At 40.6% G+C, this 72,089-nt stretch overlaps 2 protein-coding genes, 1 long non-coding RNA gene and 1 pseudogene across 4 annotated transcripts in view; 1 reads left to right on the top strand and 3 right to left on the bottom strand.

Moving 5' to 3' along the window:
* Positions 1-15,834: 15,834 nt before the first annotated feature.
* LOC307067189 lies at positions 15,835-26,482 on the top strand. Its single transcript, XR_013811410.1, has 2 exons — positions 15,835-15,955; positions 26,053-26,482. It is a non-coding gene; the product is annotated as an uncharacterized lncRNA (long non-coding RNA).
* Positions 26,483-35,882: 9,400 nt separating this feature from the next.
* Positions 35,883-41,013, bottom strand: LOC307067166 (keratin, type I cytoskeletal 12-like; the record flags this gene model as incomplete). The annotated part of the gene is made up of 8 exons (XM_079724528.1): positions 35,883-35,980; positions 36,455-36,525; positions 37,182-37,402; positions 37,543-37,668; positions 37,770-37,931; positions 38,888-39,044; positions 40,002-40,084; positions 40,474-41,013. The coding sequence occupies 8 exons, from the start codon at positions 41,011-41,013 to the stop codon at positions 35,883-35,885; spliced, it is 1,458 nt and encodes a 485-aa protein (XP_079580654.1).
* A 5,786-nt stretch (positions 41,014-46,799) lies between these two features.
* On the bottom strand, positions 46,800-47,698 carry LOC307067179 (ribonuclease P protein subunit p30-like; annotated as a pseudogene). The gene has a single exon. The product of its transcript is annotated as a ribonuclease P protein subunit p30-like (transcript).
* A 17,766-nt stretch (positions 47,699-65,464) lies between these two features.
* The window catches only part of KRT23 (keratin 23), a gene marked incomplete at its 3' end in the record, with an annotated part of 7,826 nt that continues 1,201 nt past the window's right edge, over positions 65,465-72,089 (bottom strand). Inside the window, 3 exon segments of the mRNA XM_079724914.1 lie at positions 65,465-65,785; positions 67,229-67,385; positions 68,053-68,120. Coding sequence (XP_079581040.1) covers positions 65,465-65,785; positions 67,229-67,385; positions 68,053-68,120 — 546 coding nt within the window.

Here is a 72,089-nt window from a genome sequence, read left to right on the forward strand (position 1 = left end):
GAAAGGGATGAAGAATGCATAATAATTTAGACCAATTTATTTCTTTTAAAATTAAAAAATTAAGACCCAGAGTGATGATTTAAGATTTAAAAGTAGTTAATGGTATTGCTTAAATAAAGCTCCAAGGCATCTGCATTTTAATTTGTTTATTTATTCATAAGATAAAGAATATTCCCCATCACATTGCTTTGTAGATTTTGGTGTTGTGTTCAAAAAGGAAATGGGAGCAAAATGTCTGTCTGAATAAACTGGAGTCATATCTTCCTGCTGCACCATAAGATTTTCAAAATTAGATTTGGGAATTTTGATAGCTTCAGAATCATTTATTTTGGGGAAAGGATAAGTTTAATAACTGCTTTCTTAATTGCTCACATTATATATTGTATAACAAGGTAATATGATTGTTTCAAATTCATTGCATTGTTTCTGATTAATATAATCAGAATATATATATGTATTCTGAATATATATATTCAGAATATAATATGTCTGTGCTATTGCTTCATTCATTTACCATTCACCTATTACTCTATTCACTTATGATTGTATTTGCTTATTAGTCTATTATTTATTATTCAATTTGTTATATTTAGTTATCAATTATTGTTTGTTTATTCTATTACCTAATTTCTATTTATAATTCTATTATTTATCTTATTTTATTATTTTATTTTATCGTTTATCATTCTATTATTAGTTTATATTTTATACACCAGTAATAAGTCAATTTTTATCAATTATTAACTGAGCATCTTGCAAAAAATACTCTGCTAGATCTTGGGAATAAAACTGACATGTCACAGTCCCTAATCTCAAAGAACTTGTGAATAATTTTTGTTGTGTTTTATATGATCACAGCAAGTCTTCTCTTATGTAACTTTCACAATGTTGAGAAAGTGTCAGAAAAATAATTCACTTGTTTTTTCTTTTTTTTACTAAGAAACAATAGAGATTATTTACTGTCTCCATAGTTGACTAGACTCTTGGTTGTAGACTCATAGTGATACAACTAGACTCATAGTTGTAGACTCTAGGTTGCTGATGGCTTATTTATCATCTTCCCTTGCTTACAAACAGCTGCCCTAGTTAGAGACCCAATTTCCGTGTAGCATGGTCCTTTCAGCTCACCTTCCCATCCTACTACGTACTTCACACCACCTTCTGTCACAGACTTCTATTATATCCTGCTACCCAGCAGTAGAAACCAGATTTTCTCTCTAGTGTTGCTGCTGAAGTTTTGAGCTGCTGCCCTGCTGCGAAAACCAAGACCCCATCTGTCACCTGCTGCCAAAGACTTGTGGCACCTCCATAAGGCCCATTAGTCCAAATTTCTTTCCACCATAAAGCTGTCGGGGCCAATGTGGGCAATGCTGGAGAGGAGAACACCTATGTTCCTGCTGTTGGGCGCTCCAAGTCATTCTAGAGTGCCAATATCTTTAGTGGTATGTCCTTTCTATATTAAATTCAACAAGCATTTATCGAGCACTTACTCTGATTGATAATGTGCTGGGAACCAGGAATAGTACATCAACAGATCTGCATAATTTCAGGTCAGCTACATGTGGTTAAAATAAGCTAGTGTGGAATTTTATAACTAGTTATAACATTGTTTCTAAGAAAATATATTCAAGTTCCCAAAGGCCAGCATGGCATGGAGCCTAAAGGATCCTGGAGTCACATTTTTGCACTTCCACCTCCCCAGTTATTATCTGGCTATTTATCAGCTGTGTGATGTTGAGAAAATTACTTAACATCTATGTACCTTTGTGTTTCTTCATCTGTAAAATGAAGACATTAGTTCCTACTTCATAGAGTTGTCATAAGGATTAAACAAATTATATTCGTAAAGGACCAGGAATAATACGTGACATATGGTAAGTGTGAAATGTGTTTGTTACATAGAAAAGTTTATAAACAACTCATGGAATACAACCCCCTTTTGAACAGAAGACTGCTTTTGTTTTTAATGACAAGTTGAGGTAATCAATAACCACTCTGTCATTGCCCATTTAAAAATAGCTCCCAAATTTTGATCACTAGCAACAGTTACCTAAAAAATAGAAGGCAAGATTATGTATATGTTGCGATGCATTAGGTTTTATTTTAAAAATCCCACAAAACTATTACCTGTAGGAAAGAGGTTGAGGAGTGTAGGTTTCTTGCTTGACTCATTAATTCTTCAATTACTGAATATTTGCTGTAATCTCTGGCTGGACCAAATCTCTATTGATTTTGATTTTCGAATCAGCAGCTTGTTTATCCTATATTCTGATAACTGAGGTTCCAAATGGTATGTTTTTCACCTGGGAAAAGCCTGCTGTTGTAGATCCCAGTCATTACATCATGACACTGCCTTAACTGTAGGAGTGTTTATCACCATGGAAACCTATACTTACACCTACACCACTATCCCTAATTGGCATCGTGTCATTTTTCAAGTTCTAATGACTCATCAGATTCAAGACTTTTTGCCCTTTAAATAAGAAATCATTTTCTTGTCTAATCTCTTCTGCTATTCATGCTTGCATTTCTACATCACTTTTGTGGTTTTCAGCCCTTCAGCCTACGTATTAGAGGGTAAGTAAATGCTTATGAGTGATGTGACAGGCGGTCAGGAAATTTATTTATTTATTTATTTGTTTATTTATTTTTGGCTGTCTTGGGTCTTCGTTTCTGTGCGAGGGCTTTCTCTAGTTGCAGCGAGTGGGGGCCACTCTTCATAGCGGTGCGTGGGCCTCTCACTATCGTGGCCTCTCTTGTTGTGGAGCACAGGCTCCAGACGCACAGGCTCAGTAGTTGTGGCTCACAGGCCTAGTTGCTCCGTGGCATGTGGGAGTTTCCCAGACCAGGGCTCGAACCCGTGTCCCCTCCATTGGCAGGCAGATTCTCAACCACTGAGCCACCAGGGAAGCCTGCGGTCAGGAAATTTTACAGAGACGGAAACTGAAGCTCGAAAGTTATGTTTTCCTTTATGTAATACAATTCGTTGGTACACGAAGCAGGATTAGAACCTGGGGTCTCTTGACTCTGCCCAAAGCTCATTTCATTATGTCAAAGTAAGCACAGGGCTGACACACTTTGCTCCAGGTGACCACCCTCGCTGAGGGTGTCCCTGACCACCCACTCACCTGGAAGAGATCCTAGCTGAGGATGTCACACCTGAAGAGATGAAGTTTATCTGAAGAACGTGGATCTTCTAGTTTTCAGGATTCCTTACACAGTGTTTTCTCCTTAAATTCTGCCCCTTTGGAGCAATTTAAAAATTATCACTGGATATTTTATATTTTGTATTAGTTTATTTCTTTGCGAAAGACAGAGCTTTTTTGTATGTGTGTTTGTATGTGTATGTGACAGGCAGATGTGGTAAAGCAAGTTTTAAAATGAAAATTGTAATCTTGATAATTTAAAAATTAAAATCCATTGTTCTCTCAGTACTGTCTATAAATATACCCCTTTTTACATCAAGCAGGTAAAAGGCCCTGATGGACCATGGCAGCTGCATTCCTCTTCCCTTTCTGGAAAGCTTTCAGCCACTTCCTGCCTTAGACACTAGGTCAGGAGTGTTAACCGCCTTGCCGGGTGGTATCTCCTACCTGAGCAGGAACACCTTGGCCTTGCTGGGCACCACATTCCTGCAGGCGTGAGCATCACAGGCAGTAGGATCAGGAGCTATGCTTTCTCTGTTCTTTTTGTAGTCTTGCCATTTTGGCAACACATTCATTGGAATTAGGTCATTTTTTTCTCCTAAATGCTTCTGTTTTAATTGGCTGATTTATTCAATTCAGTGCCTGAGCCTTATCATAAAGTAGGGAGAGTTATTATTCAGCTTTAAAAGGATTGATAAGATTATCTCTCTCATTCTGAGTACCAGGGATGATGCTAAATCAACCCCTTCATCCTTTGGGGCCTCAGGCCCTGCTGGGGAAACTTGGGAGGGACTCCATAGACTCCATAACCTCTAAGCTCTCCTATGTGGCTCTCTTGACCCCCACTGTTGCTCCCTTTGTGGCCCTGAGTGTTGTGACGTGCCCCCTCCTCTCTGGAGATATAAGTAATAAAAATCTTCTTTCAATGGTATTGGCCTCTCTGAATTGTCACTCAGTTGCACCACTACATTAAATCCTGGGTAGAATTTTAATACAGTCCACAAGCTACCACTCTGTCTATTGTCTTTAAGGCACTTAGCAGCATCTGATGTCCTCTTGTTTGTTCACTTGCCTGTGCTCTGTGTCACTCCATTAGCGTGTAAGCTCTATGAAAGCAGGAGTGGGATTTGTCTGGATTCCCATAGATCCCTGGTCCCTAGGATTGCAGTGGGCACTTAATTGATGTGTACTTTTTTTGGCCACATCAATGAATAACAGACACCAGGATTATTATATATATTATATATATATATATATATATATATTATATACCTGTGCTCATACTGACCTATCTACATTCCTCTACAAAGATCAGAAAACAAATGGGACTGAGTAAAATATGAAAGCACCAGTTATACATTCTCACTTAATGTTTGTGAGCACTCTCCAAACAGCATGGTGATATACGTTTTAAAAGAACAAGTCAGAGATGTTTGCCGAGGTAATGACTATTACATGTCAGTTTCAACATCGTCACCCTCCTTCCTCTTAGATTATTCCCATAACTGAATATAAATCCACCATTTGGGCAGTTTTTTTTTAAATTTATTATTTATTTATTTATTTTGGCTGCGTTGGGTTTTTGTTGCTGCGTGCGGTCTTTCTCTAGTTGTGGTGAGTGGGAGCTACTCTTCATTGCAGTGCACGGGCTTCTCATTGTGGTGGCTTCTCTTGTTGCAAAGCATGGCCTCTAGGTGCGTGGCCTTCAGTAGTTGTGGCATGTGGGTTCAGTAGTTGTGGCCCATGGGCTCTAGCGCACAGGCTCAGTAGTTGTGGCACACGGGCTTAGTTGCTCCATGGCCTGTGGGATCTTCCCGGACCAGGGCTCAAACCCATGTCCCCTACACTGGCAGGCAGGTTCTTAACCACTGTGCCACCAGGGAAGTCCCTGGGCAGTTTTATTGTCTCTGTAGGTCTATGTGGATATAACTTTAAGCCTAGGAAAGGACAGATGCAATTTTATAAGATTTGGTTTCCCCTTGAAGGAAGACCTTATCTGGTAAGACATCTGTGTAAACATCTGAAAATTCTCACAGCTGCTGTGAGTAAACTCTCCAGTGACCTAAGAATGAGGTGGTGGTGGCAGCAACAGTGACAGAAGGAAGACAGACATCTCATTAGGGAGCAGTGCTGGCATGCTGACCCCAGTGTATTTTCAGAGTGGAGGCTCTGAACATGTTCCCAGAATGTGGTCTTCTTTCTACAACATAATTATCATTAAATTTCAAGAATGCTTTCCAAATGAAGTAGTATTATTATTGAACAAGAGTTTTACTGCTGAGAAAATTCTTGGTTATTGTTATTGAATGAATGGGAAGGGTGGCACGGAAACCACCAAGTGGCGTAAAATCAAAAAGTATTTTCTATTTGGCAGGGAGTGTCTTTCTGTTCTCATTGATGGAGGAGGCTGCATTTCTGGGGACTCATGGTACTCTCTTCTGACTTTGATACCTCTGCACCCTCCCGGTTTCCTCTGACCCATTCTCCTAATTCATCACTATCTGCATCCTTCTCCCCTGCTCAGCACAGACCTCTGCTCTTCACTCTCTGGAGAATTCTTTATTCTCATCTGCATTCAGGGCCTCAGTGGCCACCTCCCTCCTGTGGAATCTGAAACCCACCTCCTGCTCCCGTTCATTTTCTTCCTTTAGGAAATGATTCACTTGTCCTGACCTCAGTGCCCATATTCCAAATTCATCTCACCATCTTCCATTCTACTGACATCCTCTTTCACTTTGCTACTTCTCCCAACAGCGTTGCCGTCTTCTAGCCATATTTCCTTAAAATCTTGGCAGCATTTTTGGCAACTGTTTAAAAAAGTTTTTTAATTGTAAAATATCTTATATGCAAAGGATTTAAAAATTATCTGCGTAAATACTACTAAATAACCAAGAGATCACTGAAGAAATCAAAGAGGAAATCAAAGAGTACCTAGAAACAAATGACAATGAAAACACAATGACCCAAAACATATGGGATGCAGCAAAAGCAGTTATAAGAGGGAAGTTTATAGCAATACAATCCTACCTCAAGAAACAAGAAAAATCTCAAACAACCTAACCTTACACTTAAAGCAATTAGAGAAAGAAGAAGAAGAACAACAACAACAAAAAGAAAACCCCCAAAGTTAGTAGAAGGAAAGAAATCATAAAGATCAGATCAGAAATAAATGAAAAAGAAATGAAGGAAACAATAGCAAGGATCAATAAAACTAAAAGCTGGTTCTTTGAGAAGATAAACGAAATTGATAAAGCATTAGCCAAACTCATCAAGAAAAAAAGGAAGCAGACTAAAATCAATAGAATTAGAAATGAAAAGGAGAAATGAAAAGTTAAAAACTGACACTGCAGAAATACAAAGGATCATAAGAGACTACTACAAGCAGCTATATGCCAATAGAATGGACAACCTGGAAGAAATGGACAAATTCTTAGAAAAGTACAACCTTCCAAGACTGAACCAGGAACAAATAGAAAACATGAACAGAATAATCACAAGCACTGAAATTGAAACTGTGATTTAAAATCTTCCAAGAAACAAAAGCCCAGGGCCAGATGGCTTCATAGGTGAATTCTATCAAACATTTAGAGAAGAGCTAACACCTATCCTTCTCAAACTCTTCCAAAATATAGCAGAAGGAGGAGCACTCCCAAACTCATTCCACGAGGGCACTATCACCCTGATACCAAAAACCAGACAAAGATATCACAAAAAAAGAAAATTACAGGCCATATCACTGATGAACATAGATGCAAAAATCCTCAACAAAATACTAGCAAACAGAATCCAACAACACATTGTAAGGATCACACACCATGATCAAGTGGGGTTTACCTCAGGAATGCGAAGATTCTTCAACATACGCAAATCAATCAATGTGATACACCATATTAACAAATTGAAGGATAAAAACCATATGGTCATCTCAATAGATACAGAAAAAGCTTTCAACAAAATTCAACACCCATTTATGATAAAAAGTCTCCAGAAAGTGGGCAAGAGGAACCTACCTCAACATAATAAAAGCCATATATGACAAACCCACAGCAAACATCATGCTCAATGGTGAAAAACTGAAAGCATTTCCTCTAAGGTCAGGAGCAAGACAAGGGTGCCCACTCTCACCACTGTCATTCAGCATAGTTTTGGAAGTTTCAGCCATGGCAGTCAGACAAGAAAAAGAAATAAAAGCAATCCAAATTGGAAAAGAAGAAGTAAAACTGGCACTGTTTGTAGATGACATGATACTATACACAGAAAATCCTAAGATTGCCACCAGTAAACTACTAGAGCTAATCAACGAATTCAGTAAAGTCGCAGGATAGAAAATTCATACACAGAAATCTCTTTTATTCCTATACACTAACAACGAGAAATTAAGGAAACAATCCCATTTACCATCACAACAAAAAGAATAAAAAACCTAGGAATAAACCTATCTAAGGAGGCAAAAGACCTGTACTCAGAAAACTATAAAACACTGATGAAAGAAATCAAAGATAACATAAACAGATGGAGAGATATACCATGTTCCTGGATTGGAAGAATCAATATTGTGAAAATGACTATACTACCCAAAGCAATCTACAGGTTCAGTGCAATCCCTATCAAATTACCAGTGACATTTTTCACAGAACTAGAACAAGAAATTTTACAATTTGTATGGAAATACAAAAGACCCCGAATAGCCAAAGCAATATTGAGAAAGAAAAATGGAGCTGGAGGAATCAGGCTCCCTGACTTCAGACTATACTACAAAGCTACAGTAAACAAGACAGTATGGTACTGGCATAAAAACAGACATCTAGATCAATGGTACAGGATAGAAAGCCCAGAGATAAACCCACACACATATGGTCACCTTATCTTTGATAAAGGAGGCAGGAATGTACAGTGGAGAAAGGACAGCCTCTTCAATAAGTGGTGCTGGGAAAACTGGACAGGTACATGTGAAAGTATGAGATTAGATCACTCCCGGACCGGGGCATGAACCTCTGTCCCCTGCATCGGCAGGAGGACTCTCAACCACTGCGCCACCAGGGAAGCCCAACAGTTTTAAAATGCTGTATGGATTGTAAAATTATCTTTTAATCAAGTTATTGAATTATTAAAATAGAAATATCAAAGAATTAGGATATTAAAATACATTTAAAAAACTGACTCTCTTCAATGCTTGATCATTAACCGTAAATAACAATAATTAGGTAATTGGTGTAACAGGTCTACATTCTGCATATGTAAAGAAAATATTTCCAAAGGAACATTGAGTGACAAAAAAGGAAAGAAGATTTTTTTTTTAAATGTGTAAGTTTAAGTGGTTTCTCCTTTTCAGGAGGCCTCAGCCCGGGCGATCCCACGTGGTAAACCGCACCTGCCCCGCCTTTCTATTTCCACCAGGGGGCAGCGCTCACCTGCAAATGGGTGTTTCTTGGGGGGTGACTTCGGTCTGCGTCGCACACGCCCTCAGCTGGAAATTATTAAACCCCTGTTAAGAAGAAACCTCAACATTTATCTCTTCAAAGTCCAGAGCACAATGAATATAAAGACAAAATTTCCTTACATTTATATCAAGATTTACAACTTCCAAAGGGATTTCTTGTATATTATCTTATTTGAACCTTACAGTGAATCTGGGAATTAGGAAGAGAGGTTTCCTTCCTCTTATTTAAAGATGAGGAAACTGAAGAAAAGGACTGTTCAAGGATACACAGCTTCAAACTGGTGAGTCAGGCCAGAATGAGCCTTGAGATTCAGTGTGGCTCCTTTCAGTATATATAGTTATCTTAAGGTCAGGTAGAAAAGTAAAACTCAAACAATGCAAAAATCCTTCTTTAATGAAAAGGACAAATGTATTTTTGTTTGTTTGTTTGTTTTTGCAGTACGCGGGCCTCTCACTGTCGTGGCCTCTCCCGTTGCGGAGCACAGGCTCCGGACGCGCAGGCTCAGCGGCCATGGCTCACGGGCCCAGCCGCTCCGCGGCATGTGGGCTCTTCCCAGACCGGGGCACGAACCCGTGTCCCTTGCATCGGCAGGCGGACTCTCAACCACTGCGCCACCAGGGAAGCCCAGAAATGTATTTCCTATAGGAGTTTGGAGGTAAGGCCCTGGGTGAGGGAGGTGTGGGTGGAGTTTAGGCCCAGTGCGGTTGGAGGGGGTCCCCGAGGGGGTCCCCGAGTGTAGGGGCGGGGCTTGGGCTCTGCACGGTAGGAGGGAGGCTCTGAGGGCAGAGGATTAGGCCCGGGAGTCCAACAGCGCCTAAGTGGACAGGGAAGGCACTGGCTGTGTTCCTTTCCTTTCCTCTGTGCCCACCCCCCTAAGGGTCTCCCCTGTCCCCGCAGGACCCCTAACCGTGGGTGGGTCCCGCTGGGTGTAGGAACTCCCCACCTCCCCCAGCCACCCCTCAGGAGTGCCGGTCCTGTAGGTCCGGCCTTTACTTTGGCTCCCCCTTCCCTCCCTCCCACTCCCTCAGGACCTGCGCGGCTGGAGGAGGCCTAGTGAGCACAGGATCAGGCCTGGGACCTCAGCAGGCTTCTGGGTGCCCAACTGGGCGGGGGAAACCTGGCCACGCTCCCTTTTGATCCTCTGCCCTCCCAATGGTCCCCCAATGACCCCCTTCAGGAGTGGGGTTCCTTCCCCTCCCCCAGCCGGCCTCAGGGGCACCGGTCCCATCCCGCCTCCACTTCTCCTCCCCCCTCACGGCCCCCACCAACGCCCCACGTCCTACTGGTCACTGGGGGTTCCCCCTGTCCCCTTAGGTGTTCGTGGTCCCCCACTGGTGCCTCGTAGGTGCCCTCGTTGTGCAGAGACGCGAATTCCGCATCCTCCTAGCCCGCCATCTTGACTCCGCCTGCCCCACCCACCTCCTTCTTCTATGTAGCTTTTCAAGCCAACTACTAGTCCCCTTCCAGGGAGTCTATGTGGAGCAGTGCATATACTTTGAGTTAAACAGATCTGTGTTTTAGTCCAGGCTTACTGTTTTCCAGCTTGGATAAGTATTAGTTATCTTCTCTGAGTCTCAGTTGCCTTATCTGTGAAACTTCCAAGAGATGTTGGGAAAATGAATAAGAAACAATAGTGCCTGGCACATAGTAGGCCCTCAATAAATGCCCGTTCCCTCTCTTTCTTTCTTTTCCCTCTTACTCCCCTGCTTTAGTTCATAGCGGTCTCTGAAACTCAGTTATACCTAATTATACCACACATTCACTCAAGAAGTATTTATCGAATGCTAAGTGTGTGCCAGGGACTCTGACGGGACAATTATGGGCCCTCGATTTTTGACAATTGTCATGTATGCTTCTTGATCAAAGTTCCTTCTAAGCTCAACATCTGAGCATGCATTGATTCTAGATATTCATGCATATCCCAAGCTGTCCAGAGTTGCCCTTGGACAAAATTGGGGAGTTGTTAAAGTTTGTCATTGACATTTCTACTCTCTTCTTTCGTTGCTCTTTTCTTCTCCAGGTCGAAATCTCTCTCTGCCTTTCATCTGAAGCCATGAGCTATCTGGTGTTTTAACTTTTTTTTTTTTTTTTTTGCTGTCTAAAGAAAAGATATGATATTGTTCATTTACATTAACAGAAATACAGCCTTATTCACTGTGTGTTGTTCCAGGCCCCCTAGCATTTGCATTTTGAACTTTTTCTTCAGTTGTGAAATAAGAGATGGTTCCTTGTAATAGGAATTTCAGTTATTGGTGAGGAGAAGAGAGGTTATTTTGGGCAGAAGTCTGTTGAAATCACAGTTGCCCACTTAAAAGGGCAACTTTTCAGGCTAAGCATTCTTTCTGAATGCATGTGGGGGAGTAGACTGAAGAGAAGGCATGAACTTTCTTATTGCTTATTCCACACACAGATCTCTTCCTGCTTCCATGCCCAGTTCTTAGACTTCTGTCTCTGGAGGCTGCTCTGAATTTCAGGAAGTTTCCTCTTCTTCACACTCTCTCTCTGCCACTTCTTTTTCCTGTCTTATCTCCCAATCTACTTAAGATTCCCAAATGACCTAAGTGGAAGCTCTACACTACCCTGTTTCCTTGTGCTAGGATCTCCACTTCAGTCCACTGCACCCCATCCCCATTGCATGGGGATTGTTCTGCTTTTTCTATGCCAGCTTTCCATGGCCCTGAGAGCCCATGTTTTTGTTACATTTAGGTGCACAAGATGAAGGGGGTGAAAATGCGTGGAAAGACATAATAGTCTCAGCTTTCATCAGGGTTTCAAGAGTAGACACTGATTATTGGGAATTTAGATTCAGGAGAGTTGTCTTTAGCATATATCTGTTTCTGTAGCAGAGAGGAGGAAGAGAATTAAACTTGCATGTATCACGAAAACTCTCAATGAAAACACTAATATAGCAATTTGAGAACCAATAAAATGAGAAAAGAGAAACTAGAAATTGTCTGCAGACATAAAGTAATAATAATCTAATTCAGCAAATGGGTATTTTTTTGAATTTTAAAATTTTATTCTATTTATTTTTTATACAGCAGGTTCTTATTAGTTATCTATTATATATATATTAGTGTATACATGTCAATCCCAATCTCCCAATTCATCCCACCACCACCACCCCTCCACCACTTTCCCCCCTTGGTGTCCATACGTTTGTTCTCTACATCTGTGTCTCTATTTCTGCCCTGCAAACAGGTTCATCTGTACCATTTTTCTAGGTTCCACATGTATGATATTTGTTTTTCTCTTTCTGACTTACGTGACTGTATGACAGTCTAGATCCGTCCACATCTCTACAAATGACCCAATTTCATTCCTTTTTATGGCTGAGTAATATTCCATCGCATATACATACCAGATCTTCTTTATCCATTCATCTGTCGATGGGCATTTAGGTTGCTTCCATGACTTGGCTATTGTAAATAGTGCTGCAATGAACATTGGGGTGCATGTGTCTTTTTGAATTATGGTTTTCTCTGGGTATATGCCCAGTAGTGAGATTGCTGGGTCATAGGTAGCTCTATTTTTAGTTTTTTAAGGAACCTCCATACTGTTCTCCATAGTGGCTGTATCAATTTACATTCCCACCAACAGTGCAAGACGGTTCCCTTTTCTCCACACCCTCTCCAGCATTTGTTGTTTGTAGAGTTTCTGATGATGCCCATTCTAACGGGTGTGAGGTGATACCTCATTGTAGTTTTGATTTGCATTTCTCTAATAGTTAGTGATGTTGAGCAGCTTTTCATGTGCTTCTTGGCCATCTGATTTCTGTGTGTTAATTTTGTATCCTGCTACTTTACCAAATTCACTGATTAGTTCTAGAAGTTTTTTGGTGGCATCTTTAGGATTATCTATGTATAGTATCACGTCATCGGCAAACAGTGGCAGTTTTACTTCTTCTTCTCCAGTTTTTATTCCTTTTATCTCTTTTTCTTCTCTGATTACTGTGGCTAGGGCTGCCAATACTATGTTGAATAATAGTGGCAGGGTGGACATCCTTGTCTTGTCCTGATCTTAGAGGAAATGCTTTCAGTGTTTCACCACTGAGAATGATGTTTGCTATGGGTTTGTCATATATGGCTTTTATTATTTTGAAGTAGGTTCCCTCTATGCCCACTTTCTGGAGAGTTTTTATCATAAATGGGTGTTGAATTTTGTCAAAAGCTTTTTCTGCATCTATTGAGAAGATCATATGGTTTTTCTTCAGTTTTTTAATATGGTGTATCACATTGATTGATTTGCATATATTGAAGAATCCTTGCATCCCTGGGATAAATCCCACTTGATCATGGTGTATGATCCTTTTAATGTGTTGTTGGATTCTGTTTGCTAGTATTTTGTTGAGGATTCTTTCATCTATGTTCATCAGTGATAGTGGTCTGTAATATTCTTTTTTTGTAATATCTTTGTCTGGTCTTGGTATCAGGGTGATGGTAGCCTCATAGAATGAGTTGGGGAATGTTCCTTCCTTTGCAATTTTTTGGAAGAGTTTGAGAAGGATAGGTGTTAGCTCTTCTCTAAATATTTGATACAATTCACCCGTGAAGCCATCTGACCCTGAAATTTTGTTTCTTGGTAGATTTTTAATCACGGTTTCGATTTCATTACTTGTGATTGGTCTGTTCATATTTTCTGTTTCTTCCTGGTTCAGTCTTGGAAGGTTGTGCTTTTCTAAGAATTTGTCCATTTCTTCCAGGTTGTCCATTTTATTGGCATAGAGTTGCTTGTAGTAGTCTCTTAGGATGCTTTGTATTTCTGCAGTGTCTGTTTTAACTTCTCCTTTTTCATTTCTAATTTATTGATATGAGTCCTCTCCCTCTTTTTCTTGATGAGTCTGGCTAATGGTTTATCAATTTTGTTTATCTTCTCAAAGAAGCACCTTTTAGTTTTATTGATCTTTGCTCTTGTTTTCTTTGTTTCTATTTCATTTATTTCTGCTCTGATCTTTATGATTTCTTTCCTTCTACTAACTTTGGGTTTTGTTTGTTCTTCTTTCTCTAGTTCCTATAGGTGTAAGGTTAGATTGTTTATTTGAGATTTTTCTTGTTTCTTGAGGTAGGCTTGTATTGCTATAAACTTCCCTCTTAGAACTGCTTTTGCTGCATCCCATAGATTTTGGATCATCGTGTTTTCGTTGTAATTTGTCTCTAGGTATTTTTTGATTTCCTCTTTGATTTCTTCAGTGTTCTCTTGGTTATTTAGTAACATATTGTTTAGCCTCCATGTGTTTGTGTTTTTTACGCTTTTTTCCCTGTAATTGATTTCTAATCTCATAGCGTTGTTGTTGGAAAACATGCTTAATATGATTTCAATTTTCTTAAATTTACTGAGGCTTGGTTTGTGACCCAAGATATGATCTATCCTGGAGAATGCTCTGTGTGCACTTGAGAAGAAAGTGTAATCTGCTGTTTTGGGATGGAATGTCCTATAAATATCAATTAAATCTATCTGGTCTATTCTGTCATTTAAAGCTTGTGTTTCCTTATTAATTTTCTGTCTGGATGATCTGTCCATTGGTGTAAGTGAGGTGTTAAAGTCCCCCACTATTGTTGTGTTACTGTCGATTTCCTCTTTTATAGCTGTTAGCAGTTGCCTTATGTATTGAGGTGCTCCTATGTTGGGTGCCTATATATTTATAATTGTTATATCTTCTTCTTGGATTGATCCCTTGATCATTATGTAGTGTCCTTCCTTGTCTCTTGTAACAATCTTTATTTTAAAGTCTATTTTATCTGATATGAGTATTGCTACTCCAGCTTTCTTTTGATTTCCATTTGCATGGGATATCTTTTTCCATCCCCTCACTTTCAGTCTGTATGTGTCCCTAGGTCTGAAGTGGGTCTTTTGTAGACAGCATATATATGGGTCTTGTTATTGTATCCATTCAGCCAGTCTATGTCTTTTGTTTGGAGCATTTAATCCATTCACGTTGAAGGTAATTATCGATATGTATGTTCCTATTACCATTTTCTTAATTGTTACGGGGTTTTTTTGTACATCCTTTTCTTCTCTTGTGTCTCCCACTTAGAGAAGTTCCTTTAGCATTTGTTGTAGAGCTGGTTTGGTGGTGCTGAATTCTTTTAGCTTTTGCTTGTCTGTAAAGCTTTTGATTTCTCCATCAAATCTGAATGAGATCCTTGCCGGGTAGAGTAATCTTGGTTGTAATTTCTTCCCTTTCATCACTTTAAATATGTCATGCCACTCCCTTCTGGCTTGTAGAGTTTCTGCTGAGAAATCAGCTGTTAACCTTATGGGAGTTCCCTTGTATGTTATTTGTCATTTTTCCCTTTTTGCTTTCAATAATTTTTCTTTGCCTTTAATTTTTGTCAGTTTGATGACTATGTGTCTTGGCATGTTTCTCCTTGGGTTTATCCTGCCTGGGACTCTCTGTGCTTCCTGGACTTGGGTGGCTATTTCCTTTCCCATGTTAGGGAAGTTTTCGACTATAATCTCTTCAAATATTTTCTCGGGTCCTTTCTCTCTCTCTTCTCCCTCTGGAACCCCTTTAATGCAAATGTTGTTGCATTTAATGTTGTCCCAGAGGTCTCTTAGGCTGTCTTCATTTCTTTTCATTCTTTTTTCCTTATTCTGTTCCACAGCAGTGAATTCCACCATTCTGTCTTCCAGGTCACTTATCCGTTCTTCTGCCTCAGTCATTCTGCTATTGATTCTTCTAGCGTATTTTTCTTTTCAGTTATTGTTTTGTTCATCTCTGTTTGTTTGTTCTTTAATCCTTCTAGGTGTTTGATGTTTAATTCTTCTAGGTCTTTGTTAAACATTTCTTCCATCTTGATTTTTGCCTCCATTCTTTTTCTGAGGTCCTGGATCATCTGCACTATCATTATTCTGAGTTCTTTTTCTGGAAGTTTGCCTATCTCCACTTCATTTAGTTGTTTTTCTGGGGTTTTACCTTGTTCCTTCATCTGGTACATAGTTCTCTGCCTTTTCATTTTGTCTCTCTTTCTGTGAATGTGGTTTTCCTTCCACAGGCTGCAGGATTATAGTTCTTTTTGCTTCTGCTGTCTGCCTTCTGGTGGATGAGGCTATCTAAGAGGCTTGTGCAAGTTTCCTGATGGGAGGGACTGGTGGTAGGTAGAGCTGGGTGTTGCTCTAGTAGGCAGAGCTCAGTAAAACTCTAATCTGCTTGTCTACTGATGGGTGGAACTGGGTTCCCTCCCTGTTGGTTGTTTGGCCTGAGGCGACCCAGCACTGCAGCTTACCTGGCTGTTTGGTGGGGCCAATGGCAGACTCCAGCAGGGCTCACTCCAAGGAGAACTTCCTAGAACTTCCACTGCCAGTGTCTCCATCCCCACAGTGAGCCACAGCCCCCGCCGCCTCTGCAGGAGACCCTCCAACCAGCAGGTAGGTCTGGTTCAGTATCCTATGGGGTCACTGCTCCTTCCCCTGGGTCCCAATGCACACACTGCCTTGTGTGTGCCCTCCAAGAGTGGAGTCTCTGTTTCCCCCAGTCCTGTCGAAGTCCTGCAATCAAATCCCACTAGCCTTCAATGTCTGATTCTCTAGGAATTCCTCCTCCCGTTGCCGAACCCCCAGGTTGGGAAACCTGACATGGGGCTCAGAACCTTCACTCTACTGGGTGAACTTCTGTGGTATCAGTGTTCTCCAGTTTTTGAGTCACCCACCCAGCAGTCATTGAATTTGATTTTATTGTGATTATGCCCCTACTACCGTCTCATTTTGGATTCTCCTTTGTCTTTGGTTGTGGGATATCTTTTTTGGTGAGTTCCAGTGTCTTTCTGTCAAGGGTTGTTCAGCAGTTAGTTGTGATTCTGGCGTTCTTGCAAGAGGGAGTGAGAGCACGTCCTTCTACTCCGCCATCTTGAACCAATCTCAGCAAGTGGGTATTGAGTGCTGACCCTACAAAGCCATTTGACCTCCAGATCCACTTTCCAATTTTCTCCATCCTGCTCTCTGCTCCAGGAGGATAGCTGCCCTCTGTCCTTCATTATCTTTGCCCAGAGGGAACCTAATCAGGAAACTGGAGGGAGGTAAGAGGATGAGTTTTGGGTGTTTATTCCCCTGGCATCTCCTACGTGTTGTCTGTGGCCTTTCATAAAATGCACAACTCCTCTCAAGGTGGCCCTCTTTATATAACTTTCCCTTTCTAACTCACCTCCCTTCATCCCTCTGCACTTAGGGGTCATAAGCTCCTCCCGGTGGTTTCCCTACATCATGCCCACACTTTTGCAAATAGTCCTTTTATTAAACTCTTTTAGATTTCCCCTAATTCCAGTGTGTATGCTGTTCCCTGCTCAGACTCTGCAGTATGGTAGGACTTGTATAAAGTTTTTGTCCTCCAGGAAGTTAATAGGAAAATGAATAATTGCAATGCCATGGTTAATAAATACTTATCAAGGTGTAAGCTCTTTGAAGGTAGAGACCCCATATTATTCATGTTTCTTTCTTGATACTTAGCATCGTGCTAGGTGTAAGCAGGTGCTTACCAGTGTCGAGGTAAAAGTGGACGTATGTATAATGGGTGGGAGAGCGGAGATGGAATTGAGCAACTGTTCCAGGATGCTCCAGGTAGCCTTCACAGTGTAGCTACTCATGGCAGTCATAACAGACTGTTTGCCTTAAACAAAGGAATTTACTAGAAGAATATCAATGGCTTCTAGAATCAAAGGAAGCCAGGAGGGCAGGTCTGGAAGAACTTGGGTGCTCTGTATGGCTAGTTTTCCGAAACCACAACAAAAGTCACACATTTCATATGAGTGGGGCATCCTCATGAACGGCCCTTGGCTTTGGTTTCTTTAAGGTGTATTGACACAGGTTTCTGGATACATGTTGTATTCACTCTACAGAAACTTTCTGGGCTTCTTTCTTCTAATCTTCCTCTCAGAAAGCCTGCTCACTGCTGCAGTTAAGGTAAGAAGAAAGAAGATCTCAGGTGTGATCAGGTAATAGAATAAGAGGAGATCTAATCCTCCATGACACCCTATGTCTTGGGACTACAGAAACCAGCTCACCTCTCTCTCCCTGGCCTCTTCACTAAATGAAAGGCAGGGTAATGAAGGCAGTAGGTGAGAACCATAGTTAGGTTACAAGGGTCAGCAGGAGTTAAGGAACAATGGCAGATGAGTTAAGTAACAGTGGCAGATGAGTTCTTCCCCTGAAGAGCCAAGCATGCGTGCAGCGGTGGGGCTGCTTTTGCTGAGTGTGAGAGAGGGTGTTTTCCCATCTCTGGGGAGGAATAGAAGAAGCAGAACCTACTGAAGTTTCCGTCGTTGAATCTGGACCTTCGTTTTGCTGCCCTCTTCCTCTCCCACCGCCCTTAGTAACCCTGTGCTCTGAAGTTGCTCCCCAGTACCCTAGAGCTGCATCCCCATTGAGTTAGTCCTCCCCTGATAGGTTCCATTTCCCTAACTTCTCCTTCCCTTCTGAAACTTTTGAGCTTGTGTGGGAACAGGTGTTAAGAAGATAACTATCTGGTTAGTCTAATTCAGTCTAAGGTGTTACTTACCAACAAGGTGGGTAGGGGTGGAGAAGTAGTCACCAAAGCTATTTACATTAAAAATGTACCTTTTGGGTTTCCCTGGTGGCGCAGTGGTTGAGAGTCCGCCTGCCAATGCGGGGGACACGGGTTCGTGTCCCGGTCCGGGAAGGTCCCACGTGCCACGGAGCGGCTGGTCCTGTGAGCCATGGCCGCTGAGCCTGCGCGTCTGGAGCCTGTGCACCGCAGCGGGAGAGGCCACAGCAGTGAGAGGCCCGCGTACGGCAAAAAAAAAAAAAAAAAAAAAAAAAAAATGTACCTTTTATCTAAGTGAAATTTCAGGCAGTGTGATGATGAAAATTTTGGAGAAAAGACTTTTCTGTATTCTTTCAATAAATACAATTTGACTATTAGATCAGCTGAATTAGGAAAGAGGGTAACAAGGTTTTTTGTTTGTTTTGGTCTGTACGTCTTTTTTCCTCACCTGGAAGGAAGGGGAAGTGCCCTGGCTCCGATTTCCCCACTTTTGTGCATTGACCATGTTTTATATACCAGAAATTTTACATTGCTCCTGAAGATGCAAAGATAGGTAAGATGTGGTCTTTGCTCTAAAGGAAGCCATATCTTGGGGGCAGAGGGTAGGGGGTAATACAAAAATAATTGCAAAATAGGATGAAAAGTTTAATAATACAGATTTATATAAAACATATGAAGCACCCAAAAAAGAGAAACCAGCCTCTGGAGGACTTAGGGAAATTCATTTGAATGGTGTCTTAAAAAAAATGAGTGGGGAAAAAATTTTTCTAGGCAGAGGGACCAGCATATATAAAGGAGGTGTAAACATGCATGACATATTTGAACAACTGTGAAAAGTTTGGTTTGGCTAGGGCATAAAATTTGTATGAGTGAGTGCCAAGAGATAAGCCTGGAAAAATAAGTTGGAGGCAGATGGGGAAGGATCTTTAATGTCATTCTAAGGAATTTGGACTTGGTCCCATAGTCAGGGGGTGGACCATTGAAGGTTGCGAAGCAGCGGATGAACATGCTCTTAATTTTTAGAAAGATAACATTATTGGCAGTGTACTATATGGACTGGAGGGAAACTGGAGGCTGGGAGATGAGAAAGGAGAATTTGCAAGGGTCCGTGGGGAGTGTAAGAAACAATGACAACTTCAAGAAAGTTGCAGTGGGGTGGTAAGAAGGGGAAGTTAGAAGATAGAAATGGGGGCATTTGACTATTGACTAGTTACAGGTTGATGAAGGAGAGGGAGGAAACCTTAAATGACAAGAGGTCTCCAGTTTTGGACTGTGGGGAGTGCCATTAACTAATATGGGAAAGCAAAGGAGGAGCAGGTTTTGTAGGAAAGATAATGTGTCCAGGATAACAAAGATTAGGGATGAAGCACCTGTCAACACCCAGGTATAGATATTCCATAGGTATTTGCAATGTGAGTTCTGGGATTCAGAAACTGTGGCTAGATTTGGAAGTTTTAGTGACAAGGAGCAACCGTGGAATGGGATGAGATTTCCCAGGGAGAATAGAGATGAGGACCAAGAATAAAACCTTGAGGAACTGTGACACTTAAGGAGAAACAAAAGAGATTGAAAGGTAACAAAGAAAAACAGAGAAAACCAAGAGACAGAAGTTTCAAGAAAGCCAAGGAGAGGAAGAGGAGAATTTCAAGAAGATGGAGTGGTCAACATGTCAAAGATATCGATGGTTCAGAGATGTCAAGTAGGACGAGGGCTTTCCATGTGGCTGTTATGGCTTCTGGAAAGACCATTATAAGTACTGGGGAGTGAGTGATCTCAAAGCTACCAACTAAAATACACACAGATTCTCATTCTTTATAGTTTGTGAATTATATAACATGACATGAACTTGCACAGATTAAAGGAAAATTTTAATTTCCTTTAAAAGAAATGGATATAAGAATTTAGGAGAGAGCTTAAGGCTTAGGGATCATCAATATTGAGGTGATAGTCAAAGTCTTGAAAACAACTGCATTTTTAATGTAGAGAAGAGCAGAAGTTTAAGAGTGGAAGTTGAGGAAACCCTCAGAATTAGGCTTAGCACAGAGGAAAAGCAAGTACTTGGTAAAGGGAGTGAATAGGAGTCATCTGGAAGGCTGGAAAAGCCTTAGGGGATTACAGCACGGATTGAAGCATGGGTGACTCACCTGGTGGAGTCTACAGAACCTCCTAGAAGTTCTTCCAGGTCTTGAGTTTCAAATTCTGTGGAGAGATCAAGGAGAATGAGGTCTAGAAAAATGTCCATGATATTGGCCACAAGATCCTTGAAGATCTGAAAGCAAGAATTTTCTGGACAGTTTAGGCCCAGAAACCAAACCATCTGTCACTAGGGAAGGAGAGGATGGTGATAGAATGACGCCATCTGTGTCTTGTATTGCTACAGCATCCCGCGTGGGCGTAAAAGACAAAAGGATGGTGAAGAGGGAAGCAAGGGTGGAGTGAATACAAGATTGTTGGAGGTAGAATGCACTTGGAAACAGAAGCAAGTAGAATTTTGGAGCTCCTTAGAGCTTCTGGGAAACAAACAAACAAACAAACAAACAAAAGGAGAACACTTAGGGAGCCAAGAAGTGAGATAGCTGTTAGATACCTGGAAAGAAAGAGTAATCAGAAATAATAGTGATCCAAGAGAGAGTGAAGCCTCAGTGATGTAGGAAACCACCTGTTGGATGACTAATTTAACCTTTATCATAGGGGACTTTTCATAAAGGACAGATATGTGGTATCATTAAAAAATGACTGAAAAAAATCTGTATTTTTTAGAAGAGTCATTGTGGTGAATGGGCATTGAGCTTGGAAGGTGTGTATCATTCTCCCTTGTACTTTTAGAATGATAGACTTCATTTCCATGTACCATGAACTCAGGGGCTGCCCTCTGTTACTTGAAAGAGGTGGTTACAGCTATAAATATGGAAGTGACATTGAGGTATCCCCATGAACTTGGGAGAAAAGGAAAATATAGTTGCCTTCCTAACTGAACTAATAAAACCAAAATATAATCTATCTCCCGGAGTCAACACCTGGGTAAGGAGTGTGGTCATCAGGGAATATCAAAAGGGGAATTCAGAGAAGGTGGCTTTGGCTTCATCTTAGGCAGAGAGATGCTAAATTTGGGCACATGGACAATCCAGCCACTAGAGAGGAATTGCCTAGTGTAGGGCAAAGATGTTTCGCCTGGCCTCAGTAAGATCTGGAGGAAGTGTTCCTCAAACCTCTGCTTGAATCTGTGCTTATGCAGCAACTTTATGATCCCTAATTCATCCTACAAAGTAAGCCTTTAGCAGGAAAGTGAGTGATCAGGAAAGAACATCTTTCTGATGTTTATCTGGAACATCTGGAAAGAAATGTCCCTTATTGTCAATTAATAAACTGGAATTCTAATCTATACATTAGTATTGTATGAATACAATCATTGTCAGTCTGTCATCAAGTGCCAAGTCACCTTTGGGTATACTGGTAAAGTCAAGTTTCTGGACATGAAAGGCTGAGAGGAACCGATGCTAGGCTGTAGAAAGTTTTTCAAAGTCATTCTAATCTGTGTTTTTAAAAAACCCTCTTGATAATCAGTCTTGTGGGCAGCCTTCTGTCTGCCTCATGTATTCCCATATCCTCCATTAGGAATACTATCAGTAAGCATTACTTTCAACAGTTAGTTGGTAAAGAATATAGAGCTTGTATAGGCTCAAGAACTGATGATGAAAACTAGTTTTAGGAAATGTGTAGATTAGAGATGACAAGCACAAAGCATGCTTGCTACCACTCTACTGTCCTGTGTTCGTGGCAGACATTACTAACTGGTAGTGACACTCTGTGCTGCTGAACCTAGACTGACTCTAGGACTTTTCCTAATGACATTAATGCAGGAAGTCACAACTGGTGGCCTAGATTGGATCCTTGTGAGGTAAAACTCTGCCCTGTCTAGTTTAGATGGGTTGTTAGGGATTCTGGCCATCAAAATTACAGAAGTCAGCTGGAAAGGACCTAAAGGATGGTTTATCTTTTGAGTTTTTGAGCTGCTCTAATTACTAAAAAGTTTGTCTTTATATTGAACTGAAATCTGCCACACAATGTAGCAGGGTAACTGAGGACATGGGAAAAGACGTGACCCAAGAATCGGCTCACCTAACAAGCTGGGTGCGTGAGAATGTTTCAGGACTGCAAGCAGTACTGATTGCTCTGGGCACTGACCCATGCATGTCCTCGGTATAATCGGGAACATAAGGAAATAAGGAGGTGCATTGATTAGATGTTCAAGGCCGACACAGCCTGCGCTAAATAGGACCCTTTGTATTAGATAAAGTTATAAGTAAAGTACATCCAGCTCCTGAAATGTGCTTTTAACTACAAAAAGTGTAATAGATGTAAGATAAAGCCTAAATAAGTACGCCATAGTGGACTGAGGGTTTTGCTGTTTTGCCTGAGCGAGCAACAGCCCTCTACCACTGTGCTTTAACGCATACATCTCATGTGTTGGACTCATTTTCGTCCCTGACTGAACAAATACAACACACAATATAGCTTGCATTTTGCCACATGGAACTTAGCTTTGGAGTCTTTTAGATATTTGAAGAGGGATACTTTGTCCTTCTAAATCTTTTATTTTCTAAGCAAAAGGGTCACCAGTTTATTCAGTTGTTCCTTAGATGACACTTCTATTATCACCTAGGTTGCCATAACTTGGATCACTTCCAAATTTGCAGGATTTATCTGGCCTCTTTTTTTTTTTCTGTCTCTAGTATTAGTTCAAGGAATATATATATATATATATATATATATATATATATATATATATATATACACTCATTTAAGCAATGCATGCTAACTGTGTTTTATTCCACTGCATCACTCTCCAGCATAATATTACTTCTGGAGATATAATGCAGTACAGAATTTCTTGTTTTCCTATTAAATCTATAGAAATCATTTAAACTTAATAACTAATCATTAGTAACAAAATTCTCCTCTTCTCTTGGTTTCAGGCTTGCTTTCAGAATGGCTCAGGTGCCTTGAACATATTTTAATAGAAACTTGTTTTACTCACTTTTTGGGTTCACCCTCTTTTCTTGGGTGTGGGACCAAAGGCTTGTCCCTCAGATATTTTTGATTGTGGTGTTGATTAACTGGTTGGTTCCTAAGCTATAATTATCTTCCTCCTTCAATTAAAATTACATTTTTATATTACAACATGAGCTATTGCAAAATCGAATAATACACATTGGATCTTTATTTCCCTCTAAGCAACTTTCCCTGACAATAGATACTTTTTTCTTCTGGATTGTTAGGTGCTGAGGAGGACATTCCTACTGATAAAGGTCGATCAGTGGGCACTTGGCAGTATTGCTTTTTTCTGTTTTCCTGTGTCCTCACTTGCTATTATATAGAGATTAAAATACACTATATTGTTATTTCCAGCTTAGAGAATTTCAAGAGACTCATGAACTAGAACCATACTGATATGACAGCATAACTGGTGCCAATGAAATATTGAATCAACATATGCTTTTATTTTAAACTGTGCCAAATGATGGGCTTGATTAATTGTTTTAACTGGATTTTATCTAATACTTTCCCACGAAATTTTCAATCATTTTGACAATGTGTAAACTGAGTGTGATGTTTCTAAGCAGCACTTCAACCAACATGTATTTGGCATACCTACATTCTGCCAGGCCCTGCATTAGTGCTGGGAATTTATTTCTGGTTGGCCAAAAATACATGGTCCAGACTTTGAAGAGGAATCAGGCACATCAACTCATCTAAAAATAAAGTTCAGACCACCATGGTCAAAGAGCATAGGGTTCTCAGAAGAAGACCTCTTAGTCTTGTGGGAAAGCATCCCAGGGGAGTTGCCCTTTGCTCCTGTTTCTGCCTACCCACTTCCACTTAGCACCACACATGGAGATTTTATGTACTCATCTAGGCTCTGCTCAAATGCTTCTTCCACCAAAAGAGTGGCCCTTGTCCTCATGCCCCAGCCCTGTGTATTCTCTCCCTTTTCCAACCTTCTCTGGTCCCTCATCTGCACTTTCTCTCATAGGCACGTCTCTTTATACCTCAAGGTAAGTTTATTTGCATATATGTGTATGTTTGCTCACTGTTGCTTCCGTAATGCCCAATAAATATTAGTTTGATTGAAAGAAAAGTCTATTTTAGATAGAACACCTTGGTTAAATAAGGGGGAACAAGTTCTATTTTGATCTAGATTGCCAGGAGTATTAAGATTTTAGACTTAATTTTTTTTCATGGAAAGCTAATCTTCTATCAGTTCGTTCAAGAGAACTGCTTTGTATCCATAGTTAGTTGATTGCCTGTGCACAAACCACACTCTAATGATGAATACAAGGATTCTGAGGTTGCTTCTACAAATAAACATTAACGGACACATTTTTTTCCTTATAAAGACTTGACAGAAATCAAGTTACTCTATTTTGTGAAAACAACTCCTAGTACTCTTTAGATGGATGGGAAAAAGTCCTCAGTTTAATTTGCTTAAGAAAAAGTCATGTATTAAATGACTCCCTATTGAAACTGAAGATCACTTTCTACTGAGTCATCAGCAATAGTGTACTGAGCAATACGATTTGTATCAGTATGTCTTGTGAAATTGCCAAGTCAGGAGTTGTATATATATTTTTTAAACTTTAATAACTTTATTGAGATATAATTCACATACCATAAAACTCACCCATTTAAAGTGTACAATTCAATAGTTTTTAGTATATTCACAGAGTTGTGTGGGCTGGTTTATTTTATTTTAAAAAAGGAGTTATATATTTTAGATAAAAAATTCTTGTCTCCGTTGAGTGTCAAGTGTCTTAAAAGTTTTCTGAAAATATTAATAGAATCCAATGAATTTCTCAGTAAAATGCAAACAACTTCTTAATGGTGTTTTAGTCCCTGACAGCATAATTCCTTTATTAATATTTAAGGAGAATTCAGTAAGTGAGATTCATTTCCATGTGACTCATACATTTGAAAAAATAACCAAAATGAATAGATTCAAATTAAATATAGTCAGAGCATCCTCTTAATGTCTCCTATGTGATGGCAACTGCTTAGCCTCTGTGCATTGATGGCCGTGTGTTTGCATTTTGTAAGTTTTATATATTTACTCTGAATTTTGCAATCTATTGCATGTGTGTAAAGCATTGCATTTACTCAGGATTTTGCTATAAGTTATACTATGCTTGTCAAAGGAAAAAAACCCCTAAGATTATGAATGATAATCCCCAAGAGCCCTGAGGCTTTCCTCAACCTGTTTTCTATGCCCTATATTTACTTGTTGAATGAATGAATAAATAAATGGATGGATTTAGGAGACATGGAGCTTGACCTAGTTGAAAAGCTACAATTGAAGGATTTTTAGACCAACACTGATGGTGGAATAACTTTACTTGGATTGTTTAGCTAAAGTTCAGTTTGAGATACATAGGTTTGTTGAAATAGTGCTTTCTTATTTCATGATTTTTCTCACCAAATCAAAGATAACTTAAATGACCCAAAACATCCTAAACGGAGATAAGTTATCATGATGATATAAGATGTCTGGATATATATGTATATAGCAAGTGTTTTATAATGCACATTACACACTTTGGGGGTGTAGTTGTTTTTTTGTTTGTTTGTTTGTTTGTTTTGCGGTACGCGGGCCTCTCACTGCTGTGGCCTCTCCCGCTGCAGAGCACAGGCTCCGGACGCGCAGGCTCAGCAGCCATGGCTCACGGGCCCAGCCGCTCTGGGGCATGTGGGATCTTCCCGGACCAGGGCACGAACCCGTGTCCCCTGCATCGGCAGGCGGACTCTCAACCACTGTGCCACCAGGGAAGCCCCCTGGGATGTAGTTTTATATGATTAAGTTTTCAGGGTGCCAATATGTTGGAAAATGCAGCTAATCAACAAACCATTGTGTAACCTGCTGCTTTAGCTTTGTATCATGGGAATTACAATATTATATTGTCCTTTAACTCCTCAGAAATCACCTCTTCTGTTTGCTGTGTATCCTGGAGATGACAGATAATGCCAATAATGACGAAATGTTCACTGGGTTCTCCTCCCTGCTGAGACCTACCTTCCCCTAGAGCGATTCTCATCTTCCCACTGGTTAACATGCGGGTCTCCTTGCACTTTCCGTCTCTACAAGCTGTAAAAACATCTGCCAGAGTCATGTAGGAGAGGGAGAGATTCCACTGAAGGCTTCAGTGGGGAATTGAGTCAAACTCTCCCACCTTCACATCACCCCTTGGAGGACTTTTCCTTACCCTCAGCCTCTGCCTCCTGAGACAGGAAAACGAAATGTCATTGTTTTGCTTTATTTCTAACACCACTGTCCAATGAATTCTGTATTACATAAAATTCTGGATCTAATTCTGCAGTGTTTGCTCCAGGATTATCTTTTGATTAGATGCTGATTGTATGTGTTTGTTTTTTTTTAAATAATGATGAAAATTTATCTTATTTTTTATCAGCCTACTCAGTCACTTATTAGGTAAGAGAGGGGGCTTCCCTGGTGGCCCAATGGTTGAGAGTCCGCCTGCCAATGCAGGGGACACGTGTTCGTGCCCCGGTCCGGGAAGATCCCACATGCTGCGGAGCGGCTGGGCCCGTGAGCCATGGCCGCTGGGCCTGCGCGTCCGGAGCCTGTGCTCCGCAACGGGAGAGGCCACAACAGTGGGAGGCCTGCGTACTGCAAAAAAAAAAAAAAAAAGGTAAGAGAGGGAAGTTTGACATCAAAATTGTTCTGTCACCCAGAACCAGCACATAAGCCTGTTTAAAATGAATGTTTAGTGAAAACATCTTCAAGTACCTTGGAGTTACTTTTACTTAATTAAACGTAATATAAAAGGTAATTAAATATTTAAGATGATCATACTTTAAAAATATGCCCTCAAAGTATTTGTTTAAGAGTATGGATTGCTCCTTCTAAAACTTATCAAACCCAGGGACTTCCCTGGAGATCCAGTGGTTAAGACTTCGCCTTCCAACGCAGGGGGTGCAGGTTTGATCTCTGATTGAGGAGCTAAGATCCCACATGCCTTGGGGCCAAAAAACCAAAGCATAAAACAGAAGCAGTACTGTAACAAATTCAATAAAAAATGGTCCACATCAAAAAATCTTTTAAAAAACCCTTATCAAACCCATAAAAATGAATGAGGAAGTGTCATATCTTCTAGAAGGAATTGACTAAGCCTCTCACACCTGTTAAATAATCAGCATATACCATGTGTGGAGCAGTATCACTTTTGCCAATTAAAAATGATGATGACTTTATTCCATTTGCACCAATGCAACAAAGAAAAATAATGTATGAAACCTTATTATGCATTACCTTAATTCATAGAAACTGTGGTCATTTTCACTGGACTATGTAAAGACTTATCTATAAATGGTGCTAAGTAAATATTTGTTGAATTAATGAATACACAAATAAATGAATATGGGATGCCCCATATGTATCCATAAGTATACAAACTGGGCGTTGTTTAAAAAAATTAAAATTACACTTCAACTGGTTAAAAAAAGTTGTATTTGCAGCTATGTTCATTTGAAGTGTGAAACTGCAGGCTTAAGTGATTTTAAAAAATCCCAGGATATTTTCAAATAAATATTTCAAAATGGATACACTTTCCTCAGCAGAAACTTCATGTATATATATAGGAAATGGGTTCCAAGCTGATAACTAAAATGAATATATTCTGACCAGCCAAGTTCATAATACCCTGTGTTTATGGTGTTTTTCATGAGAATTACAAAATGCTGGGCTAATGTGATTATATGTGATATTGTTATTGTCTTTTTGTGAAGGTAAATCATCTCAAGTTGAGTAACTTGTTTTGAGTAAAATAATAACTCACTGAATGAAGCCTGAAATACCATCTGGTTTCTATCTGTTAGACCCCATTGCCTCTGCATGGACTGTTTTATTTACAAGTCTGCTTTTATGATTTTGAAAAAAAATGCATTTCTTTAAGAATATATGCATAGTGAAACATAAACAATGGCATGTTTTAGCAACTAAAAATCCACAGTTAATTTAATCTGAAGGAAGACCAGAGTGCAAGAGTGGTTTCTAAAAGGCCTGGTGGCCCTGTGTTTGCATTCTATAGAGTTTAAATATTTACTCTGAATTTTGCAATCTAATGCATGTGTGTAAAGCATTGCACTTACTCAGGATTTTGCTAACAGTTATACCATGCATGTTAAAGCAAAAAAAAAAAACCCTGAAAATTGTGAATGATAATCCCCAGAAGTCCTAAGATTTTCCTCAACCTGTTTTCTATGCCATCTGTTTACTTGTAGAACCCTCCCCTTCAATCTGAGCAGTGACGTTAACATTAGCATCTTACAATTCTGACATGATTTGCAGCTTACAAAGCTCTTTCACAGAAACTGGTCTTTTTGAAGCTCGCAACAGCTTGTGATGTAGGGAGGATAAATATTATGACACCAACATGTCCTGTGAGAAAATTTGACCTCTTAGCAGTCAGCTAAGGAGATATATTTCAGGGGAAAAAGAAAATTGCACATTTCTTTTTTGAAATTGAAATTGTTTGGGAGTTTGCATGAAAAGAAGGAAAAGGATAAATAAGTCTAGGGGTCTGAGAGGAAATCTGCAAATTAATTTCTTTAGCTGTAGAGAAACTTTGTTTTTTCTCTCTATAATAATAACAGCTACCATTTAGTTAGTGCTTATTCTGTGAAATGTGAATTAACTCACTGAATCCTCGTAAAAATCACGGTACTATTATTGCCTTGGTTTTTACAGACCAAAGAACTGAAGAACAGAGGGGTAAATAAAACCAGTGGAAAATGACAGAGCTGGAACCCAAACCCAGGCATCAGCCTCTGCATCTGTGTTTTTAACTACTGTGCTCCGTCGTGTGCTGGTTTAAACCAGCTCTCTAGGGGAATACATAAGTAGAGCCCAAGTCCCATAGTGTAGATATTCCCATCATGGCCAGTTTCAAGTTACCAATGATTTAATAGCCAGCTTGGGAAATTCCTGAATATTTATCAATCAGCACTTAAGAGCAGGTGCAAGCCTGCCCTAGCACATGATTGATTATCCTACATGGCCTCTTCATGCTTTCAACACAGCATCGTCATGAAGACAGACTATTAAATTACTATTATTATTTAAAAATCAACTTTGAACTATGATTTACATACAATAAAAGGTACACATTTTAATTGTACAGTTTGAAGAATTTTGACTAATGGATATACCATCACCATAATCAAGATACAGAACATTTCCATTCATCTTAAATATTTTCTTGTGACTCTTCCTAGTTAACCAGTTAACTCCCACTTCACCAACCATTTCAGACTAGGCAACCACTGATCTGTTTTTTCGTTTGTTTTTTTCTTTTTTTTTTTTTTTTTGGCCACGCGACATGCAGGATCTTAGTTCCCGGACCAGGGATCAAAACCTTCCCCCCTGCATTGGAAGTGTGGAGCCTTTACCACTGGACCACCACCACTGATCTGTTTTTTATTTTTTTAATTTATTTTTTAATTTGGCTGGTCAGGTCTTAGTTGTGGCACGCGGAACTTCGCTGTGGCATGCGGAATCTTTCATTGCGACCTGCAGGCTCCTCTCTAGCTGTGGTGCACTGGCTTCAGAGCGCGTGGGCGGGCTTCTCTCTAGTTATGGTGCAGGGGCTCCAGAGCTCGCAGGCTTAGTTGCCCCCCGGCATGTGGGATCGTAGCTCCCCCACCAGGGATCGAACCCCAGTCCCCTTCATTAGAAGGCGGATTCTTAACCACTGGACCACCAGGGAAGTCCCCACTGATCTGTTTTATGTCACTGTGGATTAGATTTTTTCCCCCCCAGAGTTTCCTATAAATGGAATCATACAGTATATATTCTTTTGTTCTAGCTTCTTTTGTTCAGCATAATGGTCTTGAAATTCATCCATGTTGTTTTTGTGTACATCCTTATTTATGGGTAGGTTGTATTCTAGCGTATGGATGTACCATAATTTATCCATTCACCAGGTGATTATTTTTCAACTGTGAATTCTGGTCATAAAAAGTCCTTTTATAAATATGTTGCTGAATGTTGCAGCCATAGCTTTTATTAAAAAGTTGTAGTGATGGAGAGGATACATTTAATTAGGATACTAATGGTTTTTAGTTTGATATTGAGTTTATGATACTAATATTAAACAATGACATTTTAATCTTAGATCCAGTACCAAGATTTAAGAAACATTTACTACCCCATTAAAAAGCCATTTACTTAGGTATATGAATACATTTTTTTCATTTGATGTTTGAGTATATTTTTAAAAGACTAGGTAGTTCAGACTGGCTGTCTGGTTCTCTACACTGTAAATAACTACTAGCTTTCTTTTTTACTTTATGCCTTATAGAACTTGCCTCTTTACTGGTGGACTTTCTGGAAACTAATACCACTTATTTAAATAAGAAAGTGTTAATTTATTAAGTTGATACTTTTAAACAGGTTTGCTTTTTTCTTCTCTTTTCTTTCTCTCTTTCTTAAAACAAACAAACAAACAAACAAATCCCAAACCCATTTTGTAATATCCAGCATATCTCAAGTGGCTTAAAAAGCAGGATTAATTTTTTTTAAGGTTCATATCCTGAGATTCCAGTAGGTGGCACTCTTACAAAGCCTGAAGATTTGACTGCTTTGGCAATGCGTGATTGTTTTCTAGATGGTTCCCTTTTTACTGTGACCAGTATACTTGCAAACCCATTTGTTCTGGATAACTAAAATTCATTTTCCCTCTAATTGTCAGAGTTGCATATACTGTTTGTTAAGCATTTAAAAAATGTACAAAAGAAAAAATAAGTGGTGCTGGGAAAACTGGACAGGTACATGTAAAAGTATGAGATTAGATCACTCCCCAACACCATACACAAAAATAAGCTCAAAATGGATTAAAGACCTAAATGTAAGGCCAGAAACTATCAAACTCTTAGAGGAAAACATAGGCAGAACACTCTGTGACATAAATCACAGCAAGATCCTTTTTGACCCACCTCCTAGAGAAATGGAAATAAAAACAAAAATAAACAAATGGGAGCTAATGAAACTTCAAAGCTTTTGCACAGCAAAGGAAACCATAAACAAGACCAAAAGACAACCCTCAGAATGGGAGAAAATATTTGCAAATGAAGCAACGGACAAAGGATTAATCTCCAAAATTTATAAGCAGCTCATGCAGCTCAATAACAAAAAAACAAACAACCCAATCCAAAAATGGGCAGAAGACCTAAATAGACAATTCTCCAAAGAAGATATACAAACTGCCAACAAACACATGAAAGAATGCTCAACATCATTAATCATTAGAGAAATGCAAATCAAAACTACAGTGAGATATCATCTCACACCAGTCAGAATGACCATCATCAAAAATCTAGAAACAATAAATGCTGGAGAGGCTGTGGAGAAAAGGAAACACTCTTGCACTGCTGGTGGGAATGTGAATTGGTACAGCCACTATGGAGAACAGTATGGAGGTTCCTTAAAAAACTACAAATAGAACTACCATATGACCCAGCAACCCCAGTACTGGGCATATACCCTGAGAAAACCATAATTCAAAGAGAGTCATGTACCAAAATGTTCATTGCAGCTCTATTTACAATAGCCCAGAGATGGAAACAACCTAAGTGTCCATCATCGGATGAATGGATAAAGAAGATGTGGCACATATATACAATGGAATATTACTCAGCCATAAAAAGAAACGAAATTGAGCTCTTTGTAATGAGGTGGATAGACCTAGGGTCTGTCATACAGAGTGAAGTAAGTCAGAAAGAGAAAGACAAATACCGTATGCTAACACATATATATGGAACTTAAGAAAAAAAATGTCATGAAGAACCTAGGGGTAAAACAGAAATAAAGACACAGACCTTGTTGCAGTTCAGTCAGAGACGAAAATGAGTCCAACACACGAGATGTATGCGTTAAAGCACAGTGGTAGAGGGCTGTTGCTCGCTCAGGCAAAACAGCAAAGCCCTCAGTCCACTATGGCGTATTTATTTAGGCTTTATCTTACCTCTATTATACTTTTTGTAATTAAAAGCACATTTCAGGAGCTGGATGTACTTTACTTATAACTTTATCTAATACAAAGGGTTCTATTTAGCGCAGGCTGTGTCGGCCTTGAACATCTAATCAGTGCACCTCCTTATTTCCTTATGTTCCCGATTATACCGAGGACATGCGTGGGTCAGTGCCCAGAGCAATCAGTACTGCTTGCAGTCCTGAAACATTTGCACGCACCCAGCTTGCTAGGTGAGCCGATTCTTGGATCATGTCTCTTCCCATGTCCTCAGTTACCCTTCTACAGACCTACTTGAGAATGGACTTGAGGATATGGGGAGGGGGAAGGGTAAGCTGTGACAAAGCGAGAGAGAGGCATGGACATATATACACTACCAAACGTAAGGTAGATAGCTAGTGGGAAGCAGCCGCATAGCACAGAGAGATCAGCTCAGTGCTTTGTGACCCACTGGAGGGGTGGGATAGGGAGGGTGGGAGGGAGGGAGACGCAAGAGGGAAGGGATATGGGAATAGATGTATATGTATAACTGATTTACTTTGTTATAAAGCAGAAACTAATAAAAAAAATTCTTCAAACACCTTGATTAATTTCCAAGAGATAACCACTCTAACAATTTAGTATATACAGTATTTTCCAGAACTTTCTCTAGCCTACCCGTACAATAAATGCATATAAAAGTAAAATATAAATTAATAAAATTTTAGATTTTAAAATAATCATAATCATATACTTGTCTTTGTTTTCTGATCCTGTACCTGGGTTTTTTCTTATGAGTTATTTTTCTTTAAGACAGACCTCTCATTTCTGCAATTCATTCATTGCTGAGTCTGAAAGGACCTTTCACATCTGTGTTGAATTAGGGCTTGCGGTGTAGTGAATGAGGCCTAGACTTTCATGATAAGGATTCTATGCTAACTGCATTTCTTGGCAGTGAGAGTAGGGTAAAGAGAACTTAAATAATAAGAAATCTAATGCTTCCTTTGCCAACTGAAGACTGTAGAATATTCTAAGATTTTATCAGAATAGGATTGTGATTTTTAACTTGCTGGCTATTCCAGGAGATGCTAGCTATTGGTTCTTCCGTGGGAAATTTTGTGAAATCACTAATTTTTTAAAAATAGATTTTTCTCCCACAGTATAACTTAAGGGCAGCCAATTTCCCCCAGAATGAACAATCCAAGAGACCAAGCCAGACAGAAATGCTTTTGTGACCTAACCTTGGAACTCACACACTGTCACTCCTTCAATAAGTCTGCTTTACTCATTGTGGGAGGGAACAATGCTCAGGGGCATGAGTACCAGGAGGTGAGGCTCATTGGGACCATCTTGGAGGTTACCACAAGGAGTGGTTACTTTATCTATTTATTTCATTGAGGTCTAATTGACATATAACATTATATTAATAGTGTTGGGTATACAACATAATGATTTAATTTTTTTTTTTTTTTTTTTTTTTTTGCGGTACGCGGGCCTCTCACTGCAGTGGCCTCTCCCGTTGCGGGGCACAGGCCCCGGATGTGCAGGCTCAGCGGCCATGGCTCACGGGCCCAGCCGCTCCGCGGCATGTGGGATCTTCCTGGACCAGGGCACGAACCCGTGTCCCCTGCATCGGCAGGTGGACTCTCAACCACTGCGCCACCAGGGGAGCCCATGATTTAATATTTGTATACATTGGGAAGTGGTCACCACAATGAGTCTAGGTAACATCCATCCATAGATGGTTATTTTAAAGCCATGGGATTAGTTGAGGCCACCTAGGGAGTGAGTGTAGAGAGAGGAGACAATAGGATTAAGTCAACATTCAGAAGTCACAAAGAAGAGTCTGAGAAAAAGCTTCAAGTGAGGTGATGCCTTTGGGAGCCCAGGAGAGAAAATATTCCCAAAAGAAGGGAAGGCTGAGAAACTAGGATACTAGCTAAGAAATGACCACCGAATTTATACATGTGCAAAATCCCTTTCTCCCTGGAGTTTGCAAATGAAGCAACTGACAAAGGATGTAGTTGTAAGGAAAACAGATGCTGTTTAAAGCAGTAACTATTTGCAGCCACTTTTGAGTACCAGGAAGTGGCATCATTTATTACTTGGGGGCTATGGAGCTTGTGCAGGAAAAGACCTTGATAATCTCTTTCGGTCTGAAAGGTAAGGTTCTCCTAGCATTCGTTCTGGAAGGTGAGGTCTAGACAGAGAGCTGAATTGCCATGCATAATAAAGTAAGATGAATGGAACATCTGAGGTCACTAGCAAATTTAAAAAGAGGTGTGACTTCAGAAAGCTGCATACAGAAGCAAGTCAGCTGAAAATGACATAATAATCTTCTGTGGGCTTTTGCACCCAGTGCTGGAGTGCCTCCAGGCTTGCCTGACTCTCTCCTCTCCTTTCTGCTCCTTTGACGATCCTTGCTCATCAGTTCCCCTCGTTTCTCCATAACATTTTGGTTACACACAGTAAATAATAGTAGGACACAAATATTGAGCACTTCTAAGTGCCAGGGACTGTTCCTCCTGTTTTATGTATGTTACCTCATTTAATCTTCACAAACTCACCCCACTTTAAAGATCAGGAAACAGAAGCAGGCAAGGAGTGGAGTTACTTGCTATTAAGTATTAGGGTCAGAATTTGAGCCCAGTCTGGCTTCAGAGATCAGGCTCTTAATTATTACATCTTGCTCTCGTTTTCCTTTTAGGGTTTTGAATTTGGCAACCCAGATTGAACCACAGTCTACGCAGGCTTAGACTTTGGCCACCTTCTGCCTCAACCCAGAACAGTGACATCTGTTATTGACTTGTGGGTCTGCTCCACCCCAGAGAAACCCCACCCTGGGCCTTGCTGGTGCCCAATAGGAGAAAGGCCATCAAAGCAGTGTTTGTTTACGCCCCTGTGTCCTTTCTTATGTGCTTCCTCTGTTCCCTTTCTCCCTTCTCTGCCTGGTTGGTTTCTGTATGAAGCATTTGGTTGCCTCCTCACAAATTTTTCTTCCTCCAAGCATCCTTTGAACTTCTATCTGACCTATCTCACTGTATCACTGTTCCCAGTAGATGTCTATCTCTGCCCTCAATTGGGAACTCCTCCAGGCAAGGACCATATCTTTATTCACCTTCGAGGCTTGAGTTGGGCACACTATGGGAGTTCATAAGTGTTTCTTGATTGAATGAAAGAAAGTGCTAGCAAAAGAACAGGACAAATATTATCCCGTGTAGTGAACAATACAATTTTTTTTTGGAACCTCGATGGGCTGATGTAAAAAGGAAAGAACTTCTAAAAGAATCTTCTTAACTTAATCTCCCACTTCAACATCTTTATCTCAGTGTTTGTCTACTACTAATAATTAGTATTTCACAAACCTCTCTCTACGCCCTTGACACTATTGTTGGAGTCAAGGAGGTACACACTTCACATTATTACCATTCATCTTTTATTAAGATTAACTTTTTAAAAACAATGCTACTTGATCAAAGTCCGGTGATTAAAAATATGTTCCAGGTCACTAGAAGAAAGTTTATTAAAAGACTACTCTAGGTCCAGAAAGATGTAAGGCAATTTTGATTTGTTATAAAGACCAACATTTCCACAATTATTTGTAATTAAATTTTGTTTCAGAAGGCCAAAAAAGGCTCAAAGTGAATAGGGAATCCAAAGAAAATGAAACAAACAGAAATCGAGATTAAACTAATATATCATCTTACTCTAAAAGGAATAATTTCTACTTGTAAATTTCTTGTTCCTAAGGACCCAATCATGGGGCAGATCTTGTGAAATTTTATATTAGTTCTTCAATTTCCTGAACTTGGGAGGAGACCACCTCACCATTCACCATTTCCTGCACAATTGTCTTGATTTTTCGGGCTCTGGTAGGGTCTAAAGATAAAAATGGAACAAAGAGGGCAAAAGTTAGTGTTTCAAATATTCATCTAAAATTAGTTGTTTAACTTAAGCTTCTAAATTAAGTATTGACTGATACAGTCCATCAAATTTAAACTTTCAAAAGTGACTTTTGGATTCTAAATGAAATGCATTTTATTTAATAAAATGTATTCAGTGTTGTGCACAAATGAAAATATTTTTCTTTTTAAAATTTAAAAAGTGTTTATGATTCTCATAATACTTTGTAGATTTTTTTTTCCTTCCTGAGCTTGCCAAAAGTTTTAACACAGAACAGACTACTCATTTTTCTGCAGGAATGCATAAATATTTTTCTTTTGCTCTGAATACAAATATACTTTAAATTTAAATTAGTAATAACACTGCAATATTCAATGAGATCTTACAGTTTTAGTCATTAAGAGATGTGATTCTGACTTATTCTAAGTGCTTCTTAGGGAATCTGCATACCTTTGGAGGAATCAGTTGATGGTGCTTGTGAGTTGGAGGCTGTCACATAGGAACTTTCATCCAAACAGTCACTGTAAAGAAAACAAGGGAGTTGATATCACATGATGCTTTCTGGAATGAGAGGGAATAAGGAATATGCTATCTGAGCTTAAAAAATGGCCAGCTGGAGAAAGTATTATACATTTCTTGATTAAGAATGATTGAATGATGCACCCTGAGAGTAATCAGCTGGGGCAGTGCACCTCTGCTTTCAAACCCTGCCTAAAATGGGCTCTTAAAGTGAAGCAAACTGGCAATTAATGGAAGATCTGGTTTCCTGATTTACAGTCCTGAATTCTTCCCACTAGTCCAGGCTGTTATTACTTTTGGAAAGTTGGCTACAGTAGGTCCGAGGTGATTGCGTGGCTGTGATTTGGTGTCATTCTCAGCATCGGGGCATTAACATCAGAACTCGGGCGGTTGATTTTTCTAATACTCACCTGCAGTATGTCTCTGTCTGTCATACCATTGTTCATCCCAGCATTTTATTAACTTTTATCAGGGAAGATAACGGGTGACAACACTTTGCAACATGTAGAGCATTTAACAAATCTAAGGCATGTCTTTACTAGATGTGTTATTTTCTGTCAACTAAAGAACCCTTCCCACTTCTATTGCCCCCAAACTGCATCAATGTCCACGGTCCGTCAGCCATTGAGGTTATTTTCAGCCTCAGTTATCTATTCACCCTTGGGCTTCTCCGTCCAGCAGGCGGCGGTAGGTCTCGATCTCCAGCTCCAGATGGGCCTTGATGTTCAGCAGCAACTGGTAGTTGGCGCTCTGGCGCTCGGCGTCGGCGCGCACTTGCAGCAGCTGCTCCTCCAGGCTGCCGATGAGCTGCCGCACCTGGGACAGCTGGCCGTAGTAGTCGCCCTCGGTTTCGGCCAGCGAGTCCTCCAGGGATTTCTTCTGCACGGGGGAGGGAAATGGCACAGACGTAACAATGGAGGGGACCGAAATGCGGAAGGCAGCCAATGGCCTTACTAATTTGGATGCAACATTTCCTTTGCAAGGCGAAAAGAAGCCGCGTCTTTTGGCGCGCGCCGTACCGTGGCGAGCTGGGACTGGAGCTCGATCTCCAGGGTTTGAAGCGCGCGCCGCAGGTCGGTGACCACGCTCTTGCTGGACTGAAGCTCCTCGGTGTTGCTGCTGATCTCCTTCCTGAGCTCGGCGCTCTGCCACAGCAAAGAGGGGGGAGGGCACGTGAGCCAGCCCTGCCCCTCTCCCCGGTCTTTAATGCAAGCGTATCAACGCCTTTTGTCTTTGTGAGTGGTACCTTTTCAATGAACCAGGCTTCCACATCCTCCCGATTCTGCTGGGCTATGGCTTCGTACTGCCCCCGCACGTCGTTAAGGAGGCTCGTGAGGTCCACTCCGGGGGCAGCGTCCATTTCTACGCTGACCTGGCCTGGGCCGCCGGCCCGGAAGCTTTGGAGCTCCTGGGGACAGCGAGTGAGAGAGAGGGGCGCAGGGGCCCATTGTGACTTTCGTGGGCCTCTTCCTCCACAAAACATATTTGGTATAAAGACAAACCTATCAATACAATATATTCAAACATTTTTAACCTTAAATTCGTATTTTTATTCTGATTTTGAAAGAACTTAAGACACTTTCACGGGCCCCTAAACTCACCGCGGGTCCTGGGTGCTGTGCCTACCATGCCTGATGGATGAGTTGGCCCCGCTTCTTTGGGCTCCACAACCTTTACAAGAAGGGAAGGCCTGGTGGAAAGGTACCCGGGGTTTTCAACTACAGCTGCCAAACGGAGGGCTGCAGACGGTCCCTGGGCTTGCCCACTGTTTGTACCATAGTCATTGCTTTACAGTGGAAAGCTCTTCAGGAGCCTAGTGCCAGGGTCATGCGTGATTGCTCATATACATTGCGGAATATCAGAGTTCCGTGTGTGTATTACACTGGCTATAATTCGTTTCTCTAACATGTATAACAGTATGTATTATTGGTAGACTTTTATTTTTGAACTTTAAAAATACTATATCTTTTTCTTGATAAGTATCTCCTTTTATTTTCTATGACAAAAAGGATTAATTCTTCAATCCTTCCAGAATTTTTTTGACTAGATAGTGCAAGGTCAGCCTTTTAACATTTTTTTCCTAGCTAATGAATAAAAATACTATATTTTAAGAAATCACTAAATCAGGGCAATTAAAATTCTGATTGTCCTTACCAAATGATAAAAATGACAAAATCAAAAAGTGCCTCTAACGTGTTAAACTTAAACAGAAACCACCACCACAACTTCAAAACAAATGGTCATCTTAACAGGGGGATAGTGTATCATGCATATCTCTTCTAACTCCAGATTTATAAATTTGAAATTGTAATTTTTGAGTCTGGTAGAAAAAAGCAGCTTAGAGAACTGTGCTTTCTGGCTCACCTCCTCATGACTCTTCTTCCGGTAGGCCAGCTCCTCATTCAGGATCTCGATCTGCATCTCCAGGTCGGCTCTGGCCAGGGTCATCTCGTCCAGCACCTTGCGCAGGCCGTTGATGTCGGCCTCCACGTTCTGGCACAGGGCCAGCTCATTTTCGTATCTGAAAACCAAGTGCAAAACAGTCCAGGGAATCAACACACCCATTTGAATAAGCCCCCTGCGATCTTCAGGGCTGTTTTGCATATAAATTTAGCAGCATTGTAATGCATGAGACTGTTTTTGCTTTTCTAACTTTTTCTTTTCCTTTTTTTAAATGATAGGTTGCTACTCAGTGGGAGAGAAGTGAAAAAATTAGGAAGTGATACTTTTCTACCAGCGATGTACCGCAATAGCACCGCATCCCAGGCTACCTCTTCCCCTCTGGCTGGCTGCCTTGGCTATGAACAGTAAGTAGCAGCCCCTCTCCAGGTGGCGTTTCTGATGGAATCCTAAAAGGCGGTTGAAAATTAGATAATAATTGGTCATCTTGCTTAACCTTTATTCATGGTTTAATTTAAAACAGTGATACTTCTTTAGTAACTCGTACTAAGGTTCAGGATCATCACCACTGCAACATCCTGTGAGGAAATTTTGCAGAGCAAAAAGGATGTTAGTATTTTCTTATGTCTGAGGGTGGTGTATGGGAACGGAGGAGGCAATATAAAAATAAATGCCTGGTTAATATTTTAGTTGTATGTGTCATCGGGAAAAAGGTCACTTCATTTAACGCCCAGGCAAAAACATTAGTAGTTCATTTTGATGCATGGAAGATTGAGGTTTAGGACACTGGTGGAATTATCATGTCGCAACATGAGTCAATTACAAATGTTGAATATGGCAATCCATAGCCCTGGGTTTAAGTACTTTATAACTAAGGACATGTAATGTGAATTGTGTTTGAATCTAGTTAGTTTCTAATAGAATGCCCAATGTGAATTTACCAAAACATTAAATGTATGGAGCATGTGAACTGCAGAAGGTTGGAAATATTTGCCATCAATGAAGGCAGGAAAATAGAGAAAAAGAAGAGATACGGGGACATGTCAATCATCATTAGTCTTTCTTTTATTCTACTCACTTCATTCTGAAGTCTTCGGCAGCCAGTCTTGCATTGTCGATCTGCAAGAGTAGCTGGGCATTTGCAGTGCTGTCAGAAATGACCTGGCCAAACAGGGGAAGACACACAAAGTGAGGTCGTAAAAGATAGTGTTTTGCAAGTATATCTTTGACAGGAATATTTTAGGTGATGTTATAATGCTATTTTATTAAGGGTTTAAGGCAGTTAACTTTTAAAGGAAAATATGTATAGAGAATATTATTTAAAAATTAAGAAACATACATTTCCCCCAGAAAAGGTAGTGTAAAAAACAATCACTTTATGGTCAATGATAAAATGAAACTAAATATCTTAAGATGAGAAATTATTCCAAATACAGTTGAATGGAAAGATATCTAAGTTTTAGGTGATTTATGACTGTAAAATATTGAAATAACAAAAAAGAAAAGTAAAAAATAATTCCCAAAGCCCCTCTAAAAAGCCATTTTGTTACCTTATTCCTGAGGTCTTCAATCAACAGATGATATTTACTATAATCATTCTGTGACCTGGGGTCTCCAGTCCCAGATCCTTGTGTTTCGTACCATTCTCGAATTTTGTTTTCTAGGTCAGCGTTAGCCTCTTCTAGAGCTCGAACCTTATCCAGGTAGGAAGCCAATCTGTCATTAAGATTTTGCATAGTTTCCTTTTCTGATCCAGAAAGAAGGCCTCCATCGTTGCCAGAGAGAATCCCTAAAGAGCCCCCTCCTGGGCTTCCCCCAAATCCAATCCCCAGGCTCCCAAAGCCACCTCCCCTGGCTCCTCCATAACCAGCACCCAGTCCTCCTGCAAAGAAACTTCCAGAGCCACCACCAAAGCCAGAACTAGAAGCAAACATGGAAGCAGCTGAAAAGCCTCCCCCACAGCTGCCTCCAAAGCCAAAGGCACTTCCCCCGTAGCTGCTTCTGATGCTTGAGGCAGAAATGCCCTTGGCTCTCCCACTTTGGGAGGACAGCCACTGGGGTAGCCCAGAGGTGCGCACGGAGAGTGACATGGTGCTGTTCGAGAGACCCACAGCCAGGGATGGTGCAGTGTCAGCAAGACAGGAAGGCTAACCTTTTATAGGTCACCGAATGGGTGTTGCTGTTGAAAACTTCACTCTCTCCATTCAAAATAGGTCTCCCCCCCGCAACCTTTTTTGGCCAGCTCAACAAGAAAATGGTTTATGCACATTGACAATTCATTGGTATAGAACTAATTGAATAATTGTTCCCATTACATATTTGTGATAGAAAGAAGAAATCTGGGTGGAGTACAGATAGGTGGTCATAAGGCATTTTTCATCTCCAAATTATTCTATTGCTTGTATTCTCAGCACTGCCCAGTGTCTTATGCACAGTAGGAAAGCAAAGAGTGACTGCTGAATGGATAAACTAATGAATATTTCTTCCTAAGTCTTAAGCTTCTTAAAGTTCACTCATATTTCCTACCTGTTTCCTTTAGAAAACTCAATATAAACCATCTGATCATGATGTAGTGTATCTTCTAGCAGAACATCATTTCAGAAACTGTTGTGAAACGCACTGGTGGAAGGTGGGGAACAAACGCATTTTCCAGATTGATACTGGAATTTAAATTTTCAAAGATTTGAAAGTCTTGTCATTAGGTTGTTGCATGGTTTCTCTTTTTCTGATTCAGAAAGAAGACCTCTTAAATATTGAAAAATGCTATTTTTGAGTAGAATATGCTAGTATTTCCAGCAGGTCTTCCTTTACATGAAGTTTGACCTTCCTAGTAAACTCCATGAAATCAGGAGCCTTGTCTGATAGTTCACTACTCTACTGCCAACTTTGCTAGTGTATCAGAAAACAATTGATCTTTTTGTTTATTGAAATTGTATCAGTGCTCGTATCCTCAACCCCTTAACCCCCAAATATCCAGATATTATCTGCTCTGACTCCAGCCTCCCTGAAGGTGAGGTTCTTCAATTCTGTGCATAGTCCTGTGAACAGCTAGAGCCAGCTGTGCCCACTGGTGATTTGGGGGCAAATGCAGAGAGGTTCCACTTGAAGCCCATGTCAGACCTCTAGAGTGTCAGTTCTGGCAAATGGAAGGATCTTGTGACCCTTTTTTTTTAATCGCTTTCCTAGGAACAGGAATGCTGAACTCAGAGTGAAATCCAACTACAACTTCCTTTTACCTTTTTATAGAAGGGAGATATGCCAAGGGACATATTTTCTCCTAACTTACACACTTCACAAAGAGCAAGCAAGTGGGATGTCTAAATAAAGGGGTTTTTAAGCAAGAAATTTGCAGAATTTACATATTCTCGTTCACAATAGATATAGAAAGGAAGCAGCAATCCAATGCAGACTCAGCTTGAAGAGAGGGGCCATAATCCATCCATTTGTCCCATTTCTTGAGAGGATGGAAACTTGTTAAGTGGAAATGCCAGGGGCCCCAGCATTATACGGAGATTTTTACCAAGGATTCCTTTAAACTATTACCGGCGTTACGAGCGTTTTTTTCTGCTCTTCTCCTTGTTTGAATCATTAGTAGTTATTGTGTACTTACTATGTTCTAGACCTTGGGCAATTGAACTACAGACATTATTTTTAACCTTTGTGGCAACCTCTTAAAGTGGATCTTTTTATCCCATTTTACAGAAGAGCAATCTGAGGGTGAGGATGTTAAGTGACTTATTCAAGGCCACACAGCCAGGAGATGGCCAAGATAGGATCTGGGTCTGCAGTGCCTTCTATAGACAGCACAACCCTGCTGCTTACCGTGAAAACAAAAAGGACAGAGGGTCGCTCTGACCCCCAAATCATGAGACTGCGTCTCTGCCCTGCACAGCAACCAGGAGTTTTAGCTCTTTCCTTTTCAAAAAAGCTTTCTCTTTGAATTTCATTTCTCAGTGTACAGCCTGAGACCCAGTGATGTACTCTTCATGGTTTATCAGAAATGGCATCACAAATGAAATCTTGGGAACCTATAGGCAAATGTGTTTTTAGTTATACCTTTTGACATGTAACCACATCTCCAAAGATCTTACGAAGTACTAGTTAAACTTGCACTTCCCACCCAGCAACTTGACATTATGGCTGTAAATTATTAGTCACTCACAAGTAGCAACCCCCTGAGACAGAGTGAATCCATTTTATTGCCCTAGAAATGAAAACAGACTATTACTTGCTTACAGAGTCAGAAGGAATGTGCCAAATTCAGAATTGTAACTTCATGATATCACATAATATGGGAATATGATTAACTTGAATTTTTGAACTTGGAATCAATTTAGTGCTGAACTGTATACTTTCCAACTCTAATGCTTACATGTAAATTTTAAATAATCTTGTTCAATATCTACACATGATGTTTACACATTATACCTTTGTGTTTCTATACATATATATTATCCTAGACTGTAAGCTGCTCAGACAAGGGCTATGTCTACTTCATTTTTTATCCTGAGTCTTAGCCTAGTATTTGGCTAAACTTCATTCTTGCACACTTAGAGTTATTTCACTTGAAAGAACTTAATCCTTAATGTATTTGAATGTGTCATTTAAAATTCATTTCATTTGAAAATGACTTTGCTCTAATTTACTGGTATGCTTTGACCAAGATTTATTCTGAATCCAATTATGAATGGGGAGCAACTTCAGAAGTTGAAAAGAGAAATATCTCTTCTTCAGTGGCTTCTTTTTGTGGGGGGAGGGAAGGCTAAGCTAAATAATTAAGCCTCTATTTTAAAGTTTTTAGAAGTGAAAGTAACTTCCTTTGACAGCTGTAAAAATACAGGAAGGTGGGAATGTATAAAATGGGCTTGTTGGCAAAATGATTACATAAGTTGAGGCACAGAGGAATATGACTACAACTTGGGTGACTGTTCAAAAGAATTACATCTTCCATTTTTGTAGAGTTTAGAGAATATTCAAAATGAGGATTATTACTTATATGGCATTTGTAAATCTCTAGATTTTTATTAAGTAAAACATGTGCTCATCTTCTCATGTCAGATTGGTTAGTTTCCTGGTCTTTGTTTGCAGGATTTTCCTCCTGAGTTCTTTCTCTTAAAGACGGACCTTTCATTGGAATTCCCTGGCAGTCCAGTGGTTAGGACTTGGCGCTTTCACTGCTGGGGCCAGGTTCGATCCCTGGTTGGGGAACTAAGATCCTGCAAGCTGCCAGGTGCAGCAAAAAAACAAAAAACAAAAAAACCTTCGACTCTGTGCAATTTACTGATTGCTTGGTAGATGATACCTTTCTTTTTTGCTTTGAATAACATTTTAAGATCCTGTGACTGAATGAGAGAATATTGAGTTACTGACTTTTATGCTGTGCTTTTTTTTTTTTTTTTTTTTTGGCTGCACGCAGGCTTCTCACTGTTGTGGCCTCTCCCGTTGCGGAGCACAGGCTCTGGACGCGCAGGCTCAGCGGCCATGGCTCATGGGCCCAGCCGCTCCGCGGCATGTGGGATCTTCCCGGACTGGGACATGAACCCGTGTCCCCTGCATCAGCAGGCGGACTCTCAACCACTGCACCACCAGGGAAGCCCTGAAGTGGGTCTCTTTTAGACAGCATATATATGGGTCTTGTTTTTGTATCCATTCAGTGAGCCTGTGTCTTTTGTTTGGAGCATTTAATCCATTCCCATTTAAGGTAATTATTGATATGTATGTTCCTATTACCATTTTCTTAATTGTTATGGGGTTTTTTTAATATGTCCTTTTCTTCTCCTGTGTTTCCCACTTAGAGAAGTTCCTTTAGCATTTGTTGTAGAGCTGGTTTGATGGTGCTGAATTCTCTTAGCTTTTGGTTGTCTGTAAAGCTTTTGATTTCTCCATCGAATCTGAATGAGATTCTTCCCGGGTGGAGTAATCTTGGCTGTAGGTTCTTCCCTTTCATCTCTTTAAATATACTGTGCCACCCCCTTCTGGCTCGTAGAGTTTCTGCTGAGAAATCAGCTGTTAACCTTATGGGAGTTCCCTTGTATATTATTTGTCATTTTCCCCTTGTTGCTTTCAATAATTTTTGTCTTTAATTTTTGCCAATTTGATTACTATGTGTCTCGACGTGTTTCTCCTTGGGTTTATCCTGTATGGGACTCTCTGTGCTTCCTGGACTTGGGTGGCTATTTCCTTTCCCATGATAGGGATGTTTTCGACTATAATCTCTTCAAATATTTTCTCGGGTCCTTTCTCTCTCTCTTCTCCTTCTGGGACCCCTATAATGCAAATGTTGTAGTGTTTAATGTTGTCCCAGAGGTCTCTTAGGCTGTCTTCATTTCTTTTCATCCTTTTTTCTTTATTCTGTTCCGCAGCAGTGAATTCCACCATTCTGTCTTCCAGGTCACTTATCCGTTCTTCTGCCTCAGTTATTCTGCTATTGATTCCTTCTAGTGTAGTTTTCATTTCAGTTATTGTATTGTTCATCTCTGTTTGTTCTTTAATTCTTCTAGGTCTTTGTTAAACATTTCTTGCATCTTCTCTATCTTTGCCTCCATTCTTTTTCCAAGGTCCTGGATCATCTTCACTATCATTATTCTGAGTTCTTTTTCTGGAAGGTTACCTATCTCCACTTTCGTTGTTTTTGGGGGGTTTTATCTTGTTCCTTCATCTGGTACATAGCCCTCTGCCTTTTCATCTTGTCTGTCTTTCTGTCAATGTGGTTTTTGTTCCACAGGCTGCAGGATTGTAGTTCTTCTTGCTTCTGCTGTCTGCCCTCTGGTGGATGAGGCTATCTAAGAGGCTTGTGCAAGTTTCCTGATGGGAGGGACTGGTGGTAGGTAGAGCTGGCTTTTGCTCTGGGTAGAAGAGCTCAGTAAAACTTTAATCCCCCTGTCTGCGGCTGGGTGGGGTTGGGTTCCCTCCCTGTTGGTTGTTTGACCTAAGGTGACTCAACACTGGAGCCTACCCGGGCTCTTTGGTGGGGATAATGGCAGACTCTGGGAGGGCTCACGCCAAGGAGTACTTACCAGAACTTCTGCTGCCAGTGTCCTTGTCCTCTTGGTGAGACACAGCCACACCCCGCCTCTGCAGGAGACCCTCCAACACCAGCAGGTAGCCCTGGTTCAGTCCTATGGGGTCATTGCTCCTTCCGCTGGGTCCCGACGCACACACTACTTTGTGTGTGCCCTCCAAGAGTGGAGTCTCTGTTTCCCCCAGTCCTGTTGAAGTCCTGCAGTCAAATCCCACTAGCCTTCAAAGTCTGATTCTCTAGGAATTCCTCCTCCCACTGCTGTACCCCTGGGTTGGGAAGCCTGATGTGGAGCTCAGAGCCTTCACTCCAGTGGGTGGACTTCTGTGGTATAAGCGTTCTCCAGTTTGTGAGTCACCCACCCAGCAGTTATGGGATTTGATTTTACTGTGATTGAGCCCCTCCTACCATCTCATTGTGGCTTCTCCTTTGTCTCTGGATGTGGGGTATCCTCCTTGGTGAGTTCCAGTGTCTTCCTGTGGACGACTACTCAGCAGTTAGTTGTGATTCCGGTGTTCTCGCAAGATGGAGTGAGAGCACATCCTTCTACTTCGCCATCTTAATCTCTCAGGTTTTGTTATTTTAATGGCTTGAATATAAGACAGCTTTTTTTTTTTTTGCGGTACGCGGGCCTCTCACTGTTGTGGCCTCTCCCGTTGCGGAGCACAGGCTCCGGACACGCAGGCTCAGCGGCCATGGCTCACGGGCCCAGCTGCTCCACGGCATGTGGGATCTTCCCGGATTGGGGCACGAACCCATGTCCCCTGCATTGGCAGGCGGACTCTCAACCACTGCGCCACCAGGGAAGCCCTATAAGACTGCTTTTACAGACTACTGATATGTAGCTCCAAGTGAAAATAGTGAATCATAAGGAGGTTCCAATTCTGTTGTGGCTGATGGATTCTCAAATGGCAGAAGAGAGTGTTGACAGAGAAGGGGGACTCGTTTCAGCCCTCACACTTGGCTTTCTTGCAGGCTGGAAGAGAATCATCATCTACTTCTGATGTCCAAGATATCTTCACCGTGAAAATAATTCCAAAAGCAGTTTTTCTAGTTTCTCCCTCCATGCAGAAGCACCGCTTGGCAGTTGGTGGACACTGCAGCCTTGGTGTCACTTTCCAACAGCCCAAACAGCAACTGTAAGTTTGCCACATCGTATGGGCCTCTTATTTCTAAAGGCCTTTCAGCAGCACTAGGTAGAATTACATTCTTTCCTTTGCAGACCTTCATCAAATTGAGGGCGTTGGAAATTGTGTACCTTCTCATTGTGGAGTCTTTGACAGGGGGGCTATAGACAAGTTCAAAGCCCACACCTCACTCAATTGCCACTTTCATAGGGGGTCTTTTGAAGTAAAATGGTAACTTCTCTGTTACACTTATGCAGACTAAATCCACATCTAAATGTTTACAAACAATATGAAAAAGTTTTTCTGTCTTCAAAAAACTGCAATGATATCATACAGCCGGACTCCTGAAGAAGTTGCTCTCAAAACATTGCAGTGAGATGGATCTGAAACGATAATTGTCAGTCTAGTTAAAATCTTAATTGGTTTTGATTTTCCCTGTACAATTGGCAAAGTTGTAAAGAGTTCAGAAACAGCTACTGGTTTTTCAATTTCCTGTTTCTTTTCCTTAAATTCAACAACATGATTGATGGTGACAACTGAATAGCCCAGGTGAGTGGCATTCTCCACGAGCCGGTGCAGCGCCTTCAGGTCGGAACCCTCCCACAGGTCCAAATCCGCCAACGCCGCCATGCCTACAGAGCTTAATGTTGAATCAGACATTTCATAAAGGCAACATTTCTAACTTTGAAGGAAGCCATGATGCTCTGACTGATTTAACTCTTAGTTGAAATTTATTTTTATTTTTTAACTTTTATTTATTTATTTTTTTATGGCTGTGTTGGGTCCTTGTTGCTGCGTGTGGGCTTTCTCTAGTTGTGGCGAGCGGGGGCTACCCTTTGTCGCAGTGTGCCAGCTTTTCATTGTGGTGGTTTCTCTTGTTGTGGAGCATGGGCTCTAGGCATGCGGGCTTCAGTAGTTGTGGCTCGCGGGTTCTAGAGTGCAGGCTCAGTAGTTGCGGCGCACGGACTTAGTTGCTCCGTGGCACGTGGGATCTTCCCGGACCAGGGCTTGAACCCGTGTCCCCTGCATTGGCAGGTGGATTCTTAACCACTGCACCACCAGGGAAGCCCAAATTTTATTTTTATTTTTGATGGAGACTTGAGCAAGAAAAAGGAATAGAAAGAAGCGAAATGGTTGAAAAATGAAGTGAATGAAATGACCTGGCATTAGTTAGCCCTGGGAAGTGTATAGTGACAGGAAAATCAGTTGATCCTCACTTTATTTCTATAAATAATGAGAGTGTCTTGTCATAAGGGCTCCCCTGGGACAGGAAGTTGTTTCTCTCTTGCTTGAAAGTGGCAAGCAGGGCTGTGTGTCCTTCATTCAGAACTTCTTGAGAATCTATTACAAAAGGTCTGATGCTGTGAAAGACAATGGGGCTCAGAGATGACCAAGACACTCCATGATGCCAAGGAGGCTGTAGCCTAGTTGGAGAAGCTGATTAATGTCAGTAATTGTAAATCAGTCAGTGTAAGTGTTAATGAAAAGTTCAGGATATAGAGGAGAGATTCCCAAGTACAACTGGGTGAAAGGGAGTTATTAGATGTTATCTGGTGGTGGCCACATGCCAGTGCAGTGCCCAACCAGCCAGGCAACCCGAAGGGATGTGGGGGACAGCCAGTGCATCCTGAGAATGCAGTAATGAGTGACTTGTGGGCAAGTCACATACTATAAAGCTGAGAATTAATTCATTTATTCCACAAATATTTATTCAGTGCCTACTATGAGTGTGACATTGTTCTAAGTCATAAGGATACTTCAGCGAGCAAAACAGACACAAATTTCTGTTTATGGAGCTTCATTCTAGCTAGAATTGTATCTAGAGGGATTGTATTGTATCAATCAATTGTATTGATACATCCAATTGTATCAGTGCATATAGAGGGATATAGACAAGAGCCATATACGTAAATTATAAGATAATGTGATATAATTCTACTAGGAAGGTGAAGAAGTGGGGACTGGGGGTCTCAGGTTGTATAAGAATCCTATATCATCTTCCACAATAGGAATTTGGGTCTTTAATATCTTAAGTTGCATAATCAAGAAATAGCAGTACAAGCATGTTCTTTAGAAATGTACAGGTTGATACCAGAAACAGTTAAATGATTTTGGAGAGGAAGATTCAGGAGTGGGGAGACCAGGGACTGCTATTGTTTAGTATGAGTCTTGTAGGATATTTGATGTTCTACTCATTCATTCATTCACTCACTCATTCATTCATTTATTCATAATATTTATAAATACTTTAAGTGTGTGCCAGACCTTGTTGTAGGCACTGGGGATACAGCAGTAAGCACCACCCCCCCAAAAAAACAGAAAAAAAAACCCCTAAGTTTCTGCCCTCATGGAAATTAAATTCAGAGGAGGGGGCCAGAGGTGAAGAGAGCATGTCAGAGGATGATCCATGCTATGGAGACAAATGAAGGGGCCTGGATTTAGGGTTGGTGTTGGGGACGGTGCATTTGTGTATAGAGTAATTAAGACTGGCTTCCTGGAAATGATAGTTGAATGGGGTGAGGGACCTTCCAAGGGCAAAGGTCCAGAGGTGTGAGAGTGGGTGGAGCAGCGGGTGACCCAGAGCTGGTGCTGAAGGACGGAAGGGAGAGTGGTAGGAAAGGAGGTCAGAGGTAAATGGCGATGCAGTGCAGACGGCTTTGTCTTGCAAAGACTCTGGCTTTTACTCTTTGTAATATGGGAAGCCGTTGAACTTTGTAGAGTGATCCCCTATATAGTTAAAAAGAGATTTATAGACTACACATTATAAATACTGATTTTATTTTTTTCCCAATTTTTTTTATTGAATTATATTTGATTTACAACGTTGTGTTAATTTCTGCTGTACAGCGAAGTGATTCAGTTATACATTCTTTTTTTTAATATTCTTTTCCATTATGGTTTATCATAGGATATTGAATATAGTTCCCTGTGCTATACAGTAGGACCTTGTTGTTTATCCATTCTGTATGTAATAGCTTACATCTGCTAATCCCAACCTCCCACTCCATCCCTCCCCCAACCATCTCCCCCTTGATAAATACTGACTTTAAATTAACAGAATAGATAATATACTACTTTTTCAAATGTATATATTTCTTTATAATCATTATTTGAGAGGAGGAAAGTAGTATCAGTGGTAACAGACACACACAGTTTTGAATGCAAAGAAATTAAATAAAAGCTAAAGAACAAATTAGTAATGATTCAGAGTGAGACCCTTAACATCTCCCAAATGGGCTCAGGAGCTTAGACTCTGGAAACCCAGGCAGAGCCTGAGCAACTGGAATTTCTTTTCATTCATGCATCCACCCAGTCCATCTATCCTTCCATCTGCCCCTCTGGTCACTAGAAATTACGAGACTTAGTGTCATCCAGCTACAAATATGAGTAAGCCTCTTCTCCCCTCGAGGATTCACAGCCTAGGCAGAGAGACTAGCTTAGGGCTTGCAGGTGGATGTACATGGAAGCACCTGGCGAAAGTGGAAAATAGGTGGGGCATGGAACACACAACAGTATATTGTGCAACAGATGCCATCTGGCAGAGATGGTATTCTCATCACAACAGAGTGGTACTTGGTACTGGAGCAACTTTCACACTCCCTAGAAAAATGCCTTTTGAGGTTATTCACAGCCTTTGCCTTTATTCCATGATCACCAAACAATTTTCTGATATCTAGTTTAGTTTGTTGGCACATTGATCATGAGACAAAGGTGCAACGGATAATGGGAAAGAACCAACACCAACACCACTTCCACTGAAAATGAATAAGTTCAGATTCGATGGAGAAATCAAAAGCTTTGCAGACAAGCAAAAGCCAAGAGAATTCAGCACCACCAAACCAGCTCTACAACAAATGCTAAAGGAACTTCTCTAAGTGGGAAACACAAGAGAAGAAAAGGACCTACAAAAACAACCCCATAACAATTACGAAAATGGTAATAGGAACATACATATCAATAATTACCTTAAATGTGAATGGATTAAATGCTCCAACCAAAAGACACAGCCTCGCTGAATGGATATGAAAACAAGACCCATATATATGCTGTCTAAAAGAGACCCACTTCAGACGTAGGGACACATACAGACTGAAAGTGAGGGAATGGAAAAAGATTTTCCATGCAAATGGAAATCAAAAGAAAGCTGGAGTAGCAATACTCATATCAGATAAAATAAACTTTAAAATAAAGAATGTTACAAGAGACAAGGAAGGACAGTACATAATGATCAAAGGATCAATCCAAGAAGAAGATATAACAATTATAAATATATATGCACCAAACATAGGAGCACCTCAATATATAAGGCAACAGCTAACAGCTATAAAAGAGGAAATCGACAGTAACACAATAATAGTGGGGGACTTTATAACACCTCACTTACACCAATGGACAGATCATCCAAACAGAAAATTAACAAGGAAACACAAGCTTTAAATGACACAATAGACCAGGTAGATTTAATTGATATTTATAGGACATTCCATCCAAAAACAGCAGATTACACTTTCTTCTCAAGTGTGCACGAAACATTCTCCAGGATAGATCACATCTTGGGTCACAAATCAAGTCTCAGTAAATTTAAGAAAATTGAAATCATATCAAGCATCTTTTCTGACCACAACGTTATGAGACTAGATATCAATTACAGGGAAAAAAGCGTAAAAAACACAAACACATGGAGGCTAAAGAATACATTACTAAATAACAAAGAGATCGCTGAAGAAATCTAAGAGGAAATCAGAAAATACCTAGAGACAAAGAGGGAGAGGACTCAAATCAATAAAATTAGAAGTGAAAAAGGAGAATTTACAACAGACGCTGCAGAAATACAAAACATCCTAAGAGACTACTACAAGCAACTCTATGCCAATAAAATGGACAACCGGGAAGACATGGACAAATTCTTAGAAAGGTATAACTTTCCAAGACTGAACCAGGAAGAAATAGAAAATATGAACAGACCAATCACAAGTAATGAAATTGAAACTGTGATTTAAAATCTTCCAAAAAACAAAAGTCCAGGACCAGATAGCTTCACAGGTGAATTCTATCAAACATTTAGAGAAAAGCTAACACCCATCCTTCTCAAACTCTTCCCAAAAATTGCAGAGGAAGGACCACTCCCAAGCTCATTCTATGAGGCCACCATCACCCTGATACCAAAACCAAAGATACTACAAAAAAAGAAAATTACAGACCAATATCACTGATGAATATAGAAGCAAAAGTCCTCAACAAAATACTAGCAACAGAATCTAACAACACATTAAAAGGATCATGCATCATGATCAAGTGGGATTTATCCCAGTAATGCAAGGATTCTTCAATATATGCAAATCAATTAATGTGATACACCATATTAACAAATTGAAGAATAAAAACAATATGATCATCTCAATAGAAGCAGAAAAAGCTTTTGACAAAATTCAACACCTATTTATGATTAAAAGTCTCCAGAAAGTGGGCATAGAGGGAACCTACCTCAACGTAATAAAGGCCATATATGACAAACCCACAGCAAACTTCATTCTCAAAGGTGAAAAACTGAAAGCATTTCCTCTAAGATCAGGAACAAGACAAGGATGTCCACTCTCGCCACTATTATTCAACATAGTTTTGGAAGTCCTAGCCATGGCAATCAGAGAAGAAAAAGAAATAAAAGGAATACAAATTGGGAAAGAAGAAGTAAAACTGTCACTGTTTCCAGGTGACATGATACTATGCATAGAAAATCCTAAAGATCCACCAGGAAACTACTAGAGCTAATCAATGAATCTGGTAAAGTTGCAGGATACAAAATTAATGCACAGAAATCTCTTGTATTCCTATACACTAATGGTGAAAAATCAGAAAGAGAAATTAAGGTAACACTCCCATTTACCACTGCAACAAAAAGAATAAAATACCTAGGAATAAACCTACCTAAGGAGGGAGAAGACCTGTATGCAGAAAACTATAAGACACTGATGAAAGAAATTAAAGATGATACAAACAGATGGAGAGATATACCATGTTCTTGGATTGGAAGAATCAACATTGTGAAAATGACTATACTACCCAAAGCAATCTACAAATTCAATGCAATCCCTATCAATTTACCAATGGCATTTTTTACAGAACTAGAACATAAAATCTTAAAATTTGTATGGAGACACAAAAGAACCTGAATAGCCAAAGCAGTCTTGAGGGAATAAAACAGAGATGGAGTAATCAGACTCTCTGAATTCAGACTATACTACAAAGCTACAGTAATCAAGACAATATGGTACTGGCACAAAAACAGAAATATACATTAATGGAACAGGGCAGAAAGCCCAGAGATAAACCCATGTACCTATGGTCAACTAATCTATGACAAGGAGGAAAGGATATACAATGGAGAAAAGACAGCCTCTTCAATAAGTGGTGCTGGGAAAACTGGACAGCTACATGTAAAAGAATGAAATTAGAACACTCCCTAACACCATACACAAAGATAAACTCAAAATGGATTCGAGACCTAAATGTAAGACCAGACACTATAAAACTCTTAGAGGAAAACATAGAAAGAACATTCTTTGACATAAATCACAGCAAGATTTTTTTTGACCCACCTCCTAGAGTAATGGAAATAAAAACAAAAATAAACAAATGGGACCTAATGAAACTTAAAAGCTTTTGCACCGCAAAGGAAACCATAAACAAGACGAAAAGACAACCCTCAGAATGGGAGAAAATATTTGCAAATGAATCAACGGACAAATGATTAATCTCCAAAATATATAATCAGCTCATGCAGCTCCATATTAAAAAAACAAACAACCCAATCCAAAAATGGGCAGAAGACCTAAATAGACATTTCTCCAAAGAAGACATACAGGTGGCCAAGAAGCACATGAAAAGCTGCTCTACGTCACTAATTATTAGAGAAATGCAAATCAAAACTGTAATGAGGTATCACCTCACACCAGTTAAGAATGGGCATCATCAGAAAATGTACAAACAACAAATGCTGGAGAGGGTGTGGAGAAAAGGGAACCCTCGTGCACTGTTGGTGGAAATGTAAATGGATACAGCCACTATGGAGAACAGTATGGAGGTTCCTTAAAAAACCAAAAATAGAATTACCATATGAACCAGCAATCCCACTACTGGGCATATACCCTGAGAAAACCACAATTCAAAAAGAGACACATGCCATAATGTTCATTGCAGCACTATTTACAATAGCCAGGTCATGGAAGCAACCTAAATGCCCATCGACAGATGAATGGATAAGGAAGATGTGGTACATATATACGATGGAATATTACTCAGACATAAAAAGGAACAAAATTGGGTCATGTGTAGAGACGTGGATGGATCTAGAGACTGTCATACAGAGTGAAGTAAGTCAGAAAGAGAAAAACAAATATCGTATATTAACGCATATATGTGGAACCTAGAAAAATGGTACAGATGAACCGGTTTGCAGGGCAGAAATAGAGACACAGATGTAGAGAACAAACGTATGGACACCAAGGGGGGAATGTGGTGGGGTGGGTGGTGGTGGTGGTGTGATGAATTTGGAGATTGGGATTGCTATATATACACTAATAGTATAAATGGATAAGTAATAAGAACCTGCTGTATAAAAAAAATAAAATTCTTTAAAAGAAAAGAAAAAAAAGAAAATGCATAGGAATTGTTACTGAACTAATCTTGGGTCCTTTTGCCCATGGGCAGTAAAGCCAATCTATTGACGCTGGGTTGTGGTGAAGGAAAGTGCAGGCACCAAGCAAGGAGTCTAGGCAGCTAGTGCTCAAAAGACCCAAATTCCCTGATGGCTTTCAGGGAAAGGTTTTTAAAGACAAGGTGAGGGAGAGGGTTGTGGGGTGAGTGATCAGCTCATGGCCATTCTTCTGACTGGTTGGTGGTGAGGTACACAGGAATCAACATCATCAACCTTCTGGTTCCAACTGGTCTGGGATCTGTTTTTTGTGGTCAACATGGAGTTAACTTCTTCCACCCGGTGAGGGTTTCAGTATCTGCAAAACAGATCAAGGATATGGCTCAGAATATTATCTATAGCCCCTGAGGAGGAACTAAAGGTCCTTGACTTTAATGGCTTAAGTATTATTTTGTCTTGCTTGCTTTCCTTTGTTTCTGTTTTTTCTCACTCTCTGGTTAAATTTATTCTCTGGAACTTGGGAAAAGCCTAGGAGGCTAACGTTTTTCTACAAACAAGAGGTAGGTGGAGGACATGGGGGAATCTGTCCCAGGAAGGCCCCATAGGGTCCTGCTTGGTTACAGGATCTCTTGTTAATGGGGTTTATATGACTCCATTCCCTTAACTCCTATCAACCTTTAGCAGACTGATAAAGTCAAATTTCTGAACCTTGAAGTTTGAGGACTTTGCCAACAAATGTGTTGAATGAGTAAGCCTATAAAGTGCAATGACTCTGGAACGCTCATCCGGAAATATTATCTCCTTTATATCTGCTGTAAATACAAGGGTACACCTACAGCCACAACTGTGTAACACTGACAGCCACATAAGGAAACACAGCACAATAATACCCAGTACTGGGTCCCATGAAATGAGCTATCTTAAGAAGGGGCTAAAATATCCCCAACTTCAGTACAGGGCTATGGAGGGATCTTAGGTGAAGTCTGGATACAGTGTCTAACATAGCAAGTACACGGGTGATGGTTAATAAGTGAATGAATGAGTATGAGGGGTCCAGTTTATCTGTTTTAAAGAGGAAGATATTTCTTTGTATTTTTCTTAAAAATCCTTCCTGTTTTTATGGTGTCTACTGACAATTAAAATGTATTTTAACTGTGTTCCTTTTGCTACACAAGGAATTTGATTGCATGTTTCTGTAGGTAAATGAGCATGAAAGAATCATTTCACGTCAGCTTCGTCCTGGGAAAGAACACAGGACGAGGAGTCAAGATTCACAGGGTTTTATTCTCCGTGTTACTGTGACCAAGTTTCATTATCTTTCAGGAAATAATATCCTTGCAGATAAAATGAATCATTTGGGCTCTTAAGTCTTAAGATCCCATTTTATGGCTTTGAAAGAAGTACCATATTTATTGACCTCTTGCTCACTCTGCTGGATGATTGGCTTTCTGCTTTGCTCTTACAATGAATATACTGTGTAGCTGTAGGATTTTTTCTCTTTTTGTAGTTATAAATCCCCAAGCTTATAATGACTTATAATTAGACTCAAGAGAAACCCTTTGACCCAGTGGTTCCCTTCCTTCAGATGCACCTTGGAATCCCCTGGGGGCTTGATGTTATAGGCTAAGGATATATTCAGGCTTTTACTGTGTTCAGTGTTCCTGGCCTGGAGGATGGCATTTGGCCACAGTTTCTTCAAATCCAAGTACTCAGAAGCCATGGTTCTTTGTGTTTTTAACCTGGGGACCATTGCCTTAAGCCATCATGGACACTTTAAGGAATGTATCAAAGTTTTGGACCAGCTCAGGGCATGGGCACCCCTACTTTCTCCTGACTTGATCCTTCAAATAAGTCTACTTGGAATTTGCCTTCAAGGTCCTGCTAAGTTCTAAGACTGTTGTGTGACAGAGTTGCTGTTCTACCCTTCTACTTTCATTGTTATTTTACTTCAAAGTCTTCCTATAACTCTTGTGGTTTTTGTGACTCTTGTAACTGACACTCCTGAAAAAGGAGCCCACATTGTGGTCATGAAATCCATATTCACATTGATTTTATTGCAAAACTCAGATGGCAAGTCTACATGTTAATTTGCTTAGTATTCAGATTTTTAAAATGTTTTAGCTTCCCAGATTCTCCCACTTCAAATCAGAAGTCCCTGCCCTCGTAATACTTGGTCTGTGGCACTTGTCTGCATCTCTGCAAACCTCAACCACCCCTGGTCTCCACAGCATGGCCCCCCACTGCAGTCAGTGACAGTCAATAGGGGTTTTACTTCACCTCTTAGCAAACAGAGAATGAGGCAATGTGAGATCATGATGTCAAAAATCTCCTTTTCCCTGAAGCTCCTTTATTAGGATGTTTGCATTAAAAAGAACAAAAAACCTAATTAAAAAATGTTTATGTATCACGTGGAGAAGAGTTGCCTAAATGATCAAAAATACTTTAAAATTCTAGCCTCTACTTTCATTGGTCAGAGGAATTCAGAGGCTGCCCTGGGGAAAACTGTGAGGCCAGAGGGTTTAGGTCCTGCATCCCCAGGCTCCAGTCAAGAAGGGAAGCAGCCTGCCAGCTCCAAACCGTCAGGCTGTCCTGTGTATCTTTGTCAATTGTCAATGAAGTCATTATATTCAGGCTGTTTGTGGGTCAAACAACTGGAATATGGGCAATTTCATAGGGTTCGACCTATTTTGCTTGTTGTTTAATGAATTAATTAGGCTGCGACCGGTCTTTGCAGCATGCGGGATGTTTAGTTGCCGGCATGCGGTATCTTTTAGTTGCCGCACGTGGGATCTAGTTCCCTGACCAAGGATGGAACCCGGGCCCCCTGCATTGGGAGCGCGGAGTCTTAACCACTGGACCACCAGGGAAGTCCTTGGTTAGACCTATTTTGAACAAAACCCTTGGTCAGTATTCTATTTCAAATGAGGAAATAAGTTCTTTTGCTCATTGTTAAGGTAATTTGTGTCAATGAGCTGTTGTAGAAGGCTGCAGTTTAATTTTTATTTTTAGTGGGAAGAGAGTCTTACGGGAGAGAAGTGAAAACCTGGTGATTCCATTTTGATGGTCGTTCTTTGCTACCGTACCTGTCATACAAATTACTGAGATTTCAAGTTGCTACCGTGCCTTGGGCGTGAACTGTGAAGGTTTGGTATTCTTTTACTCCCTCAAGAGGCTGTGTGGATATTGATTTCAGTTCAACCCGAGAGCCCCGATCAGGAAAAAGAATGTTGAGTTCAGGCCTACATTGCCTCTCTGGGCAGCAGGGGGCGCACTTGCCCTTCATATCTCATCACGGCTAAAGCAACCACTCCAGCGCATCTAGGGAAACCCGTTTGTGAGTCACCATTACCACCCTTCCTACTCGGTTCAGTTGGCACTTTGCAAAGAGCAGCATTACTTCTCGGTGAGCAACAGTTGACCAGTCATCTCGAAAAGCATTTGGCAAACTAGACAATTTTAACAGTAAAAAGCAAAATATATCCTTTATCTTATTTTTATTTTTTTGCCATAAGTGTGAAGGACCCACAGGAAAAGCAGATTCTTTTCCGTCTTTTAGTTGATTACACCAGCCTAAACTATCCAGGTGTTCTTTAAATTAGCCGCGTTTGTGTTTGGTTGTGTGCCAAAGAGTCAAAGGCCCTCTCAGCTGTAGGAAAGTTTTCATGGTCTGTCCCTTTACCTGGCAGAGATGTTGGCATTGATGAGCCAGACCTTTCCTGCTGTAATTTCAACTTATTTTCCCCTACTGTAATACCTATAGACGGGGTTGGCACTTTTTTTTTTTTTTTTTTTTGCAAAGGCCAAATGGTAATTATTTTAGGACATGTGGACCAGAGAGACTCTGCTGTAACTACTCAGTTCTCCTGCTGTTGCCCAAAGTTGCAGACAACATGTAAGCGAGTGGGCGTGGCTGTGTTCTAAGGAAACTTTATTTATAATTTGACCAACCTGTAGACATCTAAAATATTAAAAAGCCAGTTAATATCTTACTTACATATCTGTTATTTTATGTTTCTTATAAACTCAAACTCTTTTATAGTTAACAAGAAAATAGTCAGATCGGAATGTCCATCTTGTTCCATTCCTATTTGGAATCGAAGCCTGGTCCCCCTTATGACATTCCTGACAAGCGTCATTGCCCTCTGCTTGCAAAGCTCAGGCTTTCTGTTTTCCCTGTAAGCAAAGCAGTGGCCCCAAAGAGCTGAGAGGATGATAGAAGTCCATGGAAGTTTTTAAGTAGATAACACAGCAGTTTAGAAACCAGTGCTGCTGGAATTGTGACCTTTTAATCTTTTCATTCATCACATTTAATCCATATGTTAAAAGAAAGATGCCACAGTATAAAGCAACAGGTGCTGACTGGCCTGAAATATCCCAGGAGAATCTGGTTTAAGATTTTTCTGGGTGTTGATCCAAGAACATTTTTCTTTCTGCCTTTTGATGTGTTAAAAGATACACAAGCTACTTGGATGCCTTGAAGACATAGATGCCAATATGGAAATACTTTCTGACAAGTTGTCTTGCAAAGGGAACCAGCACTTAGAGCATGGATAATTGTAAAGGCAGGAACTGGAACTTTTTTTTCTGCTGCCTGACCTCAAACCCATTTTTGTACTTGTTCTGTAAACGGATTTTGTCTCTTACAAGCCTGAGTGGGTTTAGGGGAAATCGAGGTTACACAATTGCTGCCTGCAGCTTAATTCCTCTCTGGTTCCTCCTAACTTCCCCTCCCACACTCCGCTTCTGATAAACAGAAGGTTACATGCTCCTGTCCCTGCCCTCAAAGAAACATTTAGCTGGAGCTGACCACAGAGGACAGGAAATGAGAAGTGACCAAGAGAAGGAGAACCTCTGGAGGTGCTTTTATATTGAGATGATTTTATGTAAATATGTAAATGTCAGAGGTTACTTGGAGGCACCAAAACAAAGCTGGTGGTGGGGAGAGCAGGAAGCAAATATCTGCGAGCCCCAAGCCTCCCCTGCTCTGGGACTCAAACAAGCACAGGGGTGCCTCCCAGACATCATTTGGATCCTTTAAGCATAGCAGAGACCACATAGAAAGTTTTATTTCTAAAGGGTTATGGGAGAAGGCTCTGAATTCTCCCCCTTACACATTCCTGGTGGGGGATAAGTGAGGCAGATCTGATTCCAAGCAATACCAGGAAGATCCTGGAAGAGTGTATTTCTGTATCAAAGCCTTGAACTCCCAGCCCCAGACTCCACTGTTCCCCCGCTTCGGGTGTCTGTGTGTCCCTCTCACCAGCTTCCCAGCGTCTGGGCCCCTAGAAGGGTCTCAGGCTGTGGTTTTAACCCTGTGCCTGCTGTACAAATAGTTGGCGGACCTGTACTTGTCACAGCTGGGCTTTTTTCTTCCTTCTGCTTCCTGTGATGGGGGAGGGAACCGACTCTGGACACCTGCTATTTGAAGGCAGCACTAGTATGGTCTGACACAGAACCTGGTCCTGGTCACTCTGACCTCTGGTTGGCCCAGGGACAGTGTGGCTGGAGTGGAAGAGAGGAGACTTGAGTGCTATCGCATCCTCCCTTGGGCCATATTGGCCTCAGGGGCATCCACACGAGAGGTGGGGGCAGAGGAGGAAGATAGATGATGCCTTGTCTCCTGTAGAGAGGCCTCTTCCAGAACCTTCCAACCACCTAGCATTGTAGAGGGAAGAAGAAAGGACAGGGTGAGAAATGGAATCACTCATGTCCCCACAAAGAGGTCTCTTACCAGTGGTCCAGCCCCTTGTATATGCAGGAAAGATTAAAGATGCTGTCTCCTTCCCCAGAGCTGCCCATCCATAGGTGCGTTACCTCTCCCCACTCTTAGCACTGTAGCAAATGTTGTTCATAAACTTTTAAGTGACTATTGTCTTTGTGTGTATGTTAGACCTTCCTTTGAGAACCAAAAGTTAAATAAATTTAGATTTTCCATGGCTTCCCCAAACACTTGGATTAATGTTTTCTTGGAATGCCCTTATTTGGTTTGCCAGCTGATGATAGTTTTCGGAGGACACTAATGACAACCCAGGCGTGATGTCTACAAAGCCCCACATTAAGGCAGCTTGCATCGCAAACCTGCCACTCAGGTAATGACTGCCACCCTCTGGAAAAACAGGCTGGGGCTTCATGGGGAAGTCCATGTGGTAATGCCTGGATGCTTGGGAAGGGTGTGAGGCCAGCTGTAGGACTTGATTTGGTGGAACTGGGCAGAAGGGTCAGGGATGGCTTTATGAAGTTTCTGTTGAGTGTAGGAGAAAATTTCAAGAGGGTGGAAGGAGCTTTACTGAAGAGACATGCCTTCTTTTTTGTCTCTCAGCTCAAATTAATTTCCTTATCATGACACCAGCAAAGGTAACAATTATCATGACTACCTACCATGATTATGGGTGCCAGGAATTGCAGTGGGGCAAAGAGACTGTTTTTTTTGTTTGTTTGTTTGTTTTGCGGTACGCGGGCCTCTCACTGTTGTGGCCTCTTCCATTGCAGAGCACAGGCTTCGGACGCGCCGGCTCAGCGGCCATGGCTCACGGGCCCAGCCGCTCTGCGGCATGTGGGATCTTCCTGGACCGGGGCACGAACCCGTGTCCCCTGCATCGGCAGGCGGACTCTCAACCACTGCGCCACCAGGGAAGCCCTGTTTTGTATATTTTAATTTCCTTCTCTGAAGTTCTGACTTCATGAACTTCCTTGTTTTGTCTTCCTCATCGTGACTGACTCCATAGTAGGCATATGCTAGGAGCATCATCAGTACTTCTTGATTGGTCCTTAATTCCAACTCATATGTGAATTTCTTGAAAACAGAGATAATATCAGTAACAATAATAAAAGCAACCAGGCCAAGCTGGGTTAGTTTAGTGTGGAATAGGGCATAATTTCACAGAGTTATTGTTGTTTTCCTTAAAACTTCAGACATTGTTTAGTTCTCTGAATAAAGAAATGGTCCTTGAAGATAATTTAGGAAGAATTGTTTAAGTGGATATTCATATGTAAGTAGTGGCATACTTTTAGTGCTGTGTTCGCTAATGCAGTGGTCAACGCTGGACGAGGCATTTTGCATCCTCTCCAATGAGTCTGGTTAGTGGTGAACTTTTCAGGTCTTGTGCTAATGCAATGAGGCCAGGAATAATTCGGGACAAAGTGATTGATCTCCTTAGTTTCCAGACTTTATTCTGTTTTCCACTCTTAACCAGAACCAAGAAACACCTTCTTTCAAGGCCTCACTTAGTCGGTGCTCCTGCAAGCTTCACTCGCTTTGTGAAAGACGGTGCTAATGGGGTCCTAATGGTGCCATCTTTCCTGCTGTATTTTTCACCCAGTTCAATCTAAGTTAAATCTATTGAGACGGCTTATAGGTAAGACTTTCAGTCTAGGGGCTATATCGAATGGATTGTATACGTCTATAATCTTGCATCTTAAGGTGTGGTCCATAAATCAGCAACCTCAGCATCATCTGGGAGCTTGTTAAAAATGCAGAATCTTGGGCTTCCAACCCAGGCCCACTGGAAACCCAGAATCTGCATTTGTAACAAGATCCCCATGTTATATGTATGAACATTAAGGTTTGAGAAGCACTGATATATATATATATTATATATATCGTTGTTATATATGTATGTTTTATATATATATATGTTATATATGTATGTGTGTATATATCTAACTTTGGATTAGATGTTGACCTCCAAACTACTGCTTCCTAGAGTGTTGGAAATGATAAATGGAAATCTTCACAATATGTTTTTGCAATGAGACTCTGGATAAAATATTTCCAACTGATGACTCTTGAACATATTATGTGTAACTGTGGCCCATCTTCTCTTCATCCTTCTTTTCTTGTTTTCAGAAAGTATGGGGAGAGATACTTTTGATCGAATGTAGGAGGTGAGTATAAGGTCAGACTAAGGGGTGAGGTCCTCTGGTTTTGGAACTTGCTAAGCTCCTCTCCAGTGTTGAGTGGTAGAGTTTTAGGCAAGTTAAGAGAACACCTCTGTGCACAGAGGATTGGATGCTTCAAGGTGTGGATAATGGTCATAAAACTTTGTCCCCCCCTAGTCCTGGGTGTATACTTCTGACTCCTGTATATTACTTTAGTACCATTGCCCATCCAGATTTCTCATCCCTGGACTTTCACCTTAGACAAAAACTAGCAGCAAGAGTTCATCAAAACATGTTGCCTGTGTTTCGGTTTTACATAACTCTTTAGCAAGCATTTTTGACTTTGTGTGACACAGTAGAAAGAACACTGGGTACAAATGACGGTTCCATCATTTTTAGCTATATGACCAATTAATTCACTCCATTTGAGCCCCGGTTTCCTCAACTCTAAAATAAAGATAATAATACCTTGCTGGGTTGTGATAAGTGTAAAATGAGATTATGAGTGCAAAACTCAGTCAAGGAGAGTTGTTATTGTTAAAATTTCTTTTAGTATATGTGTGTGTGTATGTTACATATGTGAGTGCTGTGTATGCATACTTTAAAAATTAGTGGTTTTTATTAGATGACTCAATTTTTTAGATGGCTCCTAATTTAAATTTCAAAGAGAAGTTTTGGTGAGTAGGACAGTTCATGTACTGGTATGACTAACACATACATACACACACACACAAATACAAACACACAAAGTTCTTTAGTAAAACTCCTAAGTATGGTTAGGTCATCAGCTCATGACGTATGTCAGAGGCATTTTCTTCTTTTCCTTTATGCATGACCTCACTGCAAATATATTTTAGAAACCCTCTAATCCTCTTCAGAAATAGGGTGACATGTAGCTGTTGTAATAGAATAAATGAGATGGGGAATGAGTCACACACGGGAATGATCTCAGGCATCTAGTAAGTCGGAGAACCAATGTTGTTATGGTACACAAATAACCAGCAAAACACTTCAAGGTATATATGTGTCTGTCTATATCTATCTATCTGTCTAGCTAGCTAGCTAGCTAGCTAGCTACCAAAAATCTTACAAGTATTTATTGATTAAAGGCCATATGAGAGTATAGTATTTAATATACAGTATTGTGAAAAAACATGCCTAGAATGAATGGACAATATTCAAGGGTCTTGATGACTTAAAAACTTAAACATTATAACTGCCTGATAATCATGATCATCTTAATCTGTACAGGCCTTATAGTTTCTTGGTGAAGGAGGACTTTGCTTACCTACACTGAAAACAGATCACCTTTCAGTGAAACTATTGATCTGTTCCATACTTATCGTAAGCATAAGTATTTATAGAGAAGTTGTTAATGTCCCTGGAATGAGGAATGTAAACAGAGAGTCAAAAGGAATAGAAACCCTAAAGGTAAGAAGGAGAAGAATTTACTTGGGCATCGCAACATGCTCTAGTGAAGAGCAGGGGATGCCCTCTTCTCTGGGTTGGACTTATACTGCTTGGTCCCCATTTGTGAAGAGACACAGAGGGGAGCTGTGAACATACATGAGCAGTGGCTTTACTCTCTGCCATCTCTGAGGAGGGAAACCTTGGCTTTTTTTCTTGGAAGCTTTGGTACTTCACCTATGGTTATTGGACCAGCACTTTTGCAGAGATCCATTTCAATGTTAAAATGACTAAAAATCTTGTTGGAAAGTTGAGTGGAATTCTAATGGACTAGCTTTAAATCAGCTATTGTCACTGAGCAAATAATAGACTCTTCTATTTTAAATATCAATACTTTGTTTTGCTTATCCACCTCTGCACGAAAAACTATCCCAACACTTAACTGGGGTAAGTGGCAACAGCCATTTTATCTATTCATAATTCCATGGGTCAGAATTTCAGACTTAGAATAATGGAATGGCTTATCTCTGCTCCATGATATCTGGGCCCTCAGCTGGGTTGGCTTGAATGGCTGGGAACTAGCTGGAAAGGCTTGATCTGAGTTGTACGTCTGGAGCTTCAGTTATGGCTGTTTGTTTGGTTCCTCAGTTTTCCTTCATTTGTCCTCTCAGGAGACTAGTTTAGACTTATTCACAGCGTGGTAGTCTCGGGGTAAATGGACTTCTTCCGTGGTAGCTGGCTTCCTAGAGGGAGCAGTCCAATAGGGTGAGCTTGGTGTGTAATCATTAGCAAACCTCTGCTTTGTCATGCTTGCTGATGTTCCATTGACCAAATCAAGTCACATGGCTCAAGACAAAGTAAGTATGGGAGAAACTACAGAAAGGCATGAGTCCTAGGGGGTATGGATTCATTGTGGCCACCAATATCTACTGCATACTCAGAAAATAATACCATTATTTAGTATCCATTTTCTAAGGTGAAAGACTAGATAGGTGTATATGTAACTATAGTACAAGATTGCTTATTGTCCATAAAAGGTAATTCTGGAATTATGTTATTTTTTTCCCAGAGAAATGGTATGGTAATCACGGGCCCAGCCGCTCCGCAGCATGTGGGATCTTCCCAGACCGGGGCACGAACCCGTGTCCCCTGCATCGGCAGGAGGACTCTCAACCACTGCACCACCAGGGAAGCCCTGATGATATTTAATGTAATGAATATGGCACAACACGGACACCTCAGTAAATGATAGCTCTTATTATCCTCATCATGGACAATTTGGATGGAAAGTGGGGATTTGGATGGAGAGATGTCCCAAGGGGGTTGGGGAGATGGGCCTGGGGGAGAGGTCAAGGAAGGCTTTGTGGAGAAGGAGGTACCTGACCCAGGATTTTCCCAGCTCAAACTCACCTTGTTGCACTGCGCCTGCAGGTCAGTCTCCAGGGCCTGGAAAGTGCACTTCAGCTCATGGATATATCACTTTGGCTGCTCTGCACAGCTGTTGGATGGGTCACCTCCTGGGTCATGGCTGCTAACTGTGAGACCAAGCAAAGGGCAGAGGCATTGGCATTGGGACCACTTGGAAATGGAACCTTTGGGAAGTTTGGGCATCTTTCTTTTGCCTGCTCTTTATACCAGCTGTCCAAGTCTTGATGCTTCTTTATTATAAACTCATATTCCTGCCTCATGTCCTCCAGGACCTTAATCAGATCTTCTCCCGGGGTTGTATCCACCTTCACATTGACCTTGAAGTCATTTGGCACATGATGTTCTTCCATTTCCTGTTTAATAACAGAGAGAGAAAATGAATCAGCTGTGACATCAGAAGGCTGGAAGTGTGTTAATGGGCAGCAGTTCACAGATCTTTAAAAAACTCAGCTGGAACTTCCCTGGCAGTCCAGTGGTTGAGACTCTGTGCTTCCACTGCAGGGGTCATGTGTTCGATCCCTGGTTGGGGAACTAAGATCCCACATGCTGCATGGTGCGGCCAAAAATAAAATAAAATACACATTCAATTAAAAAAAAACTCAGCTTATGTGGTTGCCAGTCTTTCCCTGGTTTGATTTGGTTTCTCATTTGTTGATGACAAAACAATATGTTTTTTCTCTTATAATTTTACAAAGTAAAGAATAGCACCAGACAGGGCAATCAAATGGCCTCTGTGGGCTTCCCTGGTGGCGCGGTGGTTGAGAGTCCGCCTGCCGATGCAGGGGACACGGGTTCGTGCCCCGGTCCAGGAAGATCCCACATGCCGCAGAGCAGCTGGGCCCGTGAGCCATGGCTGCTGAGCCTGCACGTCTGGAGTCTGTGCTCCGCAACGGGAGAGGCCACAGCAGTGAGAGGCCCGCGTACCGCAAAAAAAAAAAAAAAAAAGGCCTCTGTGATTACTGACTTAGTCCCTGGTTGAAAACGTTTTGCAAAGCATTATGCTTACATAGCGTGTAAAGTACTCTTCGGCAAACGTTCATACATGAAGTGATGACACAATGAAACAGTTGAACATTTCAGGTTATAGGCCAAACTTTGGGGAAGCAGTTCCATAACCCAAAGCCAAAAGGTGTAGAGACTTTCAAAATCTTGTCAGTGAATTATGACTCTGTAGGGCTGACGCCCATAGGGTATCATAAAACCAAGAAACCACAGGAAATGTTTCATTAACAATCACTGTCTAACCAGCTGTGCAGAAGCTGAGGCTCTTTGACGTTTATAAGCAATTTTGTTTGCCTAAAATGGGGATTGTTTTTCTATCCTTTCATCAGAGTCTCAGGGACTTTAGATGGATGGTAACTTTTTGAAAGTGAGTTAAATGTTTCTGGAAATTAGGACTCAGTTTTTGCCACTAGTTATATTTACCTGGATCAGTGGCAGATTCTCTTTATTCTCTTGTCCCCAATTTGCTGCACATTGGGTTAATGAAAGATAAATCCCACACATTTATTTTTCTGGTATATTTACAAACAGGTCTAGGTAAACATTGTACATTAACAAAACTGTTGACCTATGTCATCGTTAATTGCGATTGTATTTTGGCTGTTGTATTTGACATCTGGGTAGATAACCCTGAACTTGGAAAAATTAGACATTGAGATGGTTCCTTATGATTATTTAGGTTGAAGACAATAGGGCTGACATTCTGATGGTGGTTTCTTCTGTAGCTATTGAGTCGCCTGAAATGTGCAGATTAAGAGCTATGCTAGTTACCTGGAAGTCCCTGGGAATCCTACCTGCTCATGATGCTTCTTCATGAGGATGAGCTCTTTCCTCATCCCCTCAACCTCCTGTTCCAAGTCTGTTGTGACAATGGTCAGATCATCCAAGTTATTTCGGAGACTCTCAACTTCAATTTCCAAGTTTTTCTTGAAGGAGTGTTCATTTTCATACCTTTGGTTAGAAGGAAGAGAAGAGTACACTTGCTGTTGGAAGGATTCACCTTAGTTTAGAGGTGAATATCTTACTTTTTACATTTAATAAGAGCAAATGAATACATGCTGTGTATCATTTGTATGTCTGTTTCATGAAGGATTTTCTATGATGGTGACTCAACATTATTTTTTTTATTAAAGAAAATGGAATAATAAACAGCCATATGCCCGTCACTTAGATTTAGCAACTATTAACATTTTGCCATATTTGCTTCATCTATATTCTATTTTGTATTTTAAAGTAAATTATAGACATTATGACATTTCACCCCTAAATACTTCAGAATGTATCTTTTAACAAAAAGACAGTTTTCTAAATAAGCATAATAACATTATCACACCTAAAAAAATCAATAACTTTTAAATATTATCTAAGGGTTTGTATTCAAATTTCCCCATACCAAAAGTATATTTTTTATCCAGGTTTTTTTTAAATTAGGGTCTGGTCAGGTATTTGTTCTCATTATGCCTTTTCATTATAATTTACTAAGATGTTACATGTGGGTAATGGTGAGATAAGTTTTCCTTCTGCAAAATAGAAACAAAAACAAGAGCAATTCCATAAACAAAGCAAAAAAACACCAAACAACCCTCCTGCCCCGCAGCACTGTGAAGAAGGAACTTACTTAAGGCTGAAGTCATCCACTGCTATCCTGGCATTGCCAATGAGAAGGATTCTCTGAGCCTTGGTCATCTAGCCATCTACTATCTGTAAAACACACACCAAGAGTCATTTCAGTTGTATACAAGCACACAGGAGAGCTGCGTTTATGCCCGTTCCTGGGAATCTTACTTGTCAGCAGAGATGACCTCTTTTTCTAGCAGTGGAATAATGAGTCGTCAAATCAATAAATATTTACTGAGGAAAACACACGAATGATTTTATAGTAAGGATATGGTCTGCAGTCACATTCACTGTCTTTTTTTTTTTTTTTTTTGCGGTACGCGGGCCTCTCACTGTTGTGGCCTCTCTCGTTGTGGAGCACAGGCTCCGGATGCGCAGGCTCAGCGGCCATGGCTCACAGGCCTAGCCGCTCCGCGGCATGTGGGATCTTCCCGGCCCGGGGCACGAACCTGTGTCCCCTGTATCGGCAGGCGGACTCTCAACCACTGCGCCACCAGGGAAGCCCAGAAAGTATTTTCTTAAGACAAAGTTATACCTCAACATAAAGACGCCTTTTAAAAATCTGGTCCTGTTCAAAGCTCCACTGATTACTAGGAATTTGGTGTCATGAATACACAACAGCAGGATTTAGAGGTGTTCAGGACACTGGGTATGGAACTCCCAGAGCAGAGCCTGGGGTCATTCTCTGGCACCCACCCTCTGGGTGAGCTTGGCCCATTCTCAGTTTCTTCATCCATAAAATGGCAATAATAACATTAGCCGCTTCACCAAAGAGTTATGAGAATTAGATTCAAAGAGATTAAATAAAATACTGTTGTAAAATACTTATCATTTCTGGGCACACTGTAGATTCTCTGAAAAATCAGTTGAAACTAAATTAGTTCAGAAAATTGTAAAATATTTAATTTTCTTTTTTAAATGTTTTATGATTAGAGCCAATGTCTGCATTGGGTAAATCCTAGGTTTTATACGTTGAGATGCACCCTCCACATTTTGCTGTTCTTGGTGGAAGATAGCCAAGCTGCCTGCCCCTGCCCACCTTCTTGCTCCCCTTGGTGGATTCCAAATGGTATTATGACTACTTCCTTTGCTCTAAAAAGGGATTCTGTAGGTATTTCCTTGTCTTCCCTCTACAGTGCTGCTTAGGGATTTCTTACCAATGCTTTTCCCTCCAGGCTCTATAGTCTTTGCATGATCTAAGCTCATGGGAGATGAAAAGTAGCTCCATCCAAAATGGCCTGGCGACCCCTGCAGTTAGCCTCAGTTATGCACTGAGGTTTTGCTTGACATCCAGAGAAATGATGCACTGTACACACCATAGAATCAGAAAATAAAAAATACCACCTGTGTTGGAAACACCATAGTTTTCCAGTAACAAGGGACCAATTAAGTACCTTATGTATAAGAGACTTCTAACTGGAAGACCATGGAGTAATCATTAAGGACATCATTTCTGTATAGAAGGGATAAATAACAAGGTCCTACTGTATAGCACAGGGAACTGTATCCAGTATTCTGTGATGAACCATAATGGAGAAGAATATAAAAAAAGAATGTATATATATGTTTAACTGCTTTATTTTGCTGTACAGCAGAAATAACACAACATTGTAAATCAACTATATTTCAATTTAAAAAAAGAACATCAGTTCCTATGTACTGATACAGGAAAATCTCCAAGATATATTAAGTTTGAGACAAAGGTGAATTTAGTTCACAGAAATGTACCAATGTTGCTTCCTTAGTTGTGACAAACGTGCCATGGTGATGGAAGATTTTAATGATGAGGGGAACTGGGTGAGAGATTTATGGAAAGTTTCTGTACCATGTATATCTAAAATTACTCCACATGAAAAGTTTATTAAAAAATAATAATAAAGGCGCAAAGCAGTGTGTGGGACTTCCCTGGTGGTCCAGTGGGTAAGACTTCACACTCCCAATGCAGGGGGCCCGGATTCTATCCTTGGTTGGGGAACTAGATCCCCTATGCAGGCCGCAACTAAGAGTCCGCATGCCAGAATGAAGATCCCTCATGCTGCAGCTAAGACCGAGTGCAGCCAAAATGAGTGAATGAATAAATAAATATTTTTAAAAAGATAATTTATCCATGGCAAAACCCACATCAAGAGTCTGATTCCCCCAAGTAGCATTCTCATAGTATACGAGTTGATATAGAACACATTTAAAAACTGAAATTATTTCCTACTTGTTGGGTTACCTGATACAATATTATGACACAATCACTATTTCTGAGACATCCTTCATAGTAATTAGTGAATAAGGATGGCTTGAGAAATAACATATGAGGCATAGGTTTTGCACTGTATGTTGTAATTATTAAGCAGGATTCTCCCCAAGGCCCTGAGTTCATTCTTTTAAAAGAATCTAGTTGGTGTATTAGTGCAGCATCATTGCTCCAGGGTGCATAATCTCCTACCGGGGAGAGGAAAATAGAACTTTTGACCATAAACCAACAAGCCGAATCTAGTACTATTGAGAGCCATTCTATATCCTAATATTTGCATGACTATGTCCAACTCTGTGTTTCAAAAGGAATAGATTAATTTTTGAAATCATTTTCTTTGTTTTATTTTTGGCCAAGCTGCGCAGCTTGCAGGATCTTAGTTCCCCAGCCAGGAATTGAACCCGGGCCCTGAGTGGTGAAAGGGCCAAGTCCTAACCACTGGACCGCCAGGGAATTCCCGAAATCATTTTCATATAGACTTCTGGAGTAACACTTCACATCCCTAAAGTGGGGGCAGGAGAGTGCTGTATCTATGCAGAACATTTCATGAGTCATGAAAGGCCCAGGAAGGGGTCAGCCCCGGGCATTGTGGGACCTCTTTGGGCCTCTGTTTTCTCACCTGCAAATGGGGGAGGTCGGATAGACAGACAACCTGAACTTCAAAGAGTGGTTTTCTTCAAACACAGAGAAAAACAGCCAAAGTAAGCAATCCAGAAATGAGTGGAATTCGAAGCTGAAGAAGCTTCCTCTTTAGTGTCAGAACTGAGAATCTGGGGCCACCTGGAGAGTGGGCCAGGCACCCCTCATCGTAGTTGTCCCCACTTGCTTTTCTCAGTTCTGTTCCAAAGAATTTAGGCAACCACTTGGTCTCAGTCTCCTCATGTATAAAGTGGGGATAAAAACACCTGCTTCATGGAATGAGATAATGGGTGTGAAAAATGTGTTGTATGATTAGCAGTGCAAATCTAATGCATTATCTTTATTAACAAACAGCATCATTTTTGTATGAGACAGACTGGTCAGCACCATGCTATATGGAAATTAAGAGGCCATTGGAAACAGACCTGGGTTAGAATCCCAGCTTTGCCTCTTGCTGGTGGCTTTGGATGGCTACATTACTTCTCTGAGCTTCAATTTCTTTCCAGGGGTGTGGTTAAAATTAAATCAGATGATATAGAACTTTTCCATCATTGCAGAAAGCTCTTGGACTGTGCTGATAAGTGTATTACATACACATGATGCCTGGCATACAATAAGTGCTCAATAAATGTTTCCCTCCCTTTCCCTCCTTCTCCCTGATGTCAGCTAATACTTTATTTGACCAGGTCTAACCTCACATTTCTTTAGGGAGTTATGTTCTCAGCTGCCCATTTGCAAAAATCTATTCTCTCCATTCTAAAATCAAAGCAACTTTATTAATCAAAACAATATGGAGAGGTTTGTTGAGTCACCTTGTTTTATTGGTAAAACAACCATGTACTATACAGGTAAGGCAATTACACAGTCAGTTATTAGGTTGATTATTCAATAATTAAGGTTCATTATGAGGACCGATTTCTATTATCTTGATTCAAGCAGGGACAACAGAGTGTTGAGAAATAATACTGTAGAAATATTGGAAACCTGTGATGCTCTTTCTAGGATAGGTTAAATCATGATCTTACAGGAAATTTTCTGGGATCACTTTACATAAGAGGGAATTTATATAGCTTTAAAATATAACCTAGGAGATGACTGGATTCCCTCTACTTCTAGTTGATATTATGAGACATCCCAGAAGGTATAAGGTTAGC

This window comes from Hyperoodon ampullatus (assembly GCF_949752795.1).
Source record: "Hyperoodon ampullatus genome assembly, chromosome: 19".
Lineage (NCBI taxonomy): Eukaryota > Metazoa > Chordata > Mammalia > Artiodactyla > Ziphiidae > Hyperoodon > Hyperoodon ampullatus.